This window comes from Alosa sapidissima, chromosome 2 (assembly GCF_018492685.1).
Source record: "Alosa sapidissima isolate fAloSap1 chromosome 2, fAloSap1.pri, whole genome shotgun sequence".
Lineage (NCBI taxonomy): Eukaryota > Metazoa > Chordata > Actinopteri > Clupeiformes > Clupeidae > Alosa > Alosa sapidissima.
Window position 1 is genome coordinate 2,041,950 of NC_055958.1, and position 72,089 is coordinate 2,114,038.

Below are 72,089 nucleotides of genomic sequence, written 5' to 3' on the forward strand. Positions count from 1 at the left end.
CCATAAAGAGATGCTCCGCACATATAACTCTGAAATATGCAAAGCAAGACAGTCTTTCTTTTCTAACATTATCAATAGAAGTTCAAATAACACTCGTATTCTATTTTCAACTGTTGATAAGTTAACAAATCCCCCCTCACAATTAGCGCCTGAACTTCTCTCAACTAATAAATGCAATGAGTTTTCATCTTTTTTTAAAGGTAAAATTGACAAAATCAGACTCAACATATCTGCTCAATTACAAATTCAACAGCATTTGACACTGTTTGAGCAGCATTTGACACTGTTGATCACAATATTTTACTACACAGACTAGAACACTGGGTTGGATTTACAGGCATAGTTATCAGATGGCTAAAATCATATATCTACAAGAAAGGAGCTTCTTTGTTGCCATCGGAAACTGTACCTCAACACAAACGTCCTTGACCTGTGGTGTTCCCCAGGGGTCGATCTTGGGGCCACTATTATTCAACCTCTATATGCTCCCACTTGGACAAATCATTCAAAATAATTTGATTTCATATCATAGCTATGCAGATGACACACAAATGTACTTAGCTCTATCACCAAACAACTATGGTCCTCTTGAATCTATGTGTCAGTGTATAGAACAAATCAACACCTGGATGTCTCAAAATTTTCTTCAGCTGAACAAAGAAAAAACTGAAGTAATTATATTTGGTAAAAATGAGGAAAGAATTAGGGTTGCCACTCTCCTTGACACAAAAGGGTTGAAGGCAAAGGATACTGTTAAAAATCTTGGTGTATTAATTGACAGTGATCTAAATTTCAACAGCCACATGAAAGCGATAACTAAATCAGCTTTTTACCACCTCAAAAATATTGTCAAACTCAGAGGGCTGATGTCAAAACATGACTTAGAAAGACTCATTCATGCATTTATCTCCAGCAGGGTTGATTACTGCAATGGACTGTTCACAGGCCTTCCTAAAAAGACTATTAAACAGCTTCAGGTGATACAAAATGCAGCAGCTAGGATTCTAACAGAACTGACCACATTACTCCAATTCTTAAGTCCTTGCACTGGCTTCCAGTAAGTCACAGAATTGACTTTAAAGCACTATTGCTTGTTTATAAATCAGTAAATGGAGCAGGACCTAAATACTTGTCAGACATGCTTCAGCAGTACACACCTTCTCGTCCTCTCAGGTCCCAGGTGAAAAACCTGCTAGTAAAACCTACAGTTAGAACTAAACATGGTGAAGCAGCTTTTAACTGCTATGCGGCTCAGCTGTGGAACCAACTTTCGGATGACATTAAAAAGGCCCCAACTGTAGCCAGTTTTAAATCTAGACTTAAGACCAAACTGTTCTCAGACGCTTTCTGCTAACTGTGCCGAGTTACAAATTCTGAATCTGCCTCGATAATTATTCTACTTTGTCTTTTATTACTTTTTTTTACTACTTTTGCATTTGTTTTTGCTGACTAATTATTCTTTATTTTTAAATGATTTTACCTTGTGTTTTATGTTTTCTTTTTATTATGATCTTTACCTTTTAACTATTCTTTGACTATATTGCCCTTCTATGCTTTTATTTGTTATTATTGTTTGGTTTTGTTTATGTAAAGCACATTGAATGACCTCTGTGTATGAAATGTGCTATATAAATAAACTTGACTTGACTTGACTAATGACAGGCTATTTAACATGATGAACTTTACTTTCCCCCACACAGTGATCACGAACAATGAGGCGACAACGACCTCAGTCAACAGCCATGCCAAATGACAAAACTCAGTTCACATGTTCAAACTAAAGACAAATCAAGGACAAATACAACACAAAGAACAGGCACGAGGTTCATGTGCATGTCTTCATGAGTTGCCAATATTCAAGTATATAAGTAAGTAAGTATATATATAAGTATATATATCTTTTGATCCCGTGATTTAAACCCTTGTTAGTTTCACCCACTTGATGTGAGTGGTCCCTCGCTTTGGCTGCACTAGTATTGGTGGTGGGGTGTTATCGGACACTCTCTTAAGTCCCTCCCCCTTGTAGAGAAACGATAGCCTACTTAATTTTCCTCCCTTTTATTTTCCCACACTGACACCATCCACAAGATACAGAGATTTCACATACTGTAAGATTCATGGCAAATAGCTCATTATCGCTTACATACAACACAGAACAGATAATAGACTAGAGGACTAAGAGTTGTAATTGACACCTTGAAGATTTCCGAGAAAGAACTGTTTTGATTTATTTTGAACTTATCCTGAACTTATCCTGGCTGTTTTTTCCCACCCCTGAGTGTCGTGCATGCATTGGTGAGGATTCAAAGTGTAGCCCCCCCCCCCCCCCCCCCACTGTATTCGCTTGTGTTCCATGGACTGAGAAGTTCCCCTTGAGAGTACAGTAGGACGCCTTCCCACGGACTGATTTCGCCCAGGAGCGTGGTAGGACGGGACATACTGATCAGAACTTTCGTACTGAAACACGCACAACTTTTCCTCCTTTTTTCATTCATCTCAGCTCGAGCTCTTGATTCCCTTTTTTTATGAGATCTCAACTTAGAGACATTTACATTTTCTTTTGGGGGTTGTTGGATCCAACATAGTTTGATTTGTATTGTCTAATATTTCATGTGGTTCACTACATGTTCTACAAGCTAAGGCTGAACCTTATGATCTGCCTTGATATTTCATATTACTCACCACACGTTCCATTAGTGGAACTTCCAGATCTGCCTTGATATTTCATATTATACACCACACGTTTCACTGGTATTTTAAGATCTGCTTAGTTGTGTTATTTCATATTATAGGCGGAAATTAGATCCAGTGTCTACACTTAATATACAGAATATACTCATTTTTTCTTTTATATCATTTTCCTGATCCATTCCAATTTAATGTGATGACACCTCCTGTTAATACAAGCTTATCTTTTGATACATAATCTGATTGGTCTGCTGTTGTTATTGTGGGTTTGGGTGCAATACTGCAGTCCTCTTGTACAAACCTTAAGATAACCCTGAATGAATAGTGAAAGATATCACAGAATTTACTTGATAGTGCTAACCCAGAGCCTGTCCGGTAAACAGAGTTACATCTCATTTATCCCAATCCATGAATTAGTGAAACATACCCAGCACAGTGAACACACAGTGAGGTGAAGCACACACTAATCCCGACGCAGTGAGCAGCCTGCAACAACAGCGGCGCTCGGGGAGCAGGGATTGGTTAGGTGCCTTGCTCAAGGGCACTTCAGCCGTTCCTACTGGTCAGGGTAACCCTCCGGTTACAAGTCCGAAGCATTAACCAATAGGCCACGGCTGCCCTTTCTTGGTAGTATCTGTAGTCTCAGTATGCTATAGAAGCAATAAGTATGCAGGTACTGTAAGTGAGTTAAAAGCATGGATTAATGAACAGACCCAGGGTCCCAGGAGCTCTGGTGCTCTACACAAAGGTGCTACTATAATATAGGCTTGTACTGGGTTTGTTCATCTCATGTCTGAATGATGTCCATTTATATCCACAAAAGTCACCAGAATGATCTAAGGGACTATTCATCAAAATCTTCTCCCAGGGGAAAACACCCCTGGATCCCGTTGGACAATGTTGATCAGGGCGTATATCTTGGTTAAGGGGCCTGCTTACCTCACAGGGAAAAAAAGTTCAGGCTCAGGATTTTTTTCTACTATCACCCCTGCATCATGTACAAGAAAGCATACCATTTTTAAAGCTGATGTGATATTATTGATGCCATCCATGACAGGTGAAAAATGCAACATTCATTGTCCAGATTAATGCACACACACACATACCATACATGTACACATAATGACTCTACATACAAAAAAACTAGTGTGTGTGTCTTGGACTGGTAATGAATCTAGTGTGTGTGTGTGTGTGTGGTGGGTTGGTGGCAATGCTGAATCTAGTGTCTGTTTCGGGGATGGTAATGTTGAATCTAGTGTGTGTGTGTGTGTCTGTGTGTTAGGTTGGATTGGTGATGATGCTGAATCTAGTGTGTGTGCTGGGTTGGTGGTGATGCTGAAATCAAATGGCTCAGCTTCATGTCACTGGTGATGTGGCTAGTGACTCCGAAGCTCTGAGATGCGTATCAAAAAAGGATGAATTTTGAGTTTTCAGTGATTGTTTTTTTTTTTTTTTTTTTAACTATTTTTTTGGTTGCTTTTTTATGCCTTTAATGCGACAGGATAGTGGAGAGTGACAGGAAGTGAGTGGGAGAGAGAGTCGGGGCGGGATCCGGAAAGGACCACGGGGCGGGAATCGAACCCGGGTCGCCGGCGTACGGTGCCCCAGCCAGTTGCGCTACGGCTGGGGCCTATGATTCTTTGTATGGAGCTGTGCCCCACTAGTGTTTGCAGAGGTGCATTCAAATTCCTTGAACAGAGGCAAACGTTCGCAGCGAACATGTTGGTGTCTAAATACATTTGAACGATTTTGTGTAAACATTCCATCTCCATGGTAAATCTCTGTGCAACTCCCACAGTGTTCACGGAACTAAATCCTCAAACTGTTTGTGAGTGTTCGCAAACGTTCGTGGGAAAATTGAAAGTAAACAAAAAATGGCGTTTGCCTGTGAATTTGAACACACCTCAGGTTCAAAGAGCTTCACCATCACTAGGTCCTAATGGTCCTGAACTCACTCAGCCAGCACAGCTCGTTTACAAAGACACATTTTAATCAACAGGCTTTAATCAACAGGGAAATCATTAGGATTGACATTATAAAAACTCCACCCCCACATTGCACTTGATTTTATTCAAAGGTCAAATTATTATCTTACTATATGACCTCTCCATTCCACAATCTCTACTCTCATTTATTCGATTTTCTACCCTACTAATCATTCAACCATTTACAATCTAGTCAAACATATATAGGCTTTCAAAACAAAGAAAATGACAAACCATTCAATGAACAGGATAGTCAAAAGTATTTTAAAAAGCGGTCAGTTTCACTCAAAGAAAGTTTAAGATGATTCCACCTCTTGCACTCAGTGATAATGTTCCGATTAAGAGAATAATCTCGATTCCAGGACTCGTAAGAAACGTATCCACCTTTTTCTTAGAAGGCCAAATTGTGAAGAGCTTTATTAGGAGTTATCTGTAGCTAAATGGCTACTCCTACTTCTGACAAACGCTTCTGGCGACTAAAATAAATAACCATTAATAATCAATAATAACACCTCATTATCCTCTTAGTAACTAGCTACACGGGGAACCTACTGAAACATGGAACTGAACTGCAGTAAGGCACCGCTGGTTGTAGAAGTCCTTTTGGGACAGATGGGGAAAAGGCCCATTGGAATTTACTCTATTCCTGTTGGCATGGAGATGATGATCAATGCATTCTCCTGGTTACGCGTTTCTGGCTGTAAACAAACAGCTGCCCCACGGCACCGTGGTGACCTCTTCTGACACATTCAATATGTTCTTTTTTCACAGTACAAAATGCCACTTAAAGGGCTTATAAAACTATGCAGTCCCAATGCTAAGGACGACAATGAGTTCCAGTCAGATTTACATTCACATCGACATAGACAAAAATAAAATATGCCACTCAGCTTGGCAAAACATTCCCTTCTTGGCTGCAAGAATCTTTTGTATGTCAGTAAAATCGAGGTGGGTGAGACTACATTCACTTTTGCAAAAGTGTGGGTGGATATATCTGTGTGTCACCCATGTAATCTCTGGAGTGTCTGTATATGCATAGGACGTGTCTTGTGCCATCACGTGTGTGAGGGGGCGAGTGAGTCACCGTCACATATTGACTAATAAATTCAGCTCAATTTTAACCTGTCAGTGTCAGACTACTACATGTCCTACCAGTCATTGTCACGCCGGTTTCCACTGAACGGTACCTGCTCAACTCAGTTAAACTCTACTCAATTTTGGTTAACCAGGTGCTTCCTTTTCGACCCCAGAAAAGTACCCCTTTAAAAGTACCCCTTTAACCTAGCTGGGTGGGAAAGCGTCACAGAAAGAAACTACCATTAATATGGGACACACAGTAACAGGGCAATTCCACGGAAAATTGACTTTTTGTCACATCCATAACGCCAGTGAAATGCCTTGGCATTTGTATGATGTGAATGATAACATTCTTTTTTTGTGCATTTTTTCTCATGTACATTCTTCAGCCAAAAATAGAAAATGCTCAAATTTCATGTAATCATTCACATCATACCATCACATTTTATTGGCGTTATGGATGTTACAAAAAACAATTTTCCATCAACAATTATAATGATGATGGAGGAAATCAGGGGGATTCTCTTTCTGATTCTTGGTATGCGACTGTTTATGTTAACATCAAATTTTAATCTATGAGAAACCGTAGAGAGACGGAACGCTTTTTCGAATTGCAGAGCGTTATTCCATTGTCAGAGTGCTAGATTGAATTTACGAATACACCTGTTTTGAATAACAATGTAATGTAATGTAATTGACAATAATGGCAACTGCTTCGAGCTAGCACTGACAGTATAGCAAAATTATTGAAAATGCCAGGCGTGTTCAGAATGTCAGTTTTCCACAGGAATGACCATCGCGACCAATCAGTAGCCAGCAGCACTTCCCTTTCTCTTCCCCTTCAGTAGCGCCTCCGCTCGCTTGAAGCCTCCACACAGGGGTACTAAAAATAGTACCTGGTACCAGTTTTCCCGTATGGAAAATCAAAAAAGGCGAGTAAAGTCGAGCCGAGTTGAGAAGATACTATTCAGTGAAAAACCAGCATTACTGCCTGTCTTTCAGGCCCTCCCATCAGATACGCAACAAGAGACATCAGTTTACAGAGATCAACCATATAGGAATAAAAACATAAAAACAGGAATGCAGAACAGCTAAATAACATATGTATTTCCATAGCTAACATTTTGTAGTGTCAGAAGCAATCCAGTTCAGTTCCCCCATCTGAAGGATGCATCCTTTTTGAGTTGCGTTCCTCAGTCAACGGTGAAGTATCCTCAGCATCTGATACGGAGAGCTTCGGATAAGGAAGGTTCCTCAGTCAATGCTGAAGCATGCAGAAATCAGATACGGATAGTCTTGGATCAGAAAGTATCCTCGGCACCAGATACAGATAATCTCGGATAGGGAAGCATCCTCAGCATCAGAACGGATAGCCTCGGAGAAGGAAGGTTCTTTAGTAACGCTGAAGCATCCTTAGCAACTGAATCCTGAACAGATTTGAGGAGCTCCTCTTAGCTGGACATACCTGGGATGGGAGCTGTGCAGTGTTGGTGAAAAGGGGGTGAGGGTGGGAGGAACAGCTGATTCATGACGCTGATGGGGATGGTTCTGTTCTTGTAACTTGACAGACACGTCTAGGGATGGCCGATCTCAACTGTGATGTTGACGTAGAGAGGAACTCTCTGGATGGAGACGGTTCTATAGGAACAGGAGTTCAGCCCATTTGAACGCCACATCTGAGGAGTCCGCCGCAATAGAGACATCCTACACACACACACACACACACACACATTAATACATGTATATTTAAGTGAAGTCTTTTTTCAGAATACTTTAAATGTTTTTTTGTTAATATTGCAGATTCTCGCTGTAAAGTGCACACACACACACCTGTCCTTGTTAATCTCGTTGCCGACGTCCCTCTTGTGGAACACCATGGTGTAGCGGCCCACCTCAGGTGAAGGCCTCACGATCTTCATCTTCTGCAGCTCCACCCTGAGGAGGAGCAGGGAACTGCAGAATGAGGGTGTCTGTGTGTGTGGGTTTATTTTGATGAGATGCTAATAATTGTACCCATGCCGCAGGTCATGACAAGTCAAAGGGACAAAGTTCGAGTCAATAACATGGAAGTCCAAGACGAGTTGCAAATAATTTCTAATTTCATCAAGTCGAGTCTGAAGTCATCAAAAACGTGCCTGGAGTCTGACTTGAGTCCAAGTCATGTGACTTGAGTCCACACCTCTGCTTCATACCCACTCCTCTACTGCCCCAGTACCCCATAATTACTGCTCCAATACCCCATACCCACTCCTCTACTGCTCCAATACCCCATACCCACTCCTCTACTGCCCCAGTACCCCATAATTACTGCTCCAATACCCCATTCCCACTCCTCTACTGCTCCAATACCCCATACCCACTCCTCTACTGCCCCAGTACCCCATAATTACTGCTCCAATACCCCATTCCCACTCCTCTACTGCTTCAATACCCCATACCCACTCCTCTACTGCTCCAATACCCCATAATTACTGCACCAATACCCCATACCCACTCCTCTACTGCTCCAATACCCCATAATTACTGCACCAATACCCCATACCCACTCCTCTACTGCCCCAATACCCCATACCCACTCCTCTACTGCCCCAGTACCCCATAATTACTGCTCCAATACCCCATTCCCACTCCTCTACTGCTTCAATACCCCATACCCACTCCTCTACTGCTCCAATACCCCATAATTACTGCACCAATACCCCATACCCACTCCTCTACTGCCCCAATACCCCATTCCCACTCCTCTACTGCCCCAGTACCCCATAATTACTGCACCAATACCCCATACCCACTCCTCTACTGCTCCAATACCCCATTCCCACTCCTCTACTGCCCCAATACCCCATAATTACTGCTCCAATACCCCATACCCACTCCTCTACTGCCCCAATACCCCATACCCACTCCTCTACTGCTCCAATACCCCATAATTACTGCTCCAATACCCCATACCCACTCCTCTACTGCTCCAATACCCCATACCCACTCCTCTACTGCCCCAATACCCCATTCCCACTCCTCTACTGCCCCAGTACCCCATAATTACTGCACCAATACCCCATACCCACTCCTCTACTGCTCCAATACCCCATTCCCACTCCTCTACTGCCCCAATACCCCATAATTACTGCTCCAATACCCCATACCCACTCCTCTACTGCCCCAATACCCCATAATTACTGCTCCAATACCCCATACCCACTCCTCTACTGCCCCAATACCCCATAATTACTGCTCCAATACCCCATACCCACTCCTCTACTGCCCCAGTACCCCATACCCACTCCTCTACTGCCCCAATACCCCATTCCCACTCCTCTACTGCTCCAATACCCTATACTGAAATTTCTTCTGGCCGTGTGTGTGTGTGTGTGTGTGTGTGTGTGTCTGCATGTGTGTGTTAGTGTGTGTTAGTGTGTGTGTGTGTCTGCATGTGTGTGTTAGTGTGTGTTAGTGTGTGTGTGTGTGTGGGTCTGCATGTGTGTGCGTGTGCGTGTGTACCGTATTCTGAGGTCGTCGTCCTCCCCTCCCCAGCCCCAGTAGCCGTTGGAGAAGCCGTTGACGCGGGAGAACTGCTCTTTTGTCATTGCCGTCACACCTCCAAAATAGCCTTTATAGCGCAGCCTGGGGATGGCAACATCACACCCAACATCACACACAGCTTTTTCTTTTTAACACAGAATGGTTAAAGTGTGTTGTTACGAAAATACATAAGCTACACCCAGGTACACACTGATACTGATTGTTTTGTTTATTTTTAATGGCACCTGCTACACAACAACTATGTGTGGCTGACGGTCCCTCAGGGGGTGGGGCTACACCCTTAATTGACTGCGACGAGGGCACCTGTGCTGGTTGGGGTTTGGGAACATGGCGTTTCGCAATGGAGAGTTGTGTTGACTCTGAAGACGGCGGTGGATGTTCTTTCGTATTTTTGGCCTGGTGTGATCAGCCGGAGGCCTACCAAGTTTCTCCAGGATTGGAGAGTGTCCCTTTGAATGAGTGACGGGTTTTGCGTTGTTTTTGGCTAGCCATATAGTTTTGTTTTCAGTACGTCGCCGAGTTGCCTAGTATCCACGCCGGGTTACGCCAACGCCAGCACACACTTGTACACGGGAAATACCTGGGAATACACCAACGTTTTGAAACAAACTAAAACTGCACATCCTCGGAAGGAGGACAAAGAGCCGCGCGGGCTCTTCCGCGAGAAGGCAGTGGCCCTGAGAACAGTCCCCGTGAGACGAGGTAAGCTCCATCTACCTGGGGAATCTGTCTGGTGCCGTTTCTGTTGGTTTTGGTTTGTTTACACACACACACCAACACTTAGTGTTGCTCCCGTTTCCCTCCACACACATGTTTACGGGGGTTTGACGAGCCGGGAGGGTTAACTGGGATGTAACAGTGTTCATCAACCAAACCTGGTTGACCATTGGATCACAGCATCAGGGACACTAGACAGGTGCGCGCTGCCCAGAGAATGCCCAAAGCCCAAACCCCAAGATTCTAAAAGTCCCCAGAGAATGCCCAATACACACTCACACACCATTACACCATTTTATTTATTCTCTAAAGTTGAGCTGGCTCCTGAGCACAAGACATTTCATTACTGGTAAATCCTTAGAAGAGTACATGACCATAAACTTGAACTTCACACTTTGAGTGCCAAAAACGCAATATTGCGTTTTTTTTTGTTCCCATGCATTGAGTGCCAAAAATGCAATATTGCGTTTTTAGCTTTTTTTTTAATTACATAATAGCCACTCTAACACATGTGCGATTTTAGGAACTCTATGATAAATATAACAAATAGATGACGATCGAAAACGCACAATCGGGACATTTTATCATAACTGGCTTTTGACGCATGCACGTCAGGTCAAAACCAGGCCATTTATTTTCGTGGGTTTATCACTAAGTGGCAGTCTCGCCAGGTCTCGCTAGGTCACTTCCCGGAAACTTTACAGGCAACACTTCTTAGGTGCTGACGGGGAAAATTAAAAAGTTGAAGAAAAAGATATTGCAGCAGGTGCGTTTGCGCCAGACAACGCTGTAGGAGTCCACCTTTCTACTAAGACAAGATGGCTCTGACCACGACAATCAGGGGAGACCAGGATTACCACACAATCAAGGGAGACCACACGCCAGGTCAAAAACATTAGAATGAGTGACTGACCACCGTGCTGAGGCACGAGTCACGCTTGCACATCCTTACCAGAGTGCCGAATATGTCGGTGATGGTGACCAAGAGGAGGAGGAATTATGGAGCCCGACAGCAGTAGAAAAGTGGTTTCGTGAACAGAAAAACTATATTTATCTCACCCCTTCTTTTACCCAGAAATGTAAGTGTCAGAAGAGTGACAGGCTCAAACAGCGCATATTTCATAAAAGATGCTATATCTCCATTTCTAGAAAAAAAAAAAAAAAACAGGGATTTTGATGAAAACTAGCTACTGTTTAGCTAGGGATTTCTCAGGAACAGAGGCATGTAGAAATACACAGTTTGTACCCACTGTGAGCTTAAAGACTCACTTTTCAAACGAGCCATAGTATGTGTCCATAGCAATAACATAGAATACGCTGCGGCTCTACAAAAATCGACGACAATGATCTATATTTCTGGCACTCTGGGCCGAAGCTTCCGAAAACATTCAAAGTGTTAAAGTGTAATTCCGGCGAAAATTGACCCCAGGGTGTTTTTCTGCATTAAAACACATAAAATAAGCCGTGGAGACAGTATTTTTCATTGACCAACCACTACAGAGCTTGGCCCGCTATATGCTATAGCCCCAAATCGCAAACAGTGGATTAGCTAGGGGCGGGACAGGATTCAGGAACTAAAACAGGCCCATCTTCTGTCTGACTCGAGTCACGTTAACCCATGCATTAAACCACAAACACACAATATTTTTAAAAAAGATCTGAAAACATACCTGTACAGGAAAGCTTTTAGTTAACTCATCTTATCCTGTAGACTACATTTTCAGATTATTCTACATCTGCTACTATTGGAGGGCGCAGCCAGCCAGAAGCAGATGGGCTCCCCCTATTAAGTCAGGTTCTGCTCAAGGTTTCTTCCTGGAATATGGGAGTTTTTCCTTGCCACAGTTGCCATATGGCGTGCTTGTGGGGGGTAAGAGGGTTAAGGCTGCCAGTCTTATGACGTCATTTTCTATATTTTTGATATGTTGCTGAGCATATCATAAACAGCAAAGAAAAGTGATTGATAATGACTGACTGACTACTATTGTGTTACATGCTTCAAATGTAAAGCACTTTGAGCTGCATTCTGTGTATGAAAGGTGCTATACAAATAAAGCTTTATTATTATTATTATTATTATTATGTCACTTGAATGCTTGAACATACCGGCAGTTCACGTTGACAATGGAGAAACGCTTAGCTTACTTCGTTCATGACAGAAATTAAGTTTTGTGCCAACAAGTTGTAAAAACACAACCCACAACACTGCCTTTATTTGGTGCAAATCTCCTTTACTTTATAGTTTGCGATTCACATTAGGCCTACTAGGCCATCACCGCGAGTGCATACGAAATGTTTTGCAATTTACCTAAGTTACTACCAGCAGTTGTTGCTTTTTTACTGCGTCGATTCGCGATTGAGTGCGCATCTAATGTATCAACGGTGTCTTCGCGGAGACATCCTCTTTAGTTTAATTTTTGCTGTTGTTACGAGCGAGCTTAGGCCTATAGACTACGATATGGGAAATACTTTATACGATCTGCTTCAGAAATGAATGGGGTTTCCTGGGCCTGTGCTACACCTTTCCACCAAGTTTGCGAAAATTGAAGTTTTTGCGATGTTGACAAACATGCGTAGCACATGGTCTTGATAGCGCATGCCACTAACGTCTGTAAAAACAATACATTTATGGAATAAAACTAGACAGGTAAGCCTACCTCGGATTAGCATTGCTGTTTACTCTTAAACTGCAATTTTCAGCCGCCAGTGGAGGGCATATAGCCTACTATGCATCCAGACAATATTTTGCGTCTCCCCTAATTCTGAAGCAGTGGCACCGCTAACTGAAGAGGAAACACTGAGAAGAAAGTTAATGCTTTAAATATGCTACAGCAATACAATATATAATATGTGAACTGAAACTGGACGGGCCATAATAACCTCTGACTAGTTTAGGCTGTTAAATTGCAATGTGAGCGGCAGCCAGCAGGGGATACGTCGCAGGATTATTTAAAAAGCAAATGTGCGTCTGCCCTGATTCTGATAGGCTACCGTGGCGGTATTAATATAAACCGTGGGGGGCCACCATGCTGAAATAAACGTAGAGGAAACACTGAAATATACAGCTTATTTGATGTGTTTTAATGCAGAAAAAAACCCTGGGGTCCATTTTCGCCGTTATTACACTTTAAGAATGCCCAACAAACCCCAACATGGTAAAGATCTCCAGAAAATGCCCAACAAACCCCAACATGGTAAAGATCTCCAGAAAATGCCCAACAAACCCCAACATTCCGAAGTGTCGGACACTGGTTGCTGATACCGATTTAGAATGTTCAGTAAACCAACTTCCAGTTCCACACTGCCCAGACAGTAATGGAAAAGAATGTCTTTTGGACATGTCAAACTCAAAAACTCCATCCAACAAACACCAACAAAGACTTCACAGACTGATAGTGCACACTGACCCAACTGTTGGTGTTTGTTGGGGCAGTGTGTAAGCACCTTCCAGCAAGCTGTATCCACTAGTGTCAGTTTAACTCACTTGTATCCTGTTACATTGCGCCCGACCACCAGGTGTTTGGGCTGCTGGGTGTCGCAGGTGTAGAGGTTGTGGTCGTTCTCAGGCACCAGGTCCACGTCGTGGAAAATGAAGCAGTCCCACGGCTGATCCTTCAGAGCCTCCAGGTAGCCCACGTTCAGCAGTTTTGCACGGTTAAACGCAACATTGCCAGCCTGGGACACACACACGTGCAAAATAATATATGTGCCACATGACCTTCAGCTACTTCAACGTTCAGCCCAAAATTAAAGCACACCTGGTGGATGACATAGTTGTTTAAAGCATTACTCTCAAAAAGAATTTCAAGTTTTTGCCTGAAATTGCACTGTGCCTATTTACAAGGGCATTGTTCCCACCTCTTCTGGGGCCTACCATCAAATGTTGGACCTCTATAGAAAGCCGAGAACCTCTAGTTTTCGTAGGAAACAGTCAAAATAAATGTGTGATGTACTCACAAAGAGTTACAGAGGCAAGAATATAGTTTTTTTTCTTTCTGCCGGATTACAAGCATCTCTAAACTGACCACATTTCAGCCCTCTAGGTCTCGATATCCCTTAGAAACACAACTGAGCCCTAGCACCAGGTCTTGTGAAGTTGTGTGCAAAAGTAGATCAATATAGAATGAAAATATGAGTGCTTTATTTGCCAAGGTATGCCCATGCGTTTTGTAAAATGCCTATGGATACTCCCCATAGGACTTTTTGTTATCCAAAATGCATACTAACAATCAAATGCTTATTGCACATGAACCCCTTTGTGTAGAAGCATAATCCTGGTCTCAAATGAAAGGTAACACTTTGAGGTTTCATGCTTGTATTTGGATTATACTTCAGGGGTTCTGATATGGAATGACTACACTAAATATGGAATGATTACAAAAATGTCTCTATTTTTGCATTTACTTTGTTGGTTCAATGAGTGTGTATAAGATAGACTATACATCTGTACAACTAATATTGGATAACACAACATGAAGATTCAATTTCTATGGATTCTTGTGAATATTTCAGTACCCAATATGTTGCATCTACTTATTATGCTGCAGCTACACTGCAGCCAGAAGTCAGGGTAGCACCAAAAGCGGGAGGGGGGGGGGGGGGGGCATTTTAAGATTAATCTAAGAATGTAAAGCACTATACAGATTGTACATGAAAAAAGTTGTAATTTTTGGATTCCCAAGAGCCAAAGCTTTGAAATGGTGTATAACATTACTATGCTACATAGCAATATGGTGCATACAATTGATTTAGAATGTTGGGGGGAGGTGGGGGAGGGGGGTAACCGTCCTGCCGGCGGGAAACTGAAAGTTATGTGGTTTTAAGCAGTAATAATTAAAAGACATAAAAAACAACATAGAATGATTACTCAGTGATGGTGATACTAGTCAAGCACCCAGTGAACAGCAGCACTCTATGGAGATTATTGAAGAAATTCCAAACTGTGCGTGCACTAGGGGTGTAACGGTATGTATGTATTCGTATTGAACCAAAACGGTACGGGCGTCACGGTTTGGTGCATGAATTTACACAGAGAATACACGGTATAAAAATAAATAAAACTAAAGTAATTATTGCAATGCGGAACTACTGTTCGATACGTGAGTTCATGGACACCTAATCTGTAGTCCCGCTTTAGCTCTGTGAAGCGCTCATTGGTGCATAGGTAGCCAAGGCCCGCCTACGTAGGTTATAGTTTTTTGTCAGGTCGACGGTCGAGGGAGTCAGTCAGAGATAGCAGCAGCACTAGGATGGGTATGGCGAGCGGTTCCGACCCACAAGAGAGGTCTCTTTAAGATCGCAAGTTTGAGAAAACTTCGGTTTCCTAATCAGTTACAGTAGTACAGATGAGAGAGTGGTGGATAAGACTGTGTCAGCATTGTGTCATCAGTTGTTGGGTATGTGAGTGGAAATACATTGAACATGCTATTGCACATACGACTCAATCACCCAGATGTAGGTCTACCAATCACTGGAACGAGACAAAAAAATGTCGCCCTGCATTTCTTATAAGCCTTTAGATCAGACATGTCAAAGTCAAGGGCCGCGGGCCGGATGAATTATCTACGGCCCCCGGGATGATATTTGATTAGTATTAGAACCGGCCCGCAGGCCACAGCGGCCGGCTGCTGTTTTGCACGCTCCAATACTCCATTCCCCACAATGCAACGGTAGCCCGCGAACTCACTGCGGCGCCGCAAGTGGGCCTCGGCTTCATTATTTATCAGTATTCAGTCAGGGCAGATGGCAACTTTCAGCTACCCCCCTCCCCAGTGTTGTGCCTGAAATCGTTCATATTTTGATCGAACGTGAACTGAACGTACTGTATTACTGATTGATGAACGTTACTGTGTGAACACGTTCATTCTGGTGTCTGAACGGCACGCTCTTTCAGTTTAACTTCGTTGAATAGGGTGACAGATTTCTACAGAGCCTTCCACGCGAAAACCCAGCTAAAACACAGGCCTTAATATGGAAGCATGCAGGTAGTAGTAGTAGTAGTAGTAGTAGTAGTAGGCCTTTATTGTCACATAGTCACAAAGTAACCAGCGAAATGAACCATCAACCTGTCCATACATTACACAAACATGCATATAATATGACAAGGGGGGTAGACAGGACAGGGAGACAGGGCATTGAGGAAGAATACAGCATAACATGAGGAGAGGGGAGGAGAAAAAAAGGCAACCCCCAGACTATGGGGAGTACAGTGGGGAACAGACTATGCTCCTGTGGGGAGTACAGTGGGGAACCCCCAGACTATGCTCTGACGATGGTCTGCAGAGTGAAATTATTCCCGGGCCATCGTCTGATAATTTGCTGCGCAATTGATCAAGGAGCCGCGGACAGAAAAAGAAAACAAACATTTCTGCAATTAGTAGGAAATACTTGTTAGTTTGGTGTCATCAAAGATAGAGGCATAGAAATAAGTCGTGGTATGAGCGTTTATTCAATGCATGCGTGCACGTTGGTAGCAAAGCTTCAACCTATTGGAAGGCTATTTAATTATGAAACGACATTTAATAGAACGACGTGGATTTATGCAACTTCCATAAAAAAACAGAGCACAGACTATATAAAACACTGTTTGGCATTAAGTATTAAAGTCAGCCAAAAGCTATTAATTAGTCTTCGTTAAAGATCTCCAGATCAGTGATTTACGCATGATCTGATCCGCCATTTAACGTTCACAAAAGCTGGTATTGTGTCTCCTGAATCCTTACATTCAGGCATTCAAATTAAATGTAATTAAATAACATATAAATATTCTATGTGTATGATGCTTGCATGAGGGAAACATCCCAAAACAATGGCACCCATAACTGCTGTTGTTTTGAGAAGTATTTCTCATGCAAGCATCATGCAACAATGCAAAAACAATGAAACTATTGTAGGCCTAATTATATTTTACATTAGTAAAGCAGTACTCTGATGTGCATGTTTTCACAAACTTTTGTGAACAATCTTAGCACTTTAAACATTGACTGTTTTGAAGTGCATGTATAGCAATATAGTATAAAAATAATAATAATTGTGATATATGATTATTTGATGGGGGGTGGGAGGAGGGGGTGGGTTCATGTAGGTGGGCCCTATGACCAAAGTATGCCTTGACTGGGCCTCAGGTCAAAGAAGTTTGAGAAAGGATGATGTAGACGACAAAGCAGCAAGGAGGCATCATATGATCATTTAAACAAGTTTTATGTCAAGGTCGGTGAGGATGGGAAAAATCGTACATTGCTGTGCAAACTTTGCCCGCACTTCAGTCACAGTCATTATTCATTTAATCATTAAATAAAATACAGTAGGCCTACACGTCTTGGTACAATAGGTTACGTGCAGTCATTTTAATATGTTTTAATAAACATTGAACCAGTCCGGCCCTCGGCTTGTAGCAAATTTGTTTTTATGGCCCTCTAATGTATTTGACTTTGACATCCCTGCTTTAGATACACATACAAATAGGGCCAAAACGCTTAAAATTATTTTGTAATGATGGAAAGCGGTGTAAACCGTGTGGTGATCACCTTTATGTGACTTGTGTTGTGCTCTCACATGAAGAGCTGGCAGTAAGTGTCAAGTGTCAATGCTAACCAGGCTAATAAACAAACCATGCGAACGGTAAAGTCATGTGACATTTAGTTAGGCTCCGTTTATGAAATGAAAGGAGCAATTTGTTTTTTTTGTTTTCTAGAAAGCAAAATAGTGTGACATTTTCACAGTTTTTTTAAAATCATTATTCTATGTAATTTGCACTTTCATAAATAAGAGATGCTGTAGGCCTATTTTCAGTTTTATAGCTGATTGTCTTATTTTGTTTACAAGTTACAGATTAAGTCTGTAGATGATGTGGGCTACTTGTTTACTGTTTACATCTTACTTTGCACACTTCAGGCTGTTGCAGCTAGCTCAGGGGAGAGATTAGCACTAGCTAGTAGGCCCTACAGCTAGCTCAGGGGAGAGATTAGCACTAGCTAGTAGGCTCTACTGACACATTCACAATAAAAAAAATTGCCTTTGCATTTTTTTTGCTTTTCCCTCCATTGGACCGAACTCGGACCGAACCGTGATGTCTGAACCGAGGTATGAACTGAACCGTGACTTCTGTGTACCGTTACACCCCTAGCATGCACACATATTCCCTTTCAGGGCCAAAATGGCCAACCACAGGGCTCGATAGTCCCCCTCATGGAGTAATGTAAACAAGGTCGTAACTCATCCGCCGCTCACGGCCCTCAAACCCGCCACCTCAACACACACCGGCATGGGAGTCGAACGCTCTAACCACTGAGCTAAAAGCCCAGGCTTCCAACTCAGCGGTTAGAAGCGTTCTTAAGGTTAGCGGTGTGAGGATTTACACGTGCAACTAGCGTGCTAGCTCAGTTCGCCTCCATTTGTGTGTGTGATGTACCTGATGATCGACGTAGATGCCGTAGTGTAGCTGCTCTCTCTGCAGGAGAGAGTGTGTGTGTGTGTGTGTGTGTGTGTGTGTGTGTGTGTGTAAAATACACCTGACATAGTTGTAATTAATGAACACATCAAAGCCGTTACAATAATAGAAATTGGTTGCTCTTTCGATGCTTACATGGACACCTGCTACAGTATGCTTCAAAACTGTTAAAATATCAACCATTGTACAATGTTTTCAATAACTCGGGCTACTCCAGAGTTATTGTAAAACTGTAAAATCATTGCCCTCATTTTTGGTAGTTTAGGCCATGTGCACAAGATGTGTGTAAGAGGCCTGCAGATCTGCGGACTACATAAGAACAAGGCCAAGAAACTGACAAGATATTGCTCTGTATCAGCAGTAATTGGCAGCCTCTACATATGGAGGCGTAGGTGCCACCTTTACCCCTAATGTGCATAATGGACTGGGATATTGGCTGCTGTTGTACACCTTTCTATCACATTTGGATTATGCCATGATATATGCTTATCTTCTAATCCAAATAAAGAATTTAAATGTGTGTGTTGTACCTGATGAATGACGTAGATGCCGTAGTGTAGCTGCTGTCTCTGCAGGAAAGGGTGCAGGTAGTGGAGCAGGTAGAGAAGGTGCTTCTCACGGTTTCTATGGGGGATCAGCACAGCAACCTTCTGCCTGCTGATGCAGTTGCTAGGCTGCGACTGGCCCCCCGGGGACAGCTGCTCGCGGTTCTCCTCCTCAACATCCGACAGGGACAGAGAGGGAGGGAATGACAGGGCTATAGCGCCACCTGGTGGGGTGGAAGGCACACACACACAGATCAAACAACAGAGAAACACACTTCATTTGTATGCACCTCTCTGATCCAGACCCAGCTACTCTCAACCAACTGCGAAACCACACTTGGTGATCCACTTAATCACGTTACCATGTCCTGTTCCCACACACACAACCACTCTCTCTGACAAGTTCTTGCTTTCCCACACACACACACACACACACATAGCCTAGAAATCTAGACGCGCCCCTACATTTGCTGCCAGGGCTAGCCTAGCAACTCTCCGTTGGCTTGTGAGCTCCAGAAATAGAAAATTAATCAGGACATTGAAATCGTGTATAGAGTCGTTTGGTGGGCTTAACATAATGATTGATGGCAGAATTGCAACGGTTTGGCTTGAATTCCCTGCTACTTAAAAACAAATATCCTATTGCGTGCAGAGGGAATTTGAAAGACAACTGATTATCCCGCCCCTCGGACTGAGCACTGCGAACGGTGAGTGCCCAGACCCTACATTTTAATGTGGGTCTGGCTCGCCAGGCTAACACACACACACACACACACACACACTCTCCCAGACTCACGCAGCAGTGGTGGGTGCTCTGAGCAGATCTGTAGCGGGGGCCTTGTAGGTTTCTCAGTAGCGGCTGCAGGTAGCTGTGAGGGGCGGTCGTGTTTGGCCCCCCCCAGCGGAGAGTTGACGTTCCGCAGGTCCACAGCACTCCCCCAAATCAGACGGGGGCTCTCCTGGGGGACACAGGCAGAGAAGCAGACCAGTAAGCCAACTAGTCATGAGTTCAGTCACGTTAGTGTGTGTGTGTGTGTGTGTGTGTGTGTATGTGCCATGCTTAACCGGCTAGCCCTGATAATGTGTGTGTGTGTGTGTGTGTGTGTGTGTGTGTGTGTGTGTGTGTGTGGTGCTCAACTAGATGGCCCTGACGTTGGGTGTGTACGTGCCATGCTCACCTGGCTAACCCTGACCGCGTGCGTGCGTGCGCGGAGTTTAAAATTGGCACCCGCCACGCCGTTTGGCGAAATTCATTCAGGAGAGCTCAACGTTGTATTGATTTTAATGTCACCAAAGTAATAAACTGAGTGTTCTGACTAGCAGGTGGTTTATAGGAGGAAGAAGTATTGCACTAAATTGGACTATTTATTGGGCTAATTAACTAAACTGTCCTAGTCGTCCTTAAGCGTGTCCAATTGCATAACGTAATTTAGAGGTGCGTAAACGCTTTTCCCAATTTCAGGAGGTGCGTAAACAGCATTTTGTTGTCTTTGTACTTGTACTCTGCACAATGACAATAAAGTTGAATCTATTTTCATCTAATATCTTTTTAATGATTACATCGGTTTGTGGCCGGTATAAATATATTTTGGCCAGCTATTTTTTTCTGTTTATCAGCCATTGGCAGACAAGTCAATAAGTTAATTGTATACCCTGTGTGTGTGTGTGTGTGTGTGTGTGTGTGTGTTGTGCTCACCTGGATGGCCCTGATGGTGTCATTCACAGCTAATTGTATACTCACAGCTAATTGTATACTCTGCAACTGGCTACTGGACTTCCTCTGTCAGAGGCCTCAAGTAGTACGTGTTGGCAACAATACCTCAAGCAGCATCACACTGAGCACAGGGGCCCCCCAAGGCTGCGTGCTCAGTCCGCTGCTCTTCACCCTGCTGACGCATGACTGCACTGCAACCTACAGCAACAATCACATAGTGAAATTTGCTGACGACACAACTCTGGTGGGTCTCATCACCAAGGGCGACGAGACCCAATACAGGTTGGAGGTCGACCATCTGACCACGTGGTGCAGGGACAACAACCTCCTGCTGAACGTCAGCAAGACCAAAGAGATTGTTGTTGACTTCCGGAGAGGTCACACCCAACACCTGCCACTGACCATCGACGGTGCTGTGGTGGAGAGAGCGAGCAGCACCAAATTCCTGGGGGTGCACATCAGCGAAGACCTCTCCTGGACCACCAACACTGCATCACTGGCGAAGAGAGCTCAGCGCCGCCTGTACTTCCTGCGGAAACTCAGGCGAGCAAGTGCTCCACCAGCCATCATGACCACATTCTACCGAGGCACCATTGAGAGCATCCTCTCCAGCTGTATCGCTGTGTGGGGCGGAAGCTGCACTGAATACAACAGGAAAGCCCTGCAGCGCATAGTGAACACAGCTGGAAGGATTATTGGTGCTTCACTCCCCTCCCTGAAGGACATTTACACCACCCACCTCACCCGCAAGGCGACCAAAATTGTGAGTGATGCAAGTCACCCCGCTCACAATCTGTTCGATCTACTGCCCTCTGGGAAGAGGTACAGAAGCCTGCGCTCCCGCACTACCAGACTCACCAACAGCTTCATACACCAAGCTGTAAGGATGCTGAACTCTCTCCCTCCTCTCCCCCCTCCACCCTCAGCTACATAACATCCTGGACATTGGACCCACAATGGCCGCGTGCACTACTCCACTTGCACACTTGTACACTTTACAACTTGTTGTTGTTGTCCTGAAAACACAACACTTCTGCTGCTCTTACATAACTTGCACCACTATGTCACTTTCTTTCTTACTTAGGTCAAACAGAACTACACAAGCCTTTTATTGGCCTGACTTTGCACTAGTATTTTATTGACTGTCTATGCACAATTTCAACCAAATTTTGCTGCTCTTATTTTTTTCATTATTATATGTGCCCTCTTATTTACTTACTTTTTTGTTTACTTGAATGTTATGTTTGTCTGTGGACTTAAATTGGTAAAATATGTCTTGTCTTCACCGTGGGATAGTGAGAAACGTAATTTCGATCTCTTTGTATGTCTGGAACATGTGAAGAAATTGACAATAAAGCTGACTTTGACTTTGACTTTGACTGTGTGTGCGCGTGTTGTGCTCACCTGGATGGCCCTGATGGTGTCATTCACAGCTAATTGTATACCCTGTGTGTGTGTGTGTGTTGTGCTCACCTGGATGGACCTGTGTGTGTGTGTTGTGCTCACCTGGATGGCCCTGATGGTGTCATTCACAGCTAATTGCATACCCTGTGCAACATTCTTTGATATAGAGAAAGCGTATGATATGCTATGGAAGGAGGGACTGTTAATTAAGCTGAATAGAATGGGTATTAGTGGTAAGATGTTTAACTGGATTAGAGACTTTTTAAAGGATAGAACAATAGAAGTGAGAGTCGGGGTTAATTTTTCTAACATCTATTCAATAGAAAACGGAACACCTCAGGGTAGTGTATGCAGTCCAGTGCTGTTCAACATCATGATTAATGATGTTTTCAATACAATAGACGACATTAGAATTAATAGAGCATTATATGCGGATGATGGAGTTTTGTGGGTAAAAGGACGCAATATTGATAATATTACAACCAAAATGCAACTGGCTATTAACAAGGTAGAAAAATGGGCATGTGAGTGGGGTTTTCATTTGTCTATAGAGAAGACTCAATTTATTTGTTTTTCAAAGAAAATAATAAATCCCACACTAGAACTTAAGTTATATAATCAATCATTAAAACAAGTTAACGTTATTAGGTACCTGGGAGTGTGGTTTGATGTCAAGTTAACATTTAAGGAACACATACAGAAAATAAATGAGAGGTGCAAAAAGGGCATTAATGTTTTGAAATGTTTGTCAGGGTACAACTGGGGAGCGTCAGGGATGTCCCTTAAAAGAATTTATATTGCACTGATAAGATCAGTGTTAGACTATGGATGTATTGTGTATCGTTCAGCATCTAAGACATTGATTGGTGAAATCAATAGAATGCAGGCTAAAAGTCTGAGGATATGTTGTGGTGCATTTAGAACATCTTCAATACCAGCATTACAAATAGAAACAGGAGAAATGCCCTTAAGCCTTAGACGTATTAAGTTGAGTATGGCTTACTGGATTAATTTAAAGGAACATGATGTATCACACCCCACTAAGAAAGTTCTTAACGAGTGTTGGGAATATGGTAGATCCCAGATTTGTAGCTTTGGTTGGGATGGTAATAAAATAGCAAACCAATTGGAAATAGATGGTATCAATTGTAGTAAGACTGTGCCCCTGGTAGGAACTCCACCTTGGTTGTTTTGTTCTCCTATGGTAATTATGGAAACCAAAGAGATAGCTAAATCTGGAGGAGTGTATCAGAACGTAGAGCAATATCTAGAAAGTATGTATTATGATACAACACAGGTCTATACAGATGCATCTAAAGATTCAGAAGGTAAAACAGGTATTGCAGCATATATCCCTGATCACAAAATCTCTATTAAAAAGAGAACATCAGACCATCTGTCCATATTTGCAGCTGAAATGACAGCTATTATTATTGCATTACAGTGGATAGAAGAAGCTAGGCCCCCTAAAGCAGTTATTTGTTCTGATTCAATGTCATCTCTCACATCTATACAAAATGGAGAATCATCATGCCGACAGGATTTATTGAATGAAATTAATAATATCATATTTGCAATCAGTCAACAGGGAATATCAATCCAGTTTGTATGGGTACCTGCTCATAAAGGAGTTGGTGGTAATGAGGAAGCAGACAAGCTGGCAAAAGAGGCAACTAAGGAAGAGGAAGTTCAGTTAAACATTCCTCTCAGCAGATCAGAAGTTAAGGTAATCATCAAACACAAAGTTAACTTAATATGGCAAGCTGAATGGGATAAGGAGAAGAAAGGTAGACATTTATATAATATACAAAAGAATATCCTAAATAACAAACCTATGTACCCAAACAGACAAGAGGAGGTTTGGTTTACAAGGATGAGAATAGGCCATACTGGTTTGAATAATAGCTTACATGTTGTAAATAAACATCCAACTGGAAAATGTGAGTTTTGTGGAATGAGAGAGGATGTAGATCATGTTCTTTTAAAATGCTTAAGATTCTCCAGACAAAGAGAAAAGCTAAAGAGGGAAGTGAACACAGCCAAGAAAGCCTTCTCTTTAGACACCTTATTAGGTGAGCCTAGATCAGGAAACATCACTAGTGCGGTCATCACATTTATCAAAGAAACACAATTAGCAAATAGGATTTAGTTGGTTGTTTTGTGTTTTTTTTATTTATGTTTTTTATTATTTATTTTATTTTTTATTTTTATGATTTTCCTTGAAATAACATCCAATTGATTGCATCTCAGTCCAGTAGATGGCGGTAATACACTTTGCCTGTAAACTGCCATAAAACCTGACAGAAGAAGAAGAAGTATACCCTGTGTGTGTGTGTGTGTGTGTGTGTTGTGCTCACCTGGATGGCCCTGATGGTGTCATTCACAGCTAATTGTATACCCTGTGTGTGTGTGTGTGTGTGTGTGTGTGTGTGTGTGTGTGTGTGTGTTGTGTGCTCACCTGGATGGCCCTGATGGTGTCATTCACAGCTAATTGTATACCCTGTGTGTGTGTGTGTGTGTGTTGTGTGCTCACCTGGATGGCCCTGATGGTGTCATTCACAGCAAAGGAGGTGATCCAGACGAGCAGCACAAGAGCCAGCAGCAGCAGGAAGAGGAACTTGGCCCTCCTGGTCAGCTTACACACCGCAGAGATCATCATTAGCACAGGAGCAACTGAAGTACCCTGGTGGACAGGTGAGGGAACACCTCAGCCAGGTGTCTGTGGTCACTGCGTCAGTTGCATTGGTCAAGGGATTGCCTCAAGTCCGTGTTCCTCGTCCTCATTAAGGCAAATGATGAAAAAACACTGCTTCAGTTACTCAAAGTAACCTCCATCTTTCCATCTTTGACAGTCAGGGTGCCGTGTGTGTGTGTGTAATAGCAGAGGAGGGCAGTAGTCCGTGGCAGGTTAGGAGTCCAGACAATGATTAACGCTTGAGCTTCTCGTCCGTCTGACTCAACAGGTTTCCCCTCCTCTCTAGTAAGACAGTATCTGGAGTCCAATATTTCAAGGCATCAACAGACAAGTCCACGGATCACTGTGTTTGTGTCCAAAACGTAACTGGACCCCAGGTAAACTCCTACATGTCAGATTTCCCTTACCAACCAGAACCGGACGCCCCCCCGCCCGCTGAACACTGGCGTTGCCAGGAGGATGTTCGTCTCGTGTCTCTTGTCTGAACTTGTCGACTGAGGTCTGGTAGTAGTCTACCTGCAACCACAAGGCAAGAGCAGATTTGAGACACAGATTTGATACATTACAAATATCACAACAGTCTGTGTGTGTGTGTGTGTGTGTCTGTGTGTATTTGCTTCAGTACAAATACCACAACAGTTTTTCTTGATAGCACAACAGACTGTCTAATCCCACCGATGCGACAGGTCATGTGCCGAAGTGCAGAAGGGGCGCAAAGAGGAAGAGCGGAGCTTCACTGGCATTCTAGAATCTCAGCAGAGACGTCTAATTTGCAGACAGCACTGATCATGCTGCTTTAGAAAGAGAGAAATCTCTGTGGAGATAACAGACCCAGGGAGGAAAGTCTCATTTAAGTGAATTATTCTTTTGCTCAGCTTTCAAGAGCTAGGGGGATACAGCATGACACAGGGCAGAATGTGTCTGATAGGTTGCATTTAGGGTGTTTCTTCAGAATCACACCTCCTTATCTTTTGCCCTTGGAGTAGAGTGTTAATCAGTGATCTGCTAGCCTGAAGATTTCCTGTTGCACATACCTCCACTCACTCACTTCCATAGCTTCCATGTCAACACATTCACACACACAAAACGTCCACAGCCTTCATGTCTCACCAACAAACACACGATCGGCTTTTTAAATTCTGCTACCAGTTGGACTTCTTACATCATATAACAATAGTGAGAATGGACAAGCATATCGCCTTTCAGATGAATTCGGTTCAACTCGCGGTAGCCTGAACGCTGATCAGGCTGGTTCACAAAACTTCACAGTAGGCATGGCCCACCAGTTCCCATACCTGTGTGTTCATTATAGATCAGTGACTGCAGGATATGAAACCGGAGATTTATCTTTTGTCTCTTAAATTCTGAGCAAACAATGGAGGAACACATTCTATTCTGCTGTTAGGCTACTTGCCACGTAACGTTAACATACGTCTTCATCAACCTTTTTGTACCCCAAAACCAAACCTAACATTGTCTTTGATATGAACATTTTACACAGTATTGGTATTTTTTTAAATTTTACATAAAAATACAATTGTGTAGTTGCACTGACTATGGTATATTATTATATACTAGCCTGGGTGAACCCAGACGAACCTTCGTTCTACTACAAGTTGCCATTTCACTACTGGTTGCGTGCCATCGTGAAATTAGCAGTTTACAGTTAACTTTGTTGCTGACACTCCGTTAGCTCTAACGTAGCGCGTTACACAAATATATCTCCAAAATTGACAACACTGTCGCTAAGCTAGCTAACGTTGGATATTCAACTAAAGAGCTAAAGTTATGCCAGCAAAATGAACAAGCGTAACGGTAGTGTTGCATTTCAACAAGACCCGTATTCAAATGTTCAGAACTAGTTAAATCACTGTATTGTTACTTGAAGTTAGCTCACAGTTAATAAAATAAGTGGTTTTAGCTTGCAAGAGTAGTATAACGTTAGATAGCCCCGTTAGCTGACCGCTGTCACGCTTTCCGGTGAAATATTATTTGGTCACCGCTATTTACCGATTTGCGGCTCCCATTGAACACATGTAAACAAAACGTCAATTATGTGCTCAAACTAACGCCGCTGATTATACCAGCAACCATTTGACTTTGATAACAAACTACACTTTCGTACAACATATATACAGCAAAAATAACAGAATTTGGATCAAGAAAGGTGGAGAAATCTCGGGAGGAAGAACATTGACGCTGCTTGACAGGGAGTGCTTTGCATTTCCCCTTGTACATGAGTCATAACTTGCTACTTTAGCGGCCGTTATCCCAGCCTACTTGTTAGAGTAATTTCATTCCAAAACATACCTTCATATTACATCACAATTTATAAATGAACTAAGTTTAAAAAGAAAAAACACAATATATTAGAGGGATTACACGAATAATTAGTAAGAACAAACAAGATTGCTACCGTAAATTCTGTTATTCCTGCTCTATACATGTACCAACATGTAGTTTATTATCAAAGTGAAATGGTTGCTGGCATAAGTCAGTAGTTTAACCACATAATTGACGATTTGTTTACATGTGGAATGGAAGTCAATGGGAGCCGAAAATCGGTAAATAGCGGTGACCAAAGATTATATCCCCGGATAGCTGAGTATCACCACTTCAACGATAACGTAACATACATTCCAGCATCATCATGTCAAAACAAGCAAATGTGGACGATAAAAGGCCAGGCCGCGTCCAGCCTCAGCAGTCATAACCTAATGTCGCTTAAGATTACACAATTAAGAGAACTGGTCGAAAAAAGCTCCATCTCACCTCCTCTTTTCTCCTGGAGTTTCAGGAGTCCAAGCTGACGTTGACATCTTCGAGTGAACTGCGAGCTGGGGTCTCATCAGGCGAGTTCGACTTGCGGCAGATCTATGCAGATCCAGAGCCCATCTACGGAGAGCCTTGCCCATAGACATAATATACATAGACGCCGCATCGACCGCTACTCCTTACTAGCGCTGACGAGATTTGGAGCCGCCATCTTGGACCGGTCATCCACTCCACTCAGTGTAATCTGTTTGGCCGGTGAGATGAGCTGTCAGCGCACTTAATTAATCATATCTCACTGAATACCGAACAGATTCTCACGCGGTTTTTTTGCTGCAAAGGTCATACATGTAGCTATGATACAGGACACATGATTTAGCGTATTTTAATATTCATAGTGGGTTTAACAGTAATAGAATATTCTGATATATGATATAAAGTGACCTAACGTCCGATATTTAAACTGGGAACATAATCCATGTTTGACAGCATAGACAAAACTAGTTTGATACAAGTTTAATGAGTTAAATATAGTTCACAGTTGACAGAAAAGTTCCATCAACAGCATTATTCACAGTCCACAGAAAGGTTCCATAAACATTTAAGTGAGATCAGTGCCATTCAGACATCTGAGGGGTATTCCAAGTAGGCCTATGTGGTTTAGTGACAAACTTGGGTAAATTGACTCAGAATAAGTTGTATGATACAGGAAACATGGTTGTGTGTATTTTAATATTCATAGTGGGCTTAACAGTAATAGAATATTCTGATATATGATATATTATAAAGTGATGACATCCAATATAAAAACTGGGAACATAACTAATCCACTTTTGACAGCATAGACAAAAACTGGTTTGATACAAGTTTTAATGAGTTAAATTTACAGAAAAAAATCCATTAACAATTTCAGTTCAGTGCCATCAAAAATAAAGTGATGAACAGACATTGGTGTGGCGACTTCAATATTCATGTCAATAAGACAACTGATGCTAAAGCCAGTAAGTTCCTTAATGTGTTGGACAGTTTAGAGCTAAAGCAGCATGTTACAGGACCCACCCACAACCTTGGCAACACCCTCGATCTAGTCATTTCCAGAGGGATAGAAGTCACAGACTTATCAGTAAATGATATAAATATGTCTGATCATCATTGTGTATCTTTTAATATTGTACTACATACTCCAAAAATTCATCCCGAAATTGCAATCAAATCGCGACTCTTGGACATTAGAGCAGAACAGCAGTTCATAGCTCTTATAGACTCCATAAATTTTGATATTTTACATCATCCCATTGATCAAATGGTAGAGGCTCTCAATCGTGAATTAGGCGCTCTGCTTGACAGAGTGGCACCCTTAAAGACTAAAAAAAGGCCCTGTAGCAAACTGACACCTTGGATGAACGAAAATATCCATGATCTAAAAAGATCATGTAGGAAAGCTGAGAGAACATGGAGAAAAACTAAGTTACAGGTTCACCGTGCCATTCTAAAAGAAAAAATTGCAAATTATAATAGAGCTATTCGGAATGAGAGGAGGAACCACTTCTCTAAGGTAATTGCTGAAAACAGTGGAAACTCTAGGGTGTTGTTCTCTACCATTGATAGGCTATTGCATCAAACACCTTTTGATACACTCAGTCAGGCATCCTCTCTAAGATGCGAAGAATTTGCAGACTTCTTCAAAAACAAAGTCATTTCTATAAGGGAGGCTATTGGTAACACAAGTAATATGTTTGATAGTACACCCAAAAACAGCCCCCCAAAATTAAGGTCCTTTAGCACTATTACTCAATCTGAGCTTGGTAAAATTATAACTCAAACCGGCTCCTCAACATGTGTTTTAGATCCAATCCCTACTACATTCCTCAAAAAAGTATATGATGGCTTAGCTCCCTTTTTTCTCAAGGTAATAAATACCTCATTAGAAACAGGTATATTTCCAACTGCTTTTAAAACCGCTGTTGTGAAACCTTTACTTAAAAAGTCAAATCTTGACCATACCAATCTGAGCAACTACAGGCCTATATCAAATCTATCGTTTTTGAGCAAAGTACTTGAAAAAGTTGTTTGTAATCAGTTAAATACCTTCCTCAACGAAAACAGTATCCTTGAAAAATTCCAATCAGGTTTTAGATCAAATCACAGCACAGAAACGGCTCTAGTAAAAATAGTCAATGATCTCAGACTAGCTACCGACTCAAACAAAGTCTCAATCCTTATTCTTCTGGATTTGAGTGCGGCATTTGACACCATTGATCATAGCATCCTAATTCACCGCCTTGCGAAGTGGGTGGGTCTCTCTGATAATGCTCTAAACTGGTTCCAAACCTACATTACTGGCAGAGATTTTTATATCAGTCTAGGAGATCATGTATCTGAAAAACATGACTTGCCTTTTGGTGTGGCCCAGGGGAGCTGCCTTGGTCCCCTGCTATTTTCTCTATATATGCTTCCATTGGGAAACGTCATAAGTCAACATAATGTAAACTTCCACAGCTACGCAGATGATACCCAATTGTATCTTTCTGTTGAGCCAACTAACCCAGATGGCCTTTGCTCCCTCACTGCATGCCTAACCTCCATTAATCAGTGGATGAGCAAAAACTTTTTGAAACTAAATGATGACAAAACAGAGGTACTTCTGGTTGGACCAAAACTAAAGCGAGATATTATTCTTAGTAATCTGGGGAACTTGGCACACCAGGTCAAACCAAAAGTAACAAGCCTCGGTGTCATCTTAGATGCAGAGTTAAGTTTTAAGCCCCATATCAGTAAAGTTACTCAGACAGCCTATTTCCACTTGAGAAACATTGCCAAAGTGCGGCCCTTTTTAACTCAACAAGATGCAGAAAAACTAATTCACGCCTTTATCACTAGCAGGTTAGACTACTGCAATGCACTTTTCACTGGTCTTCCCAAAAAACATCTAAAGAAATTGGCACTCATACAGAACTCTGCGGCTAGACTTTTAACTAAGACTAAGAAGAGAGAACACATCACCCCTGTGTTGGCTGAACTGCACTGGCTCCCTATTTCCTATAGAATTGATTTTAAGGTTATGTTAATTACTTACAAAGCTCTGAATGGCATAGCACCTTCATATATCTCTGAGCTTTTAATATCTTATCAACCACAAAGGAAACTTAGATCATCCAATTCTAATCTTTTAATCGTACCCAAAGTGCTCCACAAACAAAGTGGAGAAGCTGCGTTTATCCATTATGCCCCCAAACTATGGAACACCCTGCCTCTGTACATCAAGCAGGCGAGTTCAGTAAATATTTTTAAAAAAGATCTGAAAACATACCTGTACAGGAAAGCTTTTAGTTAACTCATCTTATCCTGTAGACTACATTTTCAGATTATTCTACATCTGCTACTATTGGAGGGCGCAGCCAGCCAGAAGCAGATGGGCTCCCCCTATTAAGTCAGGTTCTGCTCAAGGTTTCTTCCTGGAATATGGGAGTTTTTCCTTGCCACAGTTGCCATATGGCGTGCTTGTGGGGGGTAAGAGGGTTAAGGCTGCCAGTCTTATGACGTCATTTTCTATATTTTTGATATGTTGCTGAGCATATCATAAACAGCAAAGAAAAGTGATTGATAATGACTGACTGACTACTATTGTGTTACATGCTTCAAATGTAAAGCACTTTGAGCTGCATTCTGTGTATGAAAGGTGCTATACAAATAAAGCTTTATTATTATTATTATTATTATAAAGGAAATGGAGTAACTGGGTTGAATATCAACAGCATTTGTTAGACAAGTTCCATAAATATTGTAAAGTGCAAGTTTGTAGGTTTGTTTCTGATCCTTAAAAAACAGACATTGGTTTGGCATAGTAAGTGTAACAGTTCATCAATTCAAGACAAAAAGGTGACTTGTCACTTGTACAGTGTCAATGGGTTCATCAACAGCATCTGTTATTTACAGTTCACAGAAAGGTTCCAGCCCCAATGAAGAGATTAAATAAAAAGGAATTAAGAAACATTTTAGAAACTGCTAAGATCAACCCGTTCATTGCAATCAGTAAAGAACCGGGGAGTGTCTTCACAGGCTCAGTGAGACAGAGTTACCGTCATGCAGTTGGTTCTATGATTTCGATAACTGGTGCATGTCATTTTGTATGTTCCCACCTTGCTAAAATTGCTTGGGTACACTTTGGCTGAGAACAAAAGTGCTTCAGACAGCAGGTGGGCAAATAAGATGGCATAGTAAACTGGGTAAACTCTAGTGATGGGGACGAGACCGCCTATGCCGAGTCCGAGTCAAGACCGAGTCTTTGAAGGGTCGAGACCGAGTCTGTTGGTTTTCAAATACAGTCGAGTCCGAGTCAAGACCGAGTCTTTGAAGAAGCAAGTCCGAGTCGAGACCGAGTCTTTTAGGAGTCGAGACCGATTCGAGACCAAGACCATAAAAAAATTTCAGTTTTAATATTCATAATTTAATATCACCCCAGTTGATAATCAACAGTTAGGCCTACAGACTAAGCTAGATTGGGAATTGTTTAGAGGAGCAGTCTTAACGTCTTAATATGGACTATGCTGACCTACAGACACTCACCGGCAGCAGAGCCATAGAGATAAATAAACGGCTCTGACGGCAGTATCTTTGCATTGCACCATGGGATGTCATTTTCAAATAATGCCGGTCAACATTGCATTTTATTATTATTGTTGTTATGTGTTGTCTGTTTTTTATATGAACATAAAAAATGCGTTGGTCTCGAGGACTCGGTCTGAAATTACGAGTCCTTCTCCTCCCACTGTGGTCCGAGACCGAGTCAAGACCGAGTCTTTGAAGGAACGAGTCCGAGACGAGACCGAGAAAGCAGAAATTGGTCTCGAGACCGGACTCGAGTCCGAGACCGGACTCGAGTACTACATCACTAGTAAACTCCATAAAAGAGGACTGAGTCAACCAGACGATGGGAAAATGGGACACAGAGTGGCGAATGCAGGTGATGAAGGTGGAGCTCATAAATCAAACATTCAGTCACAGTGTAGCAGATGCCCTGCAGTACTGCAATGAAGAGCTGCACCTTCCTCAGTTCCAGGGGTGTGAGGAGACCGTTCAGTTCATTCACAGTCTTCTTGAACAAGGCAGTTGTTCTGGAGAGATACAGAATAATAAATAAATGAATGAAAAGGAATTTGAGAGGCATCTTATTCTTGTTAGGGTAAATGACATGTGAATAATACAGTGTTGGGCAAGCTACTTCGAAATTTTAGTGAGCTAAACTATCAGTTACTCTGCCATGAATAAAACACTACACAAAACTACCACCCAGTCAAATGTATTAGTAGCCTAACACAAACACGGCAGTAGGCTAGTTCACTACATAGGAAGCTACTTTAAATTGTGCTAATTTCACATGACAAGAACAGTGTAGCTTGTCTGGCTAAGCTACTTGATAAATAAAGAAGTTGAGCTATTGAAAAGTTACTTTATTCAGGAAATAGTGAGGCTACCATCAACACACTTAGGCTACAAGTAGCAGCTAGCGATTGCCCAATAGGCTAGTCTGTGCCACTTGTGTAAAATTCGCCGGCCAAATCTAGTATGATTTATTTCTACAATAGCCTTCTTGTGTCAGTTGTAATCTAAGTCAGTGTTATGGAATATGACTTATCAAGTCTCAGTTCATAGCCGGGTGAACACCGAGTAAACATAGCCTAGCTAGATGGCTACGATTTTCATACAGTAATATCAAAGATTGCTCCTTCTCAGCTCTCTGGTAATATTCTATTCACAAAATACAACCAATAGTACGGTTATGTTAAATCTTACTTGTGAAAAGTAAATCCCCCGAGTATGGTCCGCCGATTTGAGAAGGAACATGCTGCACAGTGCTGTCATCTTCTGTCTTCTGCTGCAACGCAACGAGGAGTATGACCGGTCCAAGATGGCGGCCGCATTTCTTGTTTCCAGCAGCCAATGCGGCGTCTATGTATATTATGTCTAATAAGGCCTTGCCACTCCGTATTAAGTCCCATTGTACCGAATTTTGGATGAAGTTCCACCAGAGTTCCACTGGGGGCGATCGCCATGAGTGCAGAATGAATGGGAGTCAATGGAGCTAGACGGCTAAAATGGTCTCTTTCACCTGATTGTCGTTGACAAATCTCAGATTTGATTGTAGTTTGTATAACTTCAACATGGGTTATAGGTCAAAAGTTGAATGAACGAGTACTTATGCCCTTTTGATTTCTTACAGGTTGGGTCGTTGTTGCACATAACACGCTAGCATTGTGCTAATGAATGACGTCATTGACACATTTGAAAGGCTTTTAAGAACAATTAAGTGACTTTAAAAAATATAATACTCAACCAAGTGTATTTTCTTTGCCTCCCCTTTCGAATACAATACTCAAATTACTTGAAAAAAATATATATCCCGAGAAAAGTGGATTTTGAGGGGTACAGCTCCATAGACCTCCATGCATTCTGCACTCGTGGACGAGCGCCCTCATGTGGAACCACAGAAGGAACTGCAACCAGTTCAGAAACCGGAAGTTTTCCGAGAGTGGCAGTTCTCCCCTTATTAGACATTCTCTGGCAGATCTGACTTGATGTGATGCATGCTGGGTTGAACACAATGCATCCTGGGATGGACGCAAGGGGGCAGGCGAATTCCCGGAAGTAGAAGAATCGACGTAGGCTGGAGGGACCACCTCTCTGCTAACTCCCATAGAAGCCCATTCATTCTAGGATTTTTTTGAAATACCATAACTTCATATAACATATATCCCGTGCCGATATTGTAGCTTCTGTGTAATCCACATAAACACTACAAAGGCAAAACAGACTCCACTACCTCGTCCGTAACGTTGGTTACCCGTAAGAAGAATGGTTAGCTTGTTCGTTTGGAGGGAAGCTAGCTTTGACGTAATCTCTCTTTCGTGCCGTAGGGAGATAACCGTATTGTTTGGATAAGAAGCTCAGTCCACCTTACTGTCTATGACGGTAACTCATAAGCAAAACCTAGCATACACGACCGTATGTTAAGGTAAAGCATTACACAGAGGCAACCTAATAATAATAAAAAAGTAAACCTAATTTTTTTTTAAACGGCACTAATCATTACAAAGGTTTTCGATGGATTTGACCGTAGGTCGGAAAAGTGGAAAGAAGATTAGCTTCAAGGCTATAACTTTTTTGTTTTGTTGACTGTTTTCGAAGATGATCATGTATGGTAGCTTCAACATTAACACGACTTGGTGAGGATGATATTAATAATAGTACATAAATAAATGTTTAACTTTGATGACTTTGAAGGCGAAGGAAGTGTGAGAAGAATTTCTGTGTATCTATCATATGAGTTACAAGATTAGGCGAGTTCGACTTCAGGCAGATCTGTGCAGATCTGACTTGATGTGATGCATGCTGGGTTGAACACAATGCATACTGGGATGGACGCAATGCTTGCTGGTTACAAATTCTGTCCGACTTCTGTCCAAGGGGGCAGGCGAATTCCCGGAAGTAGAAGAATCGACGTAGGCTGGAGGGACCACCTCTCTGCTAACTCCCATAGAAGGCCATTCATTCTAGGATTTTTTTGAAATACCATAACTTCATATAACATATATCCTGTGCCGATATTGTAGCTTCTGTGTAATCCACATAAACACTACAAAGGCAAAACCGACTCCACTACCTCGTCCGTAACGTTGGTTACCCGTAAGAAGAATGGTTAGCTTGTTCGGTTGGAGGGAAGCTAGCTTTGACGTAATCTCTCTTTCGCGCCGTAGGGAGATAACCGTATTGTTTGGATAAGAAGCTCAGTCCACCTTACTGTCTATGACGGTAACTCATAAGCAAAACCTAGCATACACGACCGTATGTTAAGGTAAAGCATTACACAGAGGCAACCTAATAATAATAAAAAAGTAAACCTATTTTTTTTTTAAAACGGCACTAATCATTTCAGAGGTTTTCGATGGATTGACCGTAGGTCGGAAAAGTGGAAAGAAGATTAGCTTCAAGGTTATAACTTTTTTGTTTTGTTTTAGCATGACTGTTTTTGAAGATGATCATGTATGGTAGCTTCAACATTAACACGACTTGGTGAGGATGATATTAATAATAATACATAAATAAATGTTTACTTTGATGACTTTGAAGGCGAAGGAAGTGTGAGAAGAATTTCTGTGTATCTATCATATGAGTTACAAGATTCAGTTCGATGGCTAACGTCACGAAGTTAAGTGTGAGTCTGCGCAGTACTGGGGGGACCAACTGAAAAATCGTTCTATTTGAGTCAGTGCCCTCCCATTGAAAACGACGGAGTCTGTTCGTCCATTTCTTTTACTGTCTATGCTTCTGTCAGCCGGGGAGGGACTTACCACCGTGACACCATGTCACATGACCTTAAAATATCGCGGGAGTCTTAGCCTGCAGACAGATCTTGCAGTTGCCTTCCACGAGCTGCACGAGCTGAAACACGCCCTCATGACGTCAGTTCAAAGACGTGATAGGGCCATTTGGGAGGAATGTCCTCATGACGATTATGACGGGAGGCTCATGCTGCTTCCTTATGTTGGAATATGCGAAAATAAACAGAAATCAAAGGGATACCTTCTTATATGTGATTTCTGCAACAATGGTAGGCTAGCCTACTGAAAACGTTTGGATATTCTGTTATTTTCTGCTGTTGGCTAAATAGATAGACACACATATAGGGAAAACACTTGATATTGAATTTATGTGCTACAATGCAGGCCTGTTAACTGTATGACAACAGTGGTTTATTTAAACTACATCATAATAATTTATTTCGTCAGTCATCATGCTCATTTTAATGAGTAAGAATGAAAGTTCTGCTGTGTTTATTGCAAACAACATTCCGCGATATCTCCCGCGATGTCTCCCGCGAGTCACGTCAGCCAGACTGTAGCCTGCCTGTCCGGGATGAGCTGCCCTCTGTTGTAGCTCCTCCCGGCTAGCCTCTGAAGATCACGTTTACGTAGAAAGTCAGACCAAGTCAGACTCAGCCGAAGTCGAACAAGCCTATCCTTTACGTCTCCTCTGCATCACTTCCGTAACACGTCATGGTTACCTTTTTTTTTATTGCAAAAAGGGTGCAAGTATATACGTTTATAATGAAAGAAATATCTTTTGCGAGCCGAGACTTACTGTAGAATACAAACTAATGGATTTAATGTATGCCAACAGACTCAAAAAAGGTTTAAGTGACCTCATCAACGAAACTCAAACTGAAGTCATTCCGTGGTAAATCAACAGATGCCTCCCGCCTGACCAGGGGTGGATCTAGAAAAATTTTCCTGGGGTGGCGAAGGGGTGGCATGAGGTTCCAGGAGGGGGGCCATGGACATTATTCAAAACTTAAAATTCTATCGAATCCAATCGGAGCGTTTTGGATGATGTGGGTCTTAATATGTGAATTTCTTTCTCTGTGTAATTCTAGTGTCAAAAAGCAATTCTAGGGAGGTTTGGAGGTATGTTCCCCCAGAGATTGACGCCTCAAATGATTTCTTCTAGTTTTGAGGGAATATGGACACATTTATAAAATAAACCATCAATAGATTTAGGTTATCTGGATTGAAACAAGATTCTGATGATTTGGGTATATGCTCCCCTGAAGACATTTTTTTAAAAACATGACCCCTCAAATGATGTCTTCTAGTGAGTTTTGAAGGAATATGGACAAATTTAGTCATACAAAATAAGCCATCAGTAGATTTAGGTTATCTGAATTGAAACAAGATTTTAATGCAGGTTTGTTGCAATGATAACCATGACTGTGACTGTCAAAACATTTCCATCTGATTCAATAAAGACTCAGTCAAGACTCAGTCTTAGTCAAAACATTCTTTTTGGATTTATTATAATACAACAATTTAAATTGTATAACAAGAATGTAATTATTAATCTACCACCTCACTAATAAACATGCAAACACACACACTGGTGGACAGTAACTAAGTACTGGGTATGGGTCTCTAATTCAATTATTTAATTCTTTGGAAGATTTTTACTTCAACCCCCACTACAATTAAAGGCCAAATATCTTTAGCAGGGATTAGAAACGGTTCAAAGAATGAAAATGAAAACCAGAAACGAGCACAGTTTTTGGAAGGACGTAACTGAAAACGGGAGCAAAACCAATTTCACTTGTTCCGAAGTGAAAACGTCATTTTGTTATGAATCGGTATCTCCCCTGCATAATTGGCTAGAACTACTAGTTGAAAAAAAAGAACACTAATATCCAACACTATCTAACTGCCTTTTCCAAGTATGTAGTCTAAATTACTGAAACAATTTGTTAAATACCAGAGACACTAGGCAAATATGTAGGCCTGTCATGCAGTTGGTAGCACCATACATAGGTTAGGCTATTGCAAGGCTTAAAGCAAGGACATTTTCTGTGCCTGAAGTTAGGCTATCAAGCATTTTTAAGACCTAATATTATATAGGTATAATATTATGATATAAAATAATGTTTTTGCTCAGAACGAACCTAAATCTCTGATCTTTAGTGCCAAATTATGTTTTGCCATTCACAATCTAGGCTACTCACTCACTCACAAAGTGGTGAATAATGAAGTACATGTATAGTTACTGTATTAAAGTACCTTTATAAATCTCCTATTAGGAAACAACCTTAAACACGAGTGAACAAGCAACATGTTTTGTGTTCTCAATTTCTTGAGAACACAAACTCCTGTGCTGGCCTCAGCTTGTTGGTTCATCTACCAGCAAATGATTGAAATCTATCACCCAATGAAACTGGAAGATTTAACTGGAATCTAAGCAATCTCACTAAGCTTCATATGTGAACGCCTATCCTAGTAGCCTACTCTGAGTAGGGTTTGTTTGAAAATAGTACATTTTCTTATTGTGATTGAGTAGAATTTCAGTCATGTAGGCTACTTTTACTTGTGTAGATTGATTTACACCACATATGAAAAGAAAGGAAAAAGAAAAACGCAACCGCCACCAGCTTGACGCCGATTAGATATCCTAGATTGATTTGACATGTCGACCAAATTTAGATAGTCATAGATGCTGGGAAAGTGGATGCATGACAATTTTGAGAACCCGTGTTGAATTATCACGTGTATTAATGGGTTGACATCGACAGCAGTATTTACAATCAAAGGTTATAAACTAGCGACACACACAAATAGACTAACGTTAAGCTACGCATGAGCATGCCCTTATTATCTGACCTGACCATCATCGAAAAATTTGATGAGACAAAGTCTTGCGGATGTAAATAACGTAGACTAACAGTGAGGTTGTTGCCGGGTTAACTGATTATGAACTGACTATGGGTCTGATTATGGACTTTTTCGACTTGGTCGTCAAACTTACCACTTCGTTATACAGACGTTGACATCTAGTTCCATGCACTGTGCACTTGCTGGGCTGGTGAAATTTCGCGGGGGTCACTGCGCTGATGGTGATGGGTGAAACCATTGTGAGGGGGCGGGGGATTCTAAATCTGCGATTTCTATTTGAGAGGAGTTTGGTGCGGGTTTCACACCTTCTCACAGTTCTCAGACCAACATGTATGAACATAAAATATACTTAAAAAAATATTATCTGATTCATAAATGGGGTGGCAACAGGGCAAGACTGTGTCCTAGGGGTGGCAGCTGCCACCCTTTGCCACCCCGTAGATCCGCGCATGCGCCTGACCATCTTGGATTTGCTTCATACTTGTCAATAATGCTGTAGCCTAATACCCAACAACTACTGTGCAAAAGTTTAAGCTTGTATCTATTTTATTTTCTGAGATATAGAGGCAAAAAACAGGGTCACAAGTCTGATAAATGCTAGATGCTTGGACTTTTCAGGGAATATTGCATGACTATAGATGTGTTAGAATTCAAAGTTATTTGGCCCAGATATTAATATTTGCCAAGTTATGGCATGCTGAATATGGTAATACATTAAAAAAATAGCAACTTTTGACCACTATATCTATATCACATCAGATCTTTTACATTTCTATATATAAAACCAGTGTTGGGACTAACGAGTTACAAAGTAATGTAATTTTGTATGTAACATTGATAGGCAGATTGTTTAATGGATGTTGATGGATCATAGTTTAATGGGTGGATGAGTGAATGGTTTGAAGAGGATGAATGGATAGAAAGTTGGATGGAATGTGCCTTATATCCTTGTAGAATGGAGAGACACAGAGAGAGTTGGCCTAGTTGAGCAGAAAGTTGATACAGGTGCAATCAGTTTAACTGGCCCTTTGATGGGTCCTAGTTGAGCAGCTGGAAGTTGATACAGGTGCAAATCAAGTTAATTAGCCCATTGTGATGTCATAGCGCCAATGCAAAGTCTATGGGGAAAAATAAGCTTGTTTTTTGTTAATATCTCAAAAAGTATAAAGTTTACAAAAGTGAAATACATTCCTCAAGTGTCCTTTTCAAGACCTACGCTGCAGTTTGAACAAAGTTTCTACGTTAAACGTTTGAAGCTGAATTAGATGCAGACATTTGGTGGGAAGAAGACTTCGGATAACAGAACAGGGCATTTTCATGCACTGTAATAAAAAGAAGAAGAAGAAGACTTCGGAAAACAGAACAGCACTGTAATGACACATCTAGAGAGGTGCCAAGCTAATCTTTTTGATTCTTGATAAAGCATAAATGCTCTTCTAGTGCATGTCAGCTTCGTGCTGTGAACTTGAATTAAAGAGAATGAATTAATTATAAATGTAAAAAAGATTTGGACTTACATGTAGGTCGCAAAAACAGACTTGACTTGCAACTCCACTCAAAAGACTTCAGACTTGACTCGGACTCAAGCATCGAGACTCCTGAACAAGCTGTATTTCATAAGTAAAGTAAGTATATATAAGTATATATACTCTTTTGATCCCGTGAGGGAAATTTGGTCTCTGCATTTATCCCAATCCGTGAATTAGTGAAACACACTCAGCACACAGTGAACACACAGTGAGGTTAAGCACAGTGAGGTCAAGCGGCATGGCCCCTTTGCCATAATGTGCAATGTAACGCATGCACTATGTGCGCACACTCACAGATTGGGAGTTGTGCCTTTTATCATTACTTTCGGTTACAATAACTTCGTGCACAGAGGAAATAAGCGAACAGCTACATGCAAGGTGTGTGTCACCAGGATAAATTAGGCCTATGCCTATTCAACAACGTCTGATTTCATCAGGCATCTCCAAACGCACCCAGATAGGTCAGTCACTGAGGCCTAGCATCTAGCATATATCGTCACATAGGACCCTTTTTCAGAATGCACATCTTGGGGGACTCTGCCTATCCGCTTTTGCCACAACTATTAACCCCTTACAGGGATAACGGGCATCTTACAGGTAGGCAGAAGCGATTCAATAGAAAGCTAAACACTGCACGTGTTGTCATTGAACACACGTTCGGCCTTCTTAAAACCAAGTTCCGCCGTCTCCGGTATGTGCACATGAGGTCAATTGAACACATTAGTTTAGCGGTCTCTGCATGCTGTGATCAGCCTGAACCCCGAGGACATTGAAGAGCCAGACGTGGAGGCCATGGATCATGCCCATCATCCACCACAATACCACAACCTGCAGGCTGCCCTTTACAGGGATGCCATTTGTAACAACATGTGAACTCCACCAACTCCACCTTTTTTTTCTGTCAACAAATTCTGGGATCACAAATTCAATCTGCAACCCCCCTTTCAATTATTTTCCTTCATTTGTGTGCGCTGGTGGGATACACACCACATGATGGCACATCTCATGTAATTACAAATAGAACAGGCCTGTTACCTTCTCAATGCTTCCCACACAATTCCCAATGTTCCAACATCTTCAACACCATCTGGATCTCCTCCAAAAAGGTTTAAACATGGCAACTCTTCACCTTAAATTTCATAAAAAAACAAATTGTGACTCCGTCAGCTGTATTGTTCTAAATGATGTACTAATCTTGGGGGCTTGAGGCCTGTAAAAACTCTACTAACACTAGAAAAATGCGAGCTGAGTATTGTATTTGTTGTGAAGCTATTCTAATAGGTTACACTAAAATACTAGAATGCTTTTATTCCATTTAGCAGGGTCAACGAACAAACGTTTTGGCCTGATGGCCTTCGTCAGTGTAGTGTGTACACTAAAATGCACTTCAGCCGTGGCCCACTGGTTAGCACTCTGGACTTAACCAGAGTGTTGCCTGTTCGAGCCCCGACCAGTGGGCCGCGGCTGAAGTGCCCTTGAGCAAGGCACCTAACCCCTCACTGCTCCCCGAGCGCCGCCATTGTAGCAGGCAGCTCACTGCGCCGGGATTAGTGTGTGCTTCACCTCACTGTGTGTTCACTGTGTGCAGTGTGTTTCACTAATTCACCGATTGGGTTAAATGCAGAGACCAAATTTCCCTCACGGGATCAAAAAAGTATATATACTTATACTTATATACTTAAAATACTGACATGGGCAATAGATGAGTTAATTAACATTTGTTAATTAGGCACATGCTGAGGTGCTGAGGCCTAGTTATCTTCCTATCCTGTTGCATGTTAGTGATAGTTGCTGGTGGAGCATTGTGTAGGTCTCTGAATATAAATTAAGAATGTGCTGGTATAATGGTTCATGTAGAATACTTTTGAGCCCTAAATGCAAAAGCTGTAAGTCCATGAGGTGTAATGAATTTGTGTTATCATGTAATGACTGCACTGCAGACATTGCCAAACAAGCAAGATACTCTTAAGATTGTGAGAACTACATTTCCAGAAGCACTGGGTTCCATACATATTGAAAGAGTTCATTCATTGTAGAATTTGTATTGTTATTGTATTCCCCAAGCTAAATTTGAAGATGAAGACTCGCCACGTCGACACTGTGAAGGAGATGTAGAGTACAGATGGGGCCTAAATGACAGTTCACGGAACATTCTAAAGGTTCTCAAAGTGCGGCCCGCGGAAACATTTCTGGCGGCCCGCGATAACATCTGTAAAACTGTTAAAACTGTACAACTGTACTGTGTGCTTTGAAAAAAATGAATCTCCGTTTAGTGGTGTTTAGTGGCCGTCGGGTTTTCCTGTGGTGCTTTGGTAGCTGGAATTGGTCCTGAATAAGGCCTATGCTGATAAGAAGCAAGGCACACTGAGACTGTTTGTTCTAAATAAGTTTGTACTTGAAATGGACTGTAACCAGAACGGTTATATCCCAAATTTATCTGTTGAGGGTAGAGAACCCCAGGGATTGTGTGTGCATTGCAATTTTTATTTTTTCAAAGATTTTCACAAGTTTTGCCAGGTTTAGCCTCAGTTATGAATTAAAATGTGTTTAATGCAATAAATATAAACTGCAGAGATGCAACCTGCTCATTAAAATGGTTACAAATGGGGATTTTTTTCCAGGTTTTTTTTTTTCTTTTGTTCCCCCCGCCCCTTTGGTGGCCCTCAGTTCAATGTTGGGTTCCTGAATTGGCCCTCAGTTAATGTTGGGTTCCTGAATTGGCCCTCAGTTAATGTTGGGTTCCTGAATTGGCCCTCACTAATCAAAACTTTGAGAACCCTAAAGCTCTAAAGTATCAGCAGAGGACTGGGAGCAACATATTACAGCATAAGGTGCATGATTGGTTTGAAGTAGGAGATCTCGGAGTAACAGTGGTCCCCAGAGGTGTAGTCATATTGTTTAGACTGTGACTTACCAACCACTGCCATTGCATACACACAAGTTAAAATGTAGAATACCCAAAGACGACAAAACTCCAGAAATGCAGACACTTTTATATTTCATTTCAAGTCTTTAAGGGCAGAAATTACAGTATTTCCTTTTGACCCTCCACAATTTGCTTTTGACCCTACACAATTTGCTTCAGGCCACTTGTTATGTCTGCAAGACTTGAAAGTACTTTTTTTTTCAAAAGTTCTCCTCCTTTTCTCTTCCAGTGTTCTCTGCCTCTCCAGATCCGGATGCACCAGGGACTCGAGTGCAGCCGTCCTCCTCTCTGCATGACTTTCATAAGTGTCAAAGAAAGGACAGGAGGTTCGGCGGGCTGTATGGCTGCTGTGGCTGCTGGCCCGGTCTGAAGAGGCCGAATCTGTTGGCAGCTGGGAGCCGGTCTACTGCAGGCTGGGGAACAAGGGAGTGGAAATGACTCCCAACTCCTGAACCCCCACAAATATCCTGTGCTGTGTGACCAGACAGAAAGGTAAATTGCAAGACTGAAATGACGACTCATACATGGCTTTTGTGTATGTGAAATTGAAATGTTTTGCACACGTGTGTGTGTGTGTGTGTGTGTGTGTGTGTGCGCGCGCGCACATGCACCTGTGCATGTCTGTTGTTTTTGTGTGTATGTCTGAGAGAAGAGGAATTCTGTGTCGTTTCAGTCTGTGGCATGCATCTGTGTACATGTATGTGCTTGTTTTTTTGGTCATGTGTTTGGTTGTGTTTAGTTGTGTGTTGCCACGTGTGTTATGGACGTGACCATGGAGACGTTTAGCAGTAGCGCTCCCTTAAATGACATCACAAAGCTACCAGACAACAGTAAAAATAGGTTTAACTCCCTTCTCCAATCTCCAGTCTCTCTCTTTCTCTCTCTCCACTCTTTCTCTCTTTCTCTCTCTCTCTTTCTCTCTCTCTCTTTCTCCCTCTCTCTCCACTCTTTCTCTCTCTCCACTCTTTCTCTCTTTCTCTCTCTCTCTCTCTCTCCACTCTTTCTCTCCCTCTCTCTCCACTCTTTCTCTCTCTCCACTCTTTCTCTCTCTCTCTCTCTCTTTCTCTCTTTCTCTCTCTCTCTCTCTCTCCACTCTTTCTCTCTCTCCACTCTTTCTCTCTTTCTCTCTCTCTCTCTCTCTCCACTCTTTCTCTCCCTCTCTCTCCACTCTTTCTCTCTCTCCACTCTTTCTCTCTCTCCACTCTTTCTCTCTTTCCCTCTCTCTCCCTCTCTCTTTCTCTCTTTCCCTCTCTCTCTTTCTCTCTTTCCCTCTTTCTCTTCTCTGCACGTGTCCATCATCAGTGGAAAGTGGGGAAAGTAAAGTAGAGCGCATGTCTGAGCCCAGTGTTCCTGACCAACCGGTAAATAGCGCATGTCTGAGCCCAGTGTTCCTGACCAACCGGTAAATAGCGTGTGTTTGGGAAATTCAGCATGCCTGTGGTATAATCAGTTAATTTAAGCAACTGATTGTAGAAAGAACCCCCCCCCCCCCCCGATTATATTCTTCTTATAATCGTCATAACATAAACAAACCCAACCAGTACTATGCAACTTACTATACTACTTGCTTTTGACATATTAGGTTAAAGTTTTGACATATTTAGGTTAATGACATCTAGGCCTAATGATTTTTTCCCCCTAAATGATGTGCTGATATGGGGATATTCCTGATTGGGTAATGCGAAGGCCTCTGTAAATTGTGTAAAACAGTGATTTATTTGCATGGCTAGGTCGATGCCCAAGACACCCCCTTTGAAAACCTGTTGGTAGCATCAGCTAACTAGCGCCAGATTTCAGAGTGCAAAATTTCGGTGTCCACCACTCTAGTTCATCCAAAACAAACCAGAAAAGGGACTCAAAGTGCTAAATACTGGAATTATCCTTTAAGGAGAGGGGAAATGCTTGCTTAGTTCCAATGTCTATACACCCAGATTAATTTGTCAACTAATGAAAATTGGTTAACATTTAACTAAGTCAGATTTGTCAATTTGACTAATAGTAATCTCTTAGTGCAACCTAGTGAGATGAGTTAATTTGTCAACTGATGAAAATTGGTTAAAAACCTAACTAAAGTCCAATTTATCAATCTAACTCATTTGTTATTCGGACACATATTACACGATGACGTAGTTAAAATTGATTGATTTCATGGTTAATTCAACTAATCTGTTTTTAGAGTGTAGGGTTTCATATTGGCCACCAGGGGGTGCAAAGGCTATCTGCAGACGTGATTACAGAGACAACATTGAGTAGACAGGCTGTAAATATGGAGTTTGATATGAGGGTTGAGATTTCAGCACTATTTCTGGCTGCTTCTAGAGCTACACTAAAGATGGATGTTAACTGGAAAAACATACTGTACCTTTGATTTCGGTTTCACCTTGGAGAGTGTTGTTGGCATGATGTTCATTCCCTGAGCAGCTATAGAAAGAGATATTAACATCATGTACAAGAAAGCATACCATTTTCAAAGCTGATGTGATGTTATTATTGATGCCATCCATGACAGCTGGACAGGTGAAAAATGCAACATTTCCTTGTCCAGATTAATGCACCCACACACACACACATACACACAATGACTGGAGCCGCTATGCCCATCTCTATAAAGTCATTGCACGTATCTAGATATTTTTATAAACGCATATTTTTTTGTGTTTGGGCCTTTCATTTACACGTAAATGGAGTTATAGCTCCCTCAAAAATATATATTTTTAAATGCTGATTTCTTAAAATGCTGGATCTGTGGATCCATGTAAACAGTAAAACGCAGTTTATTTCAAACGATGACGTGATTGAGTCTATGTGTGTGCAGCGCGTGCCTGGTTCAGTGTGTACAGAGATATTTTTAATCAAATGCCGTGTAAAAAAAAATCTTTTTTTTTAAATAAAAAATCTAGATACATGTGAAACAAGCTCTGAAACATCAAGTAGCCTATACTCATACAATAATGGAGCACAGATTGTATTGTGTCTCTGTACATGAAACATAATTACACAACACAGCATTACTAATTGCTATACAATTAGAACTCACACCTTTTATTGAATGGATGAGATGTTCTGAATCTTTTAGTGTCCATTTCCGCCCTTGGCTGACCTTGACAGCAAGGACAATGCAGATGAGGACCTATTGGGGCCCAGAGCAGAGTATCTGTGCCTGCAGGGAAACGTTCTCTCTCATTCTACAGTCTGGAGCATCAGCAGCCTGTCAGCGGGAAACAGGTGAGGAGATCACCTGGGCCTCTTCAGTGGGCTTCAGCATGGGACTCTCACGCCTGTGACTGATAAGAGCTGACGCCACAACAACCCAACTTGGCACAGGTTAGAGAGGGTGACACAGGTTAGAAAGGGTGGCATGGGTTTGAAATAATGGAACCGATAAGAAAGGGTGGCAGTGGTTAGAAATAGTGCAACAGGTTATGGTGGTGGAGCAGGTTAAAAAGGTCAGCACAGGTTAGTTACATTAGGGTGGGGTTATAGTTTATTGCCAACTGATAAAGCAAGATGCTAACACCACTACAGGATTTGCTTGTGTGGCACTGGCACACTGTACACTGTGGCACATCATCTGTGAGTGGCTGTCTGAACAGGCCCTTTCCTGGAATTGGGGTTGAACGGGGCCAGAGAATGTCGAATAAGGGGAGAACCGCCACTCTCGGGAAACTTCTGGTTTCTGAACTGGTTGCAGTTCCTTTTCTGGTTCCACATGAGGGCTCTCACGAATAAGTGCAGAATTAATGAAGGTCTATGGAGCTGCACCGCTCAAATCCACTTTTCTCAGTATACAATATAATTTTTTGCCCAGAAATTTGAATGTTGCATGCGAAAGAGGGGACAGAGAAAATAGTATTATATTTTTATTATATTTTTTGAGTCACTTATTTGTTCTAAAAAGCCTTTCAAATGCGTCAATGACGTTATTCATTAGCAGAAAGCTAGTGTGTTGTGGGCAACAACAATCCAACCTGTAAGAAATCGAAAGGACGTAAGTACTCGTTCATTCAACTTTTGACCTATAATCCATAGTGAGCTTGCAGAAACCACAATGAAATCTTCGATTTTTCAACGACAACCAGGTGAAAGAGACAAATTTAGCCGTCTAGACCCCCATTGTTTTTGCACTTATTCGTGATCGCCCCTAGCGGAACTGCAACATATTGCAGGTACAATGGAGTTAATAGGGAGTGATCCGGCTCTCCGTAAACGGGCTCTGGTGGGGCCTTTCCTGGTATTGAGGGTAAACGGGCTCTGGTGGGGCCTTTCCTGGTATTGAGGGCAAGCGGGGGTTTCCAGTGAGCAGCTTCTGCTTTCCATAACCTTTGGAAAAACAACTTCTCTCTTGGACCCCGCACAGTCCACGACAGTCAACAGTCCATCAACATTGTACTTAAATTGCTGTCTGTGACGGAATCATGAGGGGATGAGGGCTATGGAGGTAATTATGGGGGATACTGTGATTGGCCAAGTATAAAGAAATAGAGGGATGGACAAGCATACATTTGTGGACAAACCAACCCAGATATCAGAAGAGTTACGAAACGTGATGTACTCAAATTTATCTTAAATTACCCCTTGGGGATCAATAAAGTATCTATATATCTTTACATACCAAACCCACTTAATTTATATTAAGTGGCCCTTAATTTGTAAAACTTTACCTTAAAATGCCATTATAAGGTGTGACCCCTTAATCTACATTTAAGGTGTCAAGTCAGGGGTTCCCTTAATTTGTTGTGATCAAGAGGGTAATTAAGGACAATTGAAGTATATCTTAATTTTATTTTAAGGTGTTAATTCAGGGATTCCTTGATTAAGGGGGAAATTAAGGGTAAATCGAGAAAGTAAAGGGTAGGCTTTTCTCCTTCATTGACCTCTATCTATGCACATTTCTACTTACAAACTACTTAATTATAGAAGGGTTTTAAAGTCAAAAGTAAGTAAAAGTAAGGCCTTTATAGGTGGTGAAATTAAGATGTTTTGTTTCATAGTGAGCCTGGGATAGATAGACCTGGCTAGTATCTGTGGGTATCATGTGGGTCCTGTATGACTTGTACAGAGCAACAAGCAGTGACTGGTGTGAGTGCTTAGTGTGTACTGTTGTGATCAGGTCACAAGCAATAGAGCATGTAGGTGCTTACTGTGGAATGTTCTGTACTTCAGCTATCAGAAAAACAGAGTATCTACAATGAGCTTTGCACAGCATCACTGCAACTGTGCGAGATCAGAACTTTAGTCAGCTGTGCATATCATTAATAGTAATTGCTTTAAAATCAAGACATGAAATGTATCTAAAACGTCTCTGATTATTATATTTCCTGATTTATAAGAGTATGTGATTGATTTTGGTTAAAGCATACTTGAATCAAATTTCTTCAAATTGTCATTTACTAATACGAAAACTTTTGTGAGAGAGGTAGGCCACTGGTCTAACCCACTTTCCACTTCCAGTGAACTATGTTAAGCTAAGATAATGGCGTCCAACTGGGTTATCACATTCACAGAGAAAAGAAATTGTATGTATCTTCTTATCTAACTTTGGGGTAGACGGCAACTCCCGAAAAGTGAAAGTATTCCTTTAACAGAGAGGCTTTTGTTTCCCAGCAGTGCCAAAACCTTGTCCTGCATCTGTGTGATAGTGGGATGTATTTCAAATGAAGTGCATTGTGTGGGGTGAGAGAGTACAGGGAACATTAGGATGCAGAGTTAAAGTGTATTGGGTCTGTTAGCCTTCTCTGGTGCTGTGTACCATATGTAAAAAGTATGGATGCTATGTAGGGCATGATGTGTGACGCGTGAAGTGAGTATATAGGACAGATGAGGAGGCGGCCTGCTTTAAGAGACACCACCAGAGCCACCGTCCACACACAGCCCAACAGCCAGCGCCATCATGGGTCAGTGGGTATCGCCCATGCAGGCTCAAGTCTTGCACCAGCTGCAGAGCCATGTGCAAACATGACCCTTAGTATAAGTATATACTCTTTTGATCCTGTGAGGGAAATTTGGTCTTTGCATTTATCTCAATCCGTGAATTAGTGAAACACACTCAGCACACAGTGAACACACAGTGAGGTGAAGCACACATTAATCCTGACGCAGTGAGCTGCCTGCTACAGCGGCGCTCAAGGAGCAGTGAGGGGTGTTAGCAGTTAGGTGCCTTGCTCAAGGGCACTTCAGCCATGGATGTGGGCATGGGAGAGCAGTGCTCAACCACTTCCCCGGCCCACATTTTTCCTACTGGTCGGGGATCGAACTGGCAATCCTTCCAAGCCTGAAGCCCTAACCAGTAGGCCACGGCAGCCCCCAAAGTGGGCACCCCTTGAGAAAACACTACTACTATCTATCTATCTATCTATCTATCTATCTGTCTATCTGTCTGTCTGTCTGTCTGAGAAAACACTACTATCTATCTATCTATAAAGCAATCAATTAATCAATCAATCATACTATAATAGTCTATAATCACAGCTACTGTATCATCAGGGTTAGTGTGAGATATACAGTATTTCAGGCTGAGGAGCAGGGGGATCTCTCTCTCTCCTCTTCCACATCATGTGGGACCTCACCAGGCCTCCTCCTTCCGGTTAAATCCAAGCGCGTGCAGCAGGTCACAGCCCAGCACATTACGGGTGTAGGAATCAGAAATCAGGAAGACATGACGCATAGCCACCGAGTCCAAGGCCACATGAGTAAGCTTGGACAGAGAAGCGTTAAACGTCATTCCATTCAGTATGGTGACTTGCACTCTCTCTTTAGCCGAACTGATGGACATGGCCTGTGCCGCGTCAGCTGTGATGATGCTCAGGGTAATTCTAGTGGCCACCACAAACTGGACGCATGTTCCATTCAACAGAAGCTCTATGGATTGCCCAGAGGAATACGCGGGCGTAATCATATTTGTCTGAACTGGGTGAGGTGCACTACCAGAGCTGACCACATAGGGGCAGCTTGTGCGTCCACAGTCAAAGCACGGCCTTGCTGTACAAGGGTATGAAGCGTTACTATGTGCATAGGTGCCAACTCTCACGCATTGGCCGTGAGACACACGCATTTGATTAGTTTCACACACTCACACGCCACACCCCCGATTTCTCACGCTGAAGTGTCAACCCGGTCGGTCAGATGCCTGAAAAATGAGTTTAGATCTACCTGTTGAGCCTCTGCTTTCAGAGACGGTGAGAGGGTTCAAGAGCACCCCCTGTCTGTGGAATTTTCTAAATTTTCTCTCATTTGCGATGCTACTTCAGAAGCTGTCCCAGGCGCATTCCCCCCGCATTTGCCCGGCTTCAGGTAGGCCTATGCTTTGAGTATTATTGAGTAGGCTATTTTTCACGCTGAAGTGTCAACCTGGTAAGCCTAGGTCAAATACCTGGCAGATGAGGTTCAACTAAACTAAACCTATACATATGATATCACACATCAGGTGAACGTGCGGAATCTAAGCTTCCCAATGATATTAGCGCCAAGTTGCTGTGATAAATGGTTCGCGAGAAAATTAACATTGAACCGACGTGCAATTTAGGCTAATCATATTTGCATTTTGCACACAGTGCACACCCATTACTCTCGGTTTAATATTTCACTAACCCTTCACACAACACGTGGCAAACCCAATATCACAATAAACAGCAAACCGTACCGAATACAATGATATAAAGCATGCCTCTGTGCAATAAGTGGTTCCTGAGTAGGCCTAATCCGGTTTTGAAATTGCAACACATTTCTACATAGCCTCATTGGGGCGAAATTATAATGTATTCTAATGTAAACTATTTGTCAGTAGGCCTACATACATTTGTGTAAATTGCTCAGCCATAAATTATCCCACTATGGTTCTTATATTGTCAGGTTCCAGCCAATCCCATTACAGATAAATGACTATATTTATATTGGCATGCTTCCTAGTGACATGCAAAAATATGAAGAAAATCAAATAACGAGACACAAATATTGATATAAAGCCTGACATAAGCCATATGCAAACATTCACATCATGCAGATATGGGTACATCCTGAAAAAGGAATAGCATGTAGGCTATAGGCTATGGCCATTACAATGACCAATATATTATCTTAAATAAACTAGCTGAATAACACAGGTGACCACTTCTGCATAATTTCATGGAGTGCTGAAATGTACACACATTTTTGAACATTTCTGAACTGTGAAATGTAGCATATGTTTTTGTGGTTGTGAACATATTGCAATATCACCATAACTATTCCACCTGTGTGTGCATGGTTATAATTCTGAAGTGCAAAATAGCTTAGGCTACAGCACAAATATTTCCATAAAAATAAGCAAGTCTGACTTCTGAATTTATTTTGAAGTATACAAACATTTCTTAAATTCTTACAAAACACCCACCCACTTTTTAAAATTGTTAGTTTGGACCCCCTCACTTTTGCCGTGCGAAATACCAGTGCTGTTTTCAGCATCTGTTTAGTGCTTCATTGTCATTTTCATTGGATTCACGGTTTAGTTTGATATTTAATTTACTTTTGGACTGTTTGATTATATTGTTAAATGTTGGGACTGATGGGCACTGAAATCTAGGGAGGTATTTGATGATCACTATTACGTTCCATGTAGTTGAAAGAGTGTCGGGATTTCAAACAAACCATCCGCTTTCATGCGTTCATTGAACGTCCGCAGTGCTGTAATGGAAACCTTATTGCGTAGCCAAGTAGCCTATTGAGTTATTTTTAAATTATGCATGATTTACTTTTTATTAATTTCGTAGGCTGGCTTTATTTTGTTATATAGAAGTATCTAAATAACCTGTTAAAATGTATCGAAGATGAATTCAGGAAATTGCATCTAGTCCAAAAAAAATTTTCTGAGGGAGGACCACCATACCCCCCCTCTGAAATGTCCCACCCACTTTCACAATGCATCCGACGCCCATGGTCCTAGTAGTAGGCTAGATCCCTTTGATACTAATGTTCATTTAACTCTGGGACCCTGGTCCCAGGGATGGATTACTGCACGGGCCTTCCGGGCCCAGACCCAGGGGCCCAAGGTGTCTGGGGGCCCTGAAGCCCAAGCCTTTGCATGGAATCATTGCCTCAATATCAACACATCAGGATGTAGGCTATGAATCTGATTGAATTTACTATTGGCCATCCCCAAAATGCTAGCCTGACGAGCCAGACCCACATTAAAATGTAGGGTCTGGGCACTCACCGTTCGCAGTGCTCAGTCCGAGGGGCGGGATAATCGGTTGTCTTTCAAATTCCCTTTGCACGCAATAGGACAGCACTGAGTCCCATGCGTTTTCCCACCAGCGGAGCTAGTTGGCTAGTTCAAACTTTTGCCATCTCAAAACAAGCTTAACTCGTGTCACACTGTTGGCCAACAGCAATATCCATCTTCTTTGTTTTCAAGTAGCAGGGAATTCAAGCCAAACCGTTGCAACTCTGTCATCAATCATTATGTTATGCCCCCCTAACGACTCTATAGATGATTTGATTGGCCTGATAGAAGTTTAATTTTTCGAGCTCACAAGCCAAAGGAGAGTTGCTAGACTAGCCCTGGAAGCAAATGTAATTTGCTGCCGCTAGGGTGTGTCTAGATTTCTAAGCTACCAAAATGCACCAGAATACAGGAAATCACATCAAACAAATGAAAAAAATTCTGGGGGAGGACCCCCAAACCCCCCTTCCACATATGCGACAATTAGTGGGGAGCCCTTAATACATGTGGGCCCAGGGGCCCGAAAGTTCATAATCCGTTCATGCCTGGTCCCTACACCTGAGAACCACTGATGTACGTTTTTTTTACTGTACGATATAATGCTGAATGAGCCAAACAAAAATTTCCGCAGCAAAATTTTGGTTGGCCCCACCAAATCTCACTCCAAGGTTTTTTGAAAAGTTGGCAGCCCTGTATGTGTCCGACCCTTTGAACTCTCTACGCTGTGTCTGGGATAGAGCGTTGTGCATTCACATTAATGTTTATTGTCCAAACAGTAGTACTATGGATGGAATAGTCACGGTGGCATCTGCATCAGAACAGGAGTCTGTGTGTGAAAAGGTTCTCCCAAATTATAATAACATTTGAAGACCACTCTAGAAACATAAACTTCACATTCCGATATGTTAAGCTAAACTACATAGTCAAGTCAAACTAGTCTTTACAATACAAGATACCAGGGCTCTCAAGTTTTGAAGTTTGCAAGGAGTGAGACTTTGTTTCTAAGGGGGGAGGGGGCGTGGCATTGGTACAGTGCTACGCCCCCTCCCCCTGATCGAAGTACATGAAAGTCCTACGTCTGCTTGAACTACTCGTGGCGCCACGCCCCCTCCCCCCGATCAACAGACCCACCCTCCCCATGTCCCATCGACCCAGCTTCATGAGAGAGCACAAATTCCATTATTTCAAACACACTGTTTTATTTATTCTAGAACCCTATAGTAAATAATAATAACATAAATTATAATAATAATTTCACCCAAATGGGCCCTTTGAACAGCAGTGGCTCATTCTGCTCTAAACAAACAGAAAACAACCAAATGAGAAAAAGCACATTTAGCCCCAAAATGGTCTCTTGAACAGTGGTGGTTCTGTCCGTGTGTGTGTGTGTGTGTGTGTATGTGTTTATGAGTGATGTTGTGTGTTGTGTTTGTGGCAGATTTTGATGCCTTGATGACTGATACTGTGGGCTCCCATTTAAAGCACTGTGGTTCAATGTCAGCCATTTTCACAGTCATGAGGCCATCCTTAAAAATATTCTTGTTTGCAGTAACAGCCAAAAAAAATCAAAAAATGGGTCGGTAGGTAGGTCAATATTGTTTTTTCAAGATTCAAAGTAAAAAAAAAGTACAATTTTGGTCATGGTGATTACGTAGGTATGAATTTAAACAAATGTGCATATTGTGACGTAACTGACTGGGTCCTCAACCCGTGCCTTCAGGCGCATCACTGCAAACCTCAATCTGATGCAGGTTATGTAGACCAGCCTTTCTCAAACTTCTTTGACCTGAGGCCCAGTCATGGCAGAATTTGGGGTCATAGGGCTCATCTACACGTACCCAACCCCACTCCAAATCAAATTGTCATTATCATTATCACAATCATTATTATGCCTATCTTGTTATACATGCACTTTCACTTAAATGTTTTATGACATGCACATCAGAGGACTGCTTTACTAATGTAAGATATAATTAGTTTCATTGCTTTTGCATGGTTGCATGATGCTTGCATAAGAAAAGAAATACTTCTTAAAACAGCAACAATTATATAGGTGCTATTGTTTTGGGATGTTTCCCTCATGCAAGCATCATACATTGGTAGGAAATGGAGAAAAAAAATACATGTTTTTTTTAATGAAGTTTAATTTGAATGCCTGAATGTAAGGATTCAGGAAACACAATACCAGCTTTTTTGGGTAGCAGATAGGTGTAAGTCACTGATCTGTTGATATTTAACAGATAGAAAGAAGGCTACAATAGCTTTTGGCCACAAAAAAAATTTTGACTATACAATACTCAGTGCTATACAGTGTATTATACAGTCTCTGCTCTGTTTCTATGGAAGTTCCAAAAATCAATGTTGTTCTATTAAGTGTCGTAAAACAATTACATAGCATTCAACAGGTTGAAGCGGAGCTTTGATACCAACGTTATTGATTAGTTTCAGTTTCTCTCGCGCAGACGCCTGCATTGAATGGACGCTCATACCACCACTTTATTGTATGGCTCCATGTTTAATGACATCGATAGCAGAAACGTTTGTTTTCTTTTTTTGTCGGTCCGCGGTATCTTGATCAACTGCGCAGCAAATTATCAGACGAAGCACCGGGCCTAATTTCACTCTACGACTCCGCGCATAGACTCCGCGGACCAGCAGTGACAGTCTCCACGTTGCGGACCCACATCAAAACAAAAGTATTTCCTGATTGGTTGAGAAATCCTATTTTCTGATTGGCCGATATGTTAGTAACTGAACAGCAGCTCTCTGATCTAAATGAGCGCACAGACAGCAACGTTGTGTGACACGTTTGTGAAATATAGCCCTTAGAAATTTCTGTGCGGGCAAGTTAATAATTTCTCGGAGTGAGAAATGCCATGTGTGGCGTGAGAGCGTGTGAAGTCATTGAAATGCGTGTTTAACATTTAATCACATCAAGGAAAAATAACACCAAGGCAGGCAGTTTAAACATGATTCTATGGCTACTCTGTAGGAGCATATCAGAGTGTCATCATTAGTTATAGCTGCTTTCAGACACGTCCTCCGCAGTGGAGTCTCGGGTGATTCAGATATGATACTAACATGCTGACATTATGCGGTCATATGTGGACGACACTGACGCACATTAACAGAATCTCCGTGTGGTTGGAAAGGGGAACGTGGTTAAACACAAACATGTACAGAATCTCTGCATGTTCTTCGCTTCGTTCAGACACAAGCTCATTTACATAATGGCCAGTCATGTTGTTCAGATATACGGTCCAACCACTTGACTTCCGCAGAAGTAGTTTGTCTACTTCCTGAGTGCCTGACATCTTCTTAAAGTTCTGCTTTGTCCTGACCTTTGGCCAACTAATGGAAGAAAGGGATAATGCTACACAAACAGCAGAGAAGAATCATGTCAATGTTGCTGGGGAAGTTGCGGGGCTGTGGAAAATAAGCACAGCACACTTATTTATCACAAAAATGTCTATTAATATACAGTATTTTTCTTAAAAAGCTATACTCAATGTTGCTTTTAACCTTATTTTTGTATATGTCTGGAATTATTTAAAAATTCAAAAAAATGGAGGTGTCTGTATTATGGACTTACCCAACCTATTCTAATGCATTTTGAATTGAAATCGACCTCCACATAGCTCATGTCAAAGCACTTCTAGATGTCAACAAGGCCAGCGTTCCAACAGCGTAGCTCCCTAGCGGCCTTGTGCAGGCTGGCCTACAGTTCAGTCTGGAGTTCTCCCTTACCTGCCTCTGACTCTACAGAGAGCTGACAAAAGCAGCAGGGTGTGTAGAGCCTCTATGTGCTAAATCCAGGGCCTACTCCAACAGCTGCAGCCCTAATTAGGAGTAGAATTCCCTCCAGTGCTCTAATGGAAAAGGACAGTTCAAGCAGGAGCAGTGTGAAAAGTGCTTAAGTGTGAAAACCAGACAGAGAGAGCTCAGTTCATCTATATTTAGTGCATTATAGAGATACTTTTATTGTCATTCTCACAGCATGGGAGAATGAGGAGAGCGAGAGGGGAGTAGTCCGCACACTGAAATAAATGACTTAAAGTCTTCAGAAAGGAGTTTTTCATTTTGGGAGCAAGAGCAGACGTTTCAGCCGTCCGGCTATTCTCAATGCTCACAGTGAATCAACTGCAGACATGCAATTAACAAGTACCCAGTTGGGTTAAGGGTAGTGTTAATTTTGTCACCTATTTTTAATTTAGTCCTAGTCTTAGTCTTGTGACGAAATGTCCTTTTTAGTCTTTGTCATATTTAGTCATTCAAATATAACTTTTGTTAGTCAAGTTTTAGTCGACTAAAAGTCTCGTCATTTTAGTCTAGTTTTAGTCAAAAGAAAACTAAAGGTATCTTAGTCTTAGTCAGTTTTAGTCAACACATTTTAGTCTTTTTTTATAACAAATTATTTCTGATTACCATTTGAGTCAAATAGTGTTTCACACATCTCAATTTTCCAACAATATTGTGTGTCCACAGGGCTACTCGTCTGTTATAATTACTCATTCTGATTTTTTGTCAGTCAGTATGTTTACATGCACGGGTAAGTCGAGCTACAGTTATAGCTCGGCTGGGATTTGACCATAGACGTAAAAGATTTGAATGGACCACTGTCATATTCGTAGACCAGTGTTTCTCAAAGTGTGGTCCGGGAATCACTGGTGGTCCGCAAGCTATCCCAAGTGGTCCGCGAGCAGACGTGGTAAAATATAATATAGAGGAGTTGTTTGCAATATTGAACCAACTTGTATGTAAAAACAGTTCTGCAACACTGTCTATGTAAGATATGCCAGTTTAAATCATACAGTATGAATCCACACAATAAGCAAAGTGGTTCAGTGAGTAGGCCTATAGTGTAGACTAATTTTAGGCTACTGTTGAAGAAGGTATAATCTTTTTTTTTTTTAGCTAGGGTTAGTTAAGTGGTCCTGAAACTGAAAAAGTTTGAGAAACACTGTCGTAGACCAAAGTATTAATGTTTTACTCCGCCTCGCTAGATGGCGATATGCGCCCAAACACAACACATTCCCCAAACAGACTCTCCATCTTAGCCATAGCTAACTTGCTAGCGAACTTTCCATATTAGCTTACTTGCTAGCAAACTTTGCATCATCAGTCTAACTAGTTAAATAGTTGACATTACATGATGAACATTTTCGTATGGACATTCTGGGGGATGCTAATTTGTATGAGAGAAGCTTCAACTTCTGGGTATGTAGCATTGTGGCATACAGCTTAGGTAGTTAGCTTGCTAACTCTGGCAGAAATCTCCAGTGTTCTTGTTCCATGTAGTTTCGTGTTGCAGCCACAGGGTTGCAGCAACAGCACATAGACTAGCCTACAGGAAAGCTGTTGCGTATGAACTCATTCGGAATATTTTGAAAACGTAACAGCTAGATATTCTGTCTTCTCATTTTGTAGACGAAAATGAAGAGAGATTTGATCTTAGTTTTTATTTCATGCAAAACATTTTAGTCTCGTCTTTTTTCATCAACAATAATGTATCTTAAGATAGTCTTAGTCAGTGTTTCAGGACATTACTGCTGTCTCGTCATCGTCTCGTCTTAGTCATGAAAAAAAAGGTTGTTGACTAACATATTTCCTCTCGTCTCGTCTGACGAAATTAACACTAGTTAAGGGCAATCAAGAGACAGGTGTGGTGGGTTCAGACAACAAGTATAGATGAATTTGTTTTTGTTACAACACTCGTAGACATTCATTTAAAAGAGTTAATGAGATAAAAGTTTTCAAAAAGCATGATAGATTTAAGTCCTCGTTCATCCCTTTTGGACAGAGGCTACCAAGTTCAGAAATCCAGAAACATTCTCTCTGCAGCAGTGTTTTGTCCAAGTCCCCGCCTCTCCTTTTAGGCAGGATCCTTTCCACACCCAGACATCTCAGGTCAGCAATGGAGTGCCCTGCAGACTGAAAATGTCAGGCAACAGATGACATTTCATCAGCTCTCCTAATTGCACTCATATGTTCAATTGCTCTTGTTCGTAAGGCCCTGGTGGTTTTACCTACATGCAGCAATGGGCAAGGACATGGGCGGATTTGCATGTATGAACTGTTTGATTTTATATGTCTTATGTGTGTGTGGATGTGTGAAAGACTGAAGTTTCAGGTAGTGTGGTGAAGTGACTTGAAGTGCAACTTTTGCAGGGGAAATGACCCTTGGCATTAGAGAGAGTGCTAGGAGGAGGAGGCAGCCTGGCAGTGTCAGCATGGACCAGCCTCTCTCTGAGATTAGGGTTTCTAGAAAAGACACAGAGAGGTAAATTCTGAAAGAGACCACTCAGTTGGTCATCGCTTTTAATTATATGCCAATGAGATTTAACAATGTTTCTGATGTCACTGCTCAAAGAACTTTAACTGTCAACTTTAGAATAGAGCGGTTCTCATTTTGTTTAGAGGTCAAATTGGGTCGTTGTGTATCAGATGCACATACTTTGTCTAGTGCTTTATCAAGCCAGCTGTTGGGATATCCTCTAGAGCAGGGGTATTCAATTAATCTTCAGCGAGGTCCAGTTACGGAAAATTTCCTCAAGCAAAGGTCCGGAGCATCATAATGTTTAACATGCGTGTTTAGGCTGTGTATGTACATACATACATACATACATACACAGCCTAAACACGCATGTTAAACATTATGATGCTCCGGATACATACATACATACACACATATATATATATATATATATATATATATATTAGGATGGATGGATGGATGGAGCCTAGTTGTAGGCCTAGGCCTAATGTTTAATGTGAAATAAAATAAGTAGCCTAAAGGCAACATTCGAAATGAGGAGAAATAAGGCAAGATAAGAGTAACTAGGGAGAAAAACTGAGTAGCCTTGGCTATTTTTAAGATCTTAACGTGAACTTAAAATAAAATTTGAGCTGAAACAAGGATGGATATTCCACAGCTGGTTCCTTGAACTCATTAATCAGCAAGTTAGTTTAATTTTAGTTTTTTAGTTTTTTTATGTTGACCCGAAATCCTGGAAACCCAGGAACATCACGTTGTTGGGCAGTAAATGCATAGGCTTAACCAGTGGATCGATCATATTGCCTTCTTAAATCGTAAAATATTCTGTGGTCTCAGTTCACTGTTGAATGGGCCTAGCCTACCCTATGCTTGCTCAAAATATATGCTTTGTCTAGTAGAGGTGCTTCAAATTGGCGCTTTTAAAAATCGCCTGTCTCAGAATATGTAGAAGAGGTCCAGGGCAATTCCGCGCAAAACTGTCACATCCATATTTAGTTGGCGTTACGGACGTGACAGTTTTGCGTGGTAGGCCTATTGCCCCCGTATCGTTATATAAAGCTCTGTTCTCGCTGTCTAGCTTTCTCCTCTTTGCCAAGTAAGCAATCGAATATTTGAAAATAACTTACTTATCGTTAACTTAGATATCCATCTGTTTGTTTCCCGTCTCCTCTCCTCGCTCGTTTCAGGCTATCAGTGAGTCTCTTCCCATAGGCTACTTTACTCTGACTCGACAATATCAGAATTCCCAGATTTCACTGGCTGAGTAGCAGCAAGCGAAATGATGGTTCCTGAAGCTCCTGAAGTAAATGCTGTTATCCTAACCAACGAAACATTTAGCGCAGCTTTGACATCTTACGTGAAAATCTAAATTAGGCTATTATGATCCGGGTCCGGATAGGATCACGTCAGGGTCCGGACTCGGACCGCGGTCCGCCATTTGGTGATCCTGCTCTAGAGCTAAAATTTCTGTATAGGATTCTGGCTTGGACCTCAAAGTGATTTTTGTCGGAGCAAATCCGGTGGAGTCTGGTGAACTGACTGAAGGGCAGACCTCGTTTCAGAGATGTAGGGTGGGCACTTGTGGAATGAAATAAACAATTTTTCTCTGGGCCCTATCATGACATTCTAAAGTGCATCGTCACTCGTCAAAAGTCTATTCAAATTTAGTAGGATGTCCAGTTCACATTGGGAGGGGTTTCTCTTTCAAAAGTGGAGCCCATGGCGTAACAAGGTGTTCCTAGGTCTTTTAATCAGTCAAATGGGTGTGTTTGGGGCGTAACATCATTTTAAACCAATGAGAATGACATCTGTCATTCCCTTTAACAGCGCAACGCGCGATATGTCAAATAAATGCATTGGTATTTTGGCATTCAAAGGCGCATTTGAAGGAGGCTGCTTGCGAGACCGTATGGCATAGTCATTCTTAAACCATGCTTTATTAAAACCTACAGTAGCATAGCCTTCACGCATTTGCACTCGTCTATTTGAACTCATGGGCAAAGTGAAACTAACTTCACCAAGGAGTCAGTCAACGACAAGACAGTTATATGCAGTTACTTTAACTATTGACTGACAATGGGTTACCACCGAAAACATAGGCTGGAAAAAGCAACACTATACCCTAATGTTGCTCAAATGACTGAATAAAACAACATTTATCCTGCAGAGGAGTTGCTTATATCTCGTGACAGTGCGTCTTCAGCTGTGCTCCATACGTGTCTCGCCTCTCCCCTAATCACTTTTAACCGTCATTACCAATTTGCAAATGATGGTGAATAACTACTCATCATGAGATGTACAGTATTTCGTAATATCTTTATTCTAATTATGTTTCCCATTGTAATCGTGCAATTTGTAATGTTTTGCATGGACGTGCGCTGGTGTGCGTTCATGAATGATAGAAGGATGGTGCGTGCACCTGCCAATATGACTGTTGACATGCGCTCTTAAATTAGCATATGAACAACTCGCCATTGACTTCTGACCAGGTTTAGGTGGTGTATTGAAAGCCGGGAAATTGTAGCACAATTCCCAGAAAATACGTGTTCTGTCTTATCCGGTGCTTCAATGAGGTTTAATTGAACTATTAATTATTAGTTGACCATCTGACTCCATTTATATCTTAAATACTAGTCACATATCTACCATGATTGAATCAACCACCAATCCGTAATATATAGGCTATTCCAACGGATTACCTCTTCACCAAATACTGTTCATCATAAATTCCTTACTGTAACCACAAGAGAGATTGCTACAGATTGTTAATCAATATAACAATTTATTTTAGTATCAGGAATAATCATACTGTAACGATCTCACCCTCAGACAAGATTCACCTTTGGCCAGGACGGCCATTTATTGGAACAGGAAGACTCAGACACAATCAGACATACGGATAACTACATAGGGCAACACAGGGGTAGTCTCAGCCGCACATGTAACACACAACAAGGGTTTACCACACACATCAACACGAGGATAAACACATGAGGTACAACTAAAGAGACTAACACGCTAACAAATACACAACATGCTAAACGTAACTACAACCATTATAACCGACATTACACATTCTAGCATTCACTCGCACTGCATTCTGGGAGACACTCATTCAACATTAAACATGTACATCCACCGACGCTACATAACCCCCTCCCGAGCCATTGTCGTCCCCGGCAATGACAGCTCAGCTCACCGCTCGCGGCTGCGTCGGTGTCAGTCCCAGTGCTTAGTCCAAGTGACCGGAAAGCCTCCGGCTGCACGATAACCCCTCCCGACTGGAAGGGCTCTCGGCTGCCTCTGTCACGTCAGTTCTCCCCCGAACAAGCACCAGAACCGGCCAGAAGTTCTCCCCCGAACAAGCACCAGAACCGGCCAGACGTGGGTCGTGGTGTCGCTTGGGCCCTCGGTTTCCCGCCGTGCAGCTGCGCTACCTCAAACAGCAGCAAACAGTCCCACTGCAAGCCGAACCCCCGGATACGCTGGAACCCCTGGACGTTCAAGTAGCCCCTTCTGGCTACTGTGACAGCTCGTGGCCGTTGCCACCTGTCCACAGTGTGCCGATCTCCAGGCGGTCAGCAGTCCACGTCGAGGTCCCTCCTCGCGCTGCCCTCTTGTAGAACTTTTGTCGGCTGTCTCTCGAGCACAACGATGCTCCACTGTGGCGGGAAATGGAGACCCCGACCCTCCCAGCAGGCTCGGGACACAGGAACTCACACAAAACATGAAAAACATTGCGCAGACTTGTGTCGAACGTGCGCACTTCAAACTTCAAACAGTCCACAAAACGATAGCTCCCAAGGCTCTACAGGTCGACGTTACCCTCTTGGTCACTAGCTGGAGCACCGCAAGCTCCCGAACTAGCAGCTATGACTCCATCACACTCTCGACCGGCAGCTGACGCTCTGGAAGTTCTTCAGTAGCTGGCGATGTAAACCCGGCCGCTGTGGTCGTGTTCCAAGGTCGTCAGAGAGTTCGCGCTCTCTATGGATGAGATCCTCGGATGACGGCAGCGTCGACATTGGCTTCGAGCTGGGAACTTCTTGCCAGCCGCGGACACTTCCGCGACATCAGCCGGGGCCGCTTCCTCCAGCGCTGGCAGCTCTCGTCGGCTGTGCAGGGCTGGTCCCGCTGGTCGCCTGCACAGGTCCCGCGCCGGGCCGGAAGGTCCTCCATCCTCCGCAGTGGCGAGCTCAGCGAGCTGGCTAGTCCTTAAAAGGACCATTGGAACATCTGCTGAGCTTCGCCGCCATCTTGCTGGTCTGGTCTTCGGCCTTCTTCTCCATCTTGATCTGGCGTAGATCTTCGCGCCCCGGGAGGGGCCCATCCCACTTCTGACACCAATGTAGCGATCGCACCCTCAGACAAGATTCACCTTTGGCCAGGACGGCCATTTATTGGAACAGGAAGACTCAGACACAATCAGACATACGGATAACTACATAGGGCAACACAGGGGTAGTCTCAGCCGCACATGTAACACACAACATTGTTACATGGGTTTACCACACACATCAGGGTTTACCACACACATCAACATGAGGATAAACACATGAGGTACAACTAAAGAGACTAACACGCTAACAAATACACAACATGCTAAACGTAACTACAACCATTATAACCGACATTACACATTCTAGCATTCACTCGCACTGCATTCTGGGAGACACTCATTCAACGTTAAACATGTACATCCACCGACGCTACAATACACTACAGTTAACCAATAAACACATAATAGATGGTAAACCTCAAAGCAATATAACAATCAATTTAAAATAAACCTAAGGTCAAAATATAGCATACCTGGCAAAGATTTCAACTACGATTGAAGGCTCTGAGAAACAGAAGGTTTCCTATTAAATCCAACTACACATAAGGTGGGAGTCCTGAGAAGCAGGCAAACTCCTAGAATGGGGTTTTCATCACCCTTAACTATCCAGCCAGAACAGGGGCATCTTCAATTACACTACAAAGCAGGAATTAACATATATTCGAACAGTATTCAAACCTGGAGACCCCAGTCTCAGCAGGGTATCCTTATCAGACCACCAAAAGGTGGTGGGATTTTTCCAGCAGAAGATGGACCATTTTCTCCCAGATTACAGAAAACAGATATACACTTATTTTACATTTGTACAATTGAGACCCTCTTACTTCTCGCACTGAGACATTAAAAATGATACCAAACACAAATACATCATCATTTGTCATTTGCCCGTTGCATTTCAGTTTCTAGTGGTTGAGTTCAAGTATCTTTCAGACCGAGTGGAGACAGGCAATGGACAAGCTTAGCAGGGGGTATGGTCAGGGCTAAGAGTTTCCTGACAAATGGTGGCTAACACAATAGTCATAATCAAATGAAAACAGGAATCTTGGCTTCAAAGGACGTTCTGTAACCATTTTCTTTAGGAATGCAAAAGTGATGCAAAAGGCTAGTCTTACAGTTTGATAGCGATTTTTAGACAACGCGCTAGGCCCCTCCCTAGGTTGTTAATTGCCACACCCCTGGTCGCAATGTTTAAAAAATAAATGTGCAAAATACCGAATTAAGCTTTGCGCGGGTGAATAACGAGCTTGCGCTGGAGCCCAAAATACAGCCCTCTGTGTCTTTCCTGTACAAAGAGGAGACAATGTTTCCATAAGTAAGTGAAATACAAGTGTCTAAAAAGTTCACACAAGTGGTACTAGCTGAATAAGTAAACTTGATGGATGGTCTTAGGCAGTTCATATACAAGACAAACAATTCAAATTCAGGTAATGAGCCATGGAAAATCACAAAACAATCATCAATGTATCTTTTGAACAACATGATCTTCTCTAAAAAAAGGATTGTTATTGAACACATACTGTTCTTCCAAGAAACCAAGATATAAATTGCCATAGCCAGGGGCCATAGTGGCACCCATGGCTGTGCCACTGATCTGAAGGTAATATTGATGTTCAAGCAAGAAGTAATATTTAGTAAGCACTAGTTTTAGCTACTAGCCATTTTTACAATGAATTCAGTTGTTAGTCCATCATCATCAGTCCGAAGATCAAGGAAATATTTAAGAGCGGTCAAACCGTCAATGTGAGGGATGTTAGTGTATAAAGAGGTTACATCCATAGTAGCAAGCAGAACATTCTGACTTAAATGACCAATCTGTGATAAACACTTTAGGAAGTCAGACGTGTCCCTGAGGTAGCTAGGGAGCATGGTGACCAAAGGCCTTAGAATGAAGTCTACAAAGTTAGAGAGTGGTTCAGTAAGGCTATTGTTGCCTGCAAAAATTGGACAACCTGGTGGATTGGAGAGACTTTTGTGGACTTTTGGCAAAATGTAAAAAAGCTGGTCTAGTTGGGGTACGATTGAACAGGTATTTAAACTCTCGTTCAGAAATTATGGAGGAAGAGTGAGCTTGCTGGAGAAAAAGCTCTATCTCCTTTTGAAATTTACTAGTAGGGTCAGAGGGTAAAGTTCTGTAATAGGTCTGATCTTGTGATTGTCTTAGAGCCTCTTGGTCATAGAGGGTTTTATGCATAATCACTAGACCACCACCCTTGTCTGCTGGCTTCACAGCAATATGTTTACAAAGCTTGTCCAGGGCTTGCATGTCTTTCAGATAGTGTCATGTTATTCGTACTGTTTGTAGGAGGAGGATTGCTAAACAGCTGCTCAACATCACGTTCTACAAGTCGACAGAAAGTATCTAATGAGGAGTTAAAGACAGGGGCAAAAAGTGCTTGTAGGTTTAAATTTACCTCGCTCTTGTTTGTTGGATGCCTGAAAAGAGGTAGTTGTGTCCTTGTAGTAACTTTTCAGTCTCAGATTGTGAAAAAATTTAAACAGTTCTATTTTAGTAGTAAAGAAATCAGCAGGTTTACAAGGGACAAAACTTAAACCCTTATTGAGGAGTCTTACTTCATCAGGATGTAGGGGGGTGCCTGTAAGATTGAAGATCAAGCTTTCATTGTCCGGCTCTGCTTTCTCGCCGTTGGTTTGGGCCTGTTTCTCTTGCCACCTCGTCGACCCTGGCGGGTCTTCTTAGGCGGTGACGTGTGACACTTTGGAGGCTGTCGGTGTCGCTGGATTGACCTAAAAAATCACTCTCGACACTGGAAGCTGAAGTCAGTGTGGCACCATCTTCAAAGTGGACCCTGCGAGGTGGCCTGGTGGTTTTGGACTGATTCATCCATGTGTAGACTCGATTGTGTCCCGGCGAAATTTTCTGATCTTTATTTGTTGTAGGTCTTGTTTGAATTTTGTCAAAGACAGCTTGAGCAGATCATTTTGTTGTTCGAACATAGTCTCATCATAAGAGTCAATAATAGAGGCTTTAGTCTCATCAATGAGGAGCACGAGGAGAGCAAAATAAGAACTCAGGTCTCGGTGCCAACCAACTACTATAGTCATTATTAAATAAACTCAGTGGCGGACCGTCAGGGCCTTCAAGGCCTTCTCTGAAGGCCTAACTATTTTCAAACGAATGAAAAATAATAGTGTCTTTAATAACATTGTACTTTAGCATTTATTATTTGCTTCTGCTTCTCCTTCCCGATCGTTCTTGACTACTACCATATCCTACCGCTTTCCGCTATGTTATCTGATTGACAGATTGTGTGAACAAATAGTGAGGGCGTGCGATACATTTTTATCCAATCGCATGTCTTCCCTTGTTAATGCCCGCATCAGGCCTTCACAAGGAATCACTGCGTTTTCGGTACCTAAGCAACCATTAGAAATAATATATTTGGATACGGTTTGATTGATGGCTACATCTGACAGATTAGCCAATCAAATTAACCTATTACAACGCGGTAGGCAGGTCTGACTGCTGGTGGGCCTGCAATGTTCTAAAAGAATACCCGGAACAGTTCGTCGATCAGAACGAATATTGCCGCTAGAACTATTTGTTTTGACGTGAGGTAAAGTTCGAGCATCTTCTGTCAGACAGCCACAGGATATATACGTGTCATTGACATGTGTCAACTCGCTCTCGCTTTCTTTAGGTGAATTTTACACTTTGACAGGTCAATGGCACTATCTGCAGGAGACGTGTGTGATCTAGTTTCTAACTTACTGTCATTTTCAAGGAGAGATTTCACTGAGAAGATGGAAATTGTGAGGAGAGGTCGACCAATGCCTCAGTTAGCACTTAGCCAGCAAGGTAAAAACTGCGTGAGACATTTCCAGGTAAGTAATTACGAACGGTACCCGTGGCTTACTGGATCAAAGTACAATAATCGATTGTACTGCTTTGACTGCCTGCTTTTCTCCTTTGGTGTTTGGAATTATTCAGGCTTTTCCAATTTAAGTTGTCTTACAAAGGCAGCACTTAGACACCAGAATACAACTAGCCATATTCAGGCTACAGTGTCGACAGCGACATTCGGCGATAGCAGGGTCGATTTACAGCTTGATGAGCAGCGCCGACGTGCTACTGAGCTGCATAATATTCAGGTGAAAAAGAATCGGAAGATCCTTAAGGACCTAATCGACTGTGTTGTCTTTCTGGGAAAACAGGAGCTGTCTTTCAGGGGCCATGACGAGACCACCTCGTCTACTAACCGTGGCAATTACGTTGAGCTTCTTTCTTTTTTAGCGGAACGCGATCCTGTTTTGCACCACCATTTTGCTACCAACAAAGTTTTCACTGGGACGTCAGGTAAGATACAGAATGATTTGATTCAAGATGTTGCTGACGTGATGCTGGATGACATTTGGTCCGAAATTAGCAGGGCTCCATATGTAGCGGTGATGGTGGATGAAACCACCGATGCGAGCAATGCTGCGCAGCTATCTCTGGTCCTCCGTTATGTGACAGATTCAGGTGTGAAAGAACGCTTCATTAAGTATGTCGATGTGACTCGGGGCAAGAGGGCAGGTGACATCGCTGCTCTAGTTCTTAACTTCTTAGAGGAGCACGACTGTTTGCATAAGGTTGTAGCACAGTGCTATGATGGTGCTGCTGTAATGGCATCTAGCATTAACGGCGTTCAGGCTAAAGTGAGAGAGCAAGCTCCAATGGCCTTGTTCATCCATTGCTATGTTCACACGCTTAACCTTGTGTTGACACAGGGTGTGTCGAAGATACGAGAGTGCAATGTCTTCTTCTCTTTCAGGCTTGCCGTCTTTTTTTTCTCGATCGCCGAAACGAACAGAATTGCGCGACGAGATTTGTGAACGGCGACTTCCTCGAGTGGCACCGACGAGATGGCAGTACAACTCCAGATTAGTCGGGACAGTCATGAAGAAGAGAGAAGCTCTTGAAAACCACGATGACTATGATCAAGATGCTGTGCGGAGTGCAGATGGCTACATTAGTCTTTTGTGCAGCTTTGATTTTTGTTTCATGCTTTCCACTTTCTCTGGTGTGTTCACTCATGCCGACGTTCTGTTTGACATACTGCAGACCAAAACACTGGACATGCAATTCTGTCTTGACCGGGTGAATGAGTTTTGTGGCATCGTTGAACATGAGAAGGAGAGCTTTGATAACATTTATGCATCCACTATGCGTGAGGTAGGGGCACCAAGAATGAGAATGTTCGCCACCGACACAAGCAACTCCACGGCCAGATTCTTGACAGCATCGTGATGCAGACAAGTTCTCGTTTCAAGGATCATCAGAGGCTTTCATTCCTCTCTCTTCTTGATGCCTCAAAGTTTGCAACCTACCGAGCAACATTCCCAGAGGCAGCTTTTGACAGCTTGAGGGCGAGCCATGGACCATTGTTTGATATGACCCGATTAAAAGCTGAGCTCAGTGTGATGTATGGTATGGCAGACTTTGAAGGTAAGAGCCCATCAGATGTTTGTCTGTACCTCCAGCAGAAAGCATTACAAAGGAGCATGCACCAACTGTATGCCCTTGTTTGCTTGGCTGTTACCATCCCTGTATCCACTGCTTCAGTGGAAAGGTCCTTTTCAGCTCTAAAAAGAATAAAGACTTATTCTAGGAACTCAACTGGACAGGCACGGCTATTCTCTCTTGCACTAATGGCCATTGAGACTGAATTTCATCTTTAAATAATTAAATGCCATATTGCCATGTTCAGAAAGAATGCTGGTACACATACTGTATTTCACAGTATATATCTTCTTGATTTTGGCATATCTAGAGCCTGCATTACGGGGCATGGATATAGCTGAGCCACCAGAAGATAGTATTTTCAGGTAAGTAGATTGCAGGTAAGTATAGTTTCCTCTTGTTTTAATTCCATTTTCACAGCAGAGAGCACCAATGAAATACCACCAACCCTGGCCTATTTCCTGAAACATGGTTCAATAAGATAAGTAACTTTCACTACTTGGTTATCAATATCAGTTTTAATATTCTATTGTATTGTGATATGTGATTTAATACCTGTTTTTCTGTATTTTCCAGTTTATTCCTGTCCGTTCTATTCTGGCTGTTAGATTCATCTCCTCTCATCTACGTCAACTCCTGGCATTTCTGGATATCAGTACAGTTTTGCCAATAGAAATGTAAGTACTCTCACACAACTGTAGTTAAGAACACAGTAGATGTAGTAAAGACAGATGTTTCACCAGTAAATATGTTGGTGTAAAAGTAAAAGTGTTGGTGCAAACCAAACATTGCAAAGTTGATAGCATCAACTCATTTCATGACATAATTCTTTTATGATAGCTATTGCAAAGAACACTTTCAACTAAAGTTTACACAATATATTGTTCTGTTTCTCTTTCAGGGTATCTTCACAACACAGGTGACTGCTGAGTGGAAGATGGGGAAGAAGTCAACACCAGCTACCAATGGCCGTGAAGATCAACTTGTGCACTTAGTTCAATAAAAAAATTTTCCTTAATTTTAATATCCAATGTATTCTCTGCTGTGTCATTTTATCCAACATAGTTGCTGACTGTTAATGTAGCCTACTTAAAGTACATGAACATAATTAACTTTATTATTATTATTATTAATAATAAAGTACATAAACATTATTAACTTCATTTAACTGTACATTGTTATTGCATTTTAGTTAAACTTTTAGCCTATGGTATCATAAAACCATAATCATAAAAGCCTAAGGTTAAATAAGATTATCCTCTTAAAATCATCTCTATTGCTCTCCCCATCATCTAAAAATGAAAATATTTTAAACTGCCAATGTGTCAAACAAAAGGGCCCATTGCATTGCGATACTGCTAATGGTGTTTACTTTCAATATGACATGGGCTACATTGAATGCACTGCTGCTGTCCCCTGTCCAAGATGAATGTTTGGAGGTAAGTAGCCTAGCCCTCTTTTCTGTTGTTCGCCTATTAAATGTGTTTGCAATTACAATACGTGATGCAGATTCCTGCTCGGAGACCTATCATGTTGGAACATTAGGCTACTCGTTAGTGTAACGACGGCGATTTTAGGGCGATACACAGACTAACGTAAGAGACAAAACATTTTTTTTTCACCGCAAAATTCTGGAAAAATGCACATTTACACGCTGAAATGTTTAAAAAAATCTACGGGGGGAAACTAGATGTACCGCAGAGCGGTACAAAATATGACCGCCGCCCAGTCCAGCACGCTTGTCAAATTGTGTTCATTTCCTACTTTGTTCCTTTTTTGTGTGTTTGTAATTGGGTGTTTGCAGAGTGTGTGGTTGTTTTTGTGTATGTGTTTTTGTGTGTGTGTGTGTGTGTGTGTGTGTGCATGTATGTGTGTGTGCATTACATTACATTTGGCTGACGCTTTTTTATGTGTACGTTACGTTGTGTACGTTACGTTACTGTACGTTGCATGTGTAGTGTGTGTGTGTTTACGTGTCTTGGTGTGTGTGTGTCAAATCAGGGAACCACCTACTCTTTGCAATAAGTGCCATGGGATCTTTAACAACCATGGTGAGTCAGGACCTCAATTTAACATTCATGCAAAGGAAAACATCTCCTGCAGTACAGTGTCCCTGTCACTGCAATAGGACATTGGGATTGATATTTGTTTGGTGGCTTTTGGCCACACAGGGAAGAGTGCCACCTACTGGCCAGCCACCAACACCACTTACAGCAGGAACCTACTCTTCCAAGGAGGTTTCTTATCCAAATACTAGCTATGCCTTCTTAGCTTCAGTAATTCAGCAAAGTCAGGACATCTGCTGATCTGGCTGCTGGCTAAAAACAAAAGGTGAAAGGTATATATGATTCTAACTGTCTCACTGAATTGCATTATGCACACTCAATTCTCACTGGTATCTGCTAGACAACAAGTACCAAAACATGATTAGTTCATAGATTTCACATGTAAAATACATTTTATACAACCCCATCCCCATCTTGCCGGCTCATAATTCTGAGAAATTCTTGAATTGTGTGCATGTGTACGTGTTTATGTGTGTGTGTGTGTGTGTGTGTGCATGCATGTGCTTGTAGGTGTGCCTGTGTGTGTGCATGTGCATGCATGCGTACATATGTCTACTGTGTGTGTATATGTGTCATACGCAGGGTGCGATTTGTAGGGGGGGGATGGGGGGGACTTCCCCCCCTCTGGTCTTGATATCCTCCCCTCTGCTTAATTATTTTCATCGCTGGGGGGGACAACATTTATCCCCCTCTGCCCCTCATATTGATTAATGCTACTTCATATAAGTAAAACGCTGCAACGTGAGAACAGTCTAGTAGGCTAGCCTACATTTATAATCTGACATCAGAAACGCACCGTCACCGTCAGCACTCATGCTGCTGACACAGTGGCTGCGTGATAGGATAGGAGGACAGCTCCACATAGAGTAGAACGTAGGCCTATTGTCCGAAGGAACTTACATTAAATGAGGAGATATTTGCTGAATGTCACAAAACGTGTTACAGAAATTGCTTGGCATCGCTTATTCAATGGCTCTCTACCGAAACACCTGTAGTTTGCGGAGGACGAACGAGAAAGCACTCGTTTGATAAATCAGCCAATAGGCTAGGCCTAGTAGACAAATAACTTTCAGAAATAATCTGTACTGCAAAAACGCACTTGGCTACTGAACGCAAATCAGCAGGAGAGAGAATGCACGTAGCCTACGCAGCGTGTAGCGCAATGTGTGCTATTTGGTTACCAACTAACACTGTTAGCCAATTCCCTAACTCAAGACTTCAGTGCCATCATATAAAACGTTTTTTTACATAACAAATACAGAAAGGATGGAGGCAGCAAAAGTAGAGGAGTCATTTCAGATGGTTGTATGCTTGTCAAAACGTAGTCCTACCCTGCATTAGAGGAGCTGATCATCATACCAAGCACACTTGCTGTTTAAAGTCATACACCACGGTAAACTAAAACTAAGATAAAGGTAAATGTTACAAAGGTGGCAAAATTAATTTTAATCCTTTGTTCATTTAAAAAAAAAAGTTGTGTGTGTGTGTGTGTGTGTGTGTGT

The 72,089-nt window shown here is 42.1% G+C and overlaps 1 protein-coding gene across 7 annotated transcripts; it reads right to left on the bottom strand.

Annotated features, from left to right (window-relative positions):
- Positions 1-4,657: 4,657 nt before the first annotated feature.
- Positions 4,658-27,729, bottom strand: b4galt4 (UDP-Gal:betaGlcNAc beta 1,4- galactosyltransferase, polypeptide 4). 7 transcript variants are annotated; one of them, XM_042074142.1, is made up of 9 exons: positions 27,590-27,729; positions 25,225-25,333; positions 24,656-24,901; positions 19,801-19,963; positions 18,990-19,228; positions 13,495-13,685; positions 9,252-9,374; positions 7,581-7,685; positions 4,658-7,454 (listed from the first exon to the last, which is right to left on the bottom strand). In XM_042074142.1, the coding sequence occupies exons 3-9, from the start codon at positions 24,779-24,781 to the stop codon at positions 7,325-7,327; spliced, it is 1,077 nt and encodes a 358-aa protein (XP_041930076.1). In that variant the 5' UTR covers positions 24,782-24,901; positions 25,225-25,333; positions 27,590-27,729; the 3' UTR covers positions 4,658-7,324. The 7 variants fall into 7 exon arrangements, with proteins under 7 accessions (XP_041930076.1, XP_041930061.1, XP_041930033.1 ...); XM_042074127.1 differs by adding an exon at positions 25,493-25,631 and having other exon boundaries at positions 24,656-25,333; positions 27,590-27,721; XM_042074099.1 differs by adding an exon at positions 25,449-25,631 and having other exon boundaries at positions 24,656-25,333; positions 27,590-27,721.
- Between the last annotated feature and the right edge of the window lie 44,360 nt (positions 27,730-72,089).

Coding starts and splice junctions, on each gene's coding strand:
- b4galt4 (XM_042074142.1), bottom strand. CDS start 24,781: ATGATGATCTCTGCGGTGTGTAAGCTGACCAGGAGGGCCAAGTTCCTC. Junction 13,686..18,989: donor GCATCTACGTCATTCATCAG/GTACAACACACA, acceptor TGTGTGTCCCAG/GCTGGCAATGTTGCGTTTAA. Junction 7,686..9,251: donor GACGACGACCTCAGAATACG/GTACACACGCAC, acceptor GCTCCTCCTCAG/GGTGGAGCTGCAGAAGATGA.